At 41.5% G+C, this 72,089-nt stretch overlaps 4 protein-coding genes across 4 annotated transcripts in view; all 4 read left to right on the top strand.

Moving 5' to 3' along the window:
- LOC308134660 (zinc finger CCHC domain-containing protein 7-like) overlaps positions 1-33 on the top strand; it is a gene marked incomplete at both ends in the record, with an annotated part of 3,277 nt that extends 3,244 nt beyond the window's left edge. The window contains one exon of the mRNA XM_080502432.1: positions 1-33. This exon is cut by the window's left edge and continues 455 nt beyond it. Coding sequence (XP_080358558.1) covers positions 1-33 — 33 coding nt within the window.
- Positions 34-2,071: 2,038 nt separating this feature from the next.
- On the top strand, positions 2,072-13,177 carry LOC308134776 (E3 ubiquitin-protein ligase RNF38-like). The gene is made up of 12 exons (XM_080502566.1): positions 2,072-2,952; positions 6,684-6,736; positions 6,878-7,059; positions 7,373-7,820; positions 10,275-10,415; positions 10,560-10,748; positions 10,912-11,073; positions 11,179-11,279; positions 11,791-11,872; positions 11,979-12,100; positions 12,361-12,460; positions 12,705-13,177. The coding sequence occupies exons 1-12, from the start codon at positions 2,634-2,636 to the stop codon at positions 12,765-12,767; spliced, it is 1,962 nt and encodes a 653-aa protein (XP_080358692.1). The 5' UTR covers positions 2,072-2,633; the 3' UTR covers positions 12,768-13,177.
- Positions 13,178-27,563: 14,386 nt separating this feature from the next.
- chrnb5b (cholinergic receptor, nicotinic, beta 5b) lies at positions 27,564-41,113 on the top strand (the record flags this gene model as incomplete). The annotated part of the gene is made up of 6 exons (XM_080502784.1): positions 27,564-27,615; positions 35,625-35,770; positions 35,945-35,989; positions 36,471-36,580; positions 39,329-40,319; positions 40,958-41,113. 6 exons carry the CDS (start codon positions 27,564-27,566, stop codon positions 41,111-41,113), a joined length of 1,500 nt encoding a protein of 499 aa, XP_080358910.1.
- Positions 41,114-51,591: 10,478 nt separating this feature from the next.
- On the top strand, positions 51,592-67,406 carry LOC308134842 (neuronal acetylcholine receptor subunit alpha-3-like; the record flags this gene model as incomplete). Its single annotated transcript, XM_080502672.1, has 7 exons — positions 51,592-51,649; positions 61,761-61,900; positions 61,989-62,033; positions 62,112-62,221; positions 63,126-63,333; positions 64,043-65,104; positions 67,281-67,406. 7 exons carry the CDS (start codon positions 51,592-51,594, stop codon positions 67,404-67,406), a joined length of 1,749 nt encoding a protein of 582 aa, XP_080358798.1.
- Positions 67,407-72,089: the final 4,683 nt, after the last annotated feature.

Below are 72,089 nucleotides of genomic sequence, written 5' to 3'. Positions count from 1 at the left end.
CCAAAGCAAAGAGTACGCCACAGAAGAAGATGACAATTTGTATTCTTTCAAAATCTTATGGTGCAATTTTGTGTGTCATCAAAGTTTTGTTGATTTACTTTCAACACAAGCTGTAAAATGGAAAGTTGTCAAGAGGTGCTCATCATTGAATCAGCTATGGCTGTTTTGAGTTGTTATAATTTAATAACTGCCATATTAAACATGTTTTGAGTAGGTTTGTGTTTAAGGAAATTGAAGGAGTGCAGGGAGTTGTGAAACCTTGTAATAATAATATGAAGCCTATTTCTGTAGCTCAGCTTCCTCGGTTAACAGCTTACCGTGGGAGTTTTATTCAGTTTCATCAACGTTCCTTATTTTGACACTCCTATAATATTTATTTTTAATCTCTTTTTTAATTTAGTGGAGCTTCTTAATGTGGCTGCCCAACACATCCTTGAAATAGGATCGATAAATCCACAAAAAAGCTATTTCCTTATGAGAATGAATGATGTATGTCTATTTTACTGTCCATCCACCTTTTTTCCTACTGAGTCATTGTCGTTTTGCAGTTATGTACACACACATAAAAATAACTTTTGTTTTACTTTCTTCAATCGTTTATCTGATGGCAGCCTATGAAGTATGCTGTACTAACGATTAATAAAGAAACAAAAGTAGACTTTCAAGCAACAGCTGGCAATGAGAACACCAAGGCTTTTCATTAAACGTCTCATAGCCAGAGAAGCTGCAAATGGCCACATACAGTACAAGACGATACAATCGTCAGTATTTAGTACAGGATCATTCTCATAATATATTGTTTTGCTCTCTCATAGTATTAAGTAGAAGATTGTTCTCATGGTATATTGTGTCGTATCAATCTCATAGTATATCATTCTAACAGTATGTAGCATAGTATTGTATTTAGTATAGAATAATATTCTCATTCATGTGCCATGCATTAATGGCAAAAGCACAAGTAGAGGTGGAAGAAAAGAGGAGTGGTGTCTATTATTATTATTGTTGTTATTATTATGCCGTTTATTGTGAGTAACTAGTCCTGCACTGTTGGGAGCACGGGCACAAAAACCCCATCAAAATGTGCAGAATGTTCAAAACGTATCGAAGGATCGTTCTCATAGTATAGTATGGCTCTCATAGTATTTTGTATAGTATAAGATCGTCCTCAGAGTGTTTAGTATGAGATCGTTCTCATAGTATTTGTGCTCAAGCTGCTGAATAATCAATGAGCAGAGCAGCTGCCCAGGCTCCACCAGACATAAATAATCAAGTCCGATGAGAAAAAAAAAAACGCTATCCGAAATCATGATTCGTCGTTTTCAATCAAATATATCTCGCTTACGTTAGATTTACACCAATTTCACAAATCTTATTGTCAACGATATAACGTCGTCGACTCTGTACTTCCCCACTGTGTCGCCGTTTGACGAACTGCACATCGCTCGGCTTTCTACTACAATGGCTGGACTGAGAAGCGAAGCTCCCATTGATTGATCTCCGCTCCACTCCCCGCTGACCGGAGAAAGCGCTCCATAGCGAATACGAGAGGGGATTTAAATTAGACAAACACCGTCCACCTTATTGGCGTGGGGAGCGATCCGTCTGCTTTGTCATGCGGCCAGGGGCAACTTGCCGCCGCCGCCGGTGAGCGACCAGCCGAACGCGGACACCGTGCGACGTTAGCTAGCTGGTAATGTCGGCAGTGTTGGACTTGTTTTCCCCTCCAGACCTCCTGCTTCCTGTTAGCCGCGGGCTAGCTGCGAAATCCACATTATGCTCGTGAACGAGCAGGAATAGCTCGCCGACGCGCAGCAGTGTAACTTTAATACTTTACGGGAGGCCACTCGCTGCTGTTTGGTTGTAATTTAGCCACGGACATTTCGTAAATAACTTTATCTTGCAGGGCGGCGGGCTCTCTTTATTTTGCTAGCGCACCGAAGCTAGCCATCTTTGCTCAGTGTTGACGGATGAGTTTTTTTTTTTTTTTTTATAACTTTGCCTGCCTTCCGAGCGACATTCACTTGAGTTGTCTGCAGAAATAGGCTCAAGTCGTTCGGGAGCCAGCTGCGTGTGACCAGTGCCTCTAAAAAGACTTTGTTTTTTGTTGTGGGAAAGCCTGACAGCTCGCTGCGAGAAGGACAATAGAGAAACAGACTTGATCGGTCGTTGTTATAGTAACGAGGACAACACTGATCGGGCAGTAGGAGAGGGGAAAAAAAAAAACAACAACCTGTTTTTGGTTTGTTGTTTTTCGGGAGTAGATTCACATATTCGCTCAGGTTCATATGTGGTGGGGCTCAGGAAAAGCATTTGCCGTTCAGTTGACCCCCCGAGAGGCGATGCGGATGGCGCTTGTGCGACATATGAAGGCTCTCTGAACCCGACGCTTCCACGTATTCCATTATTTCAACAACAGATTTAAATGCCCCAGAAAACACTCGCGGACGCCAGCTTCCAGCAGAGGTAACGAGGTGGACTGACCGACCACGAGAAGAGGCGTGAAGAGGGTTTTTTTTTTTTTTTTTTCCTTTTTCCTTTTTTTTTTAAGGGGGCGTCCCTCATTCTCCAGCCTCACCTTCATCACATCCATCCACCACCGCCCTCCTCTTCCTCCTCCCGCTCCTTCCCCTGCCATGGACCCCCCGAGGACTCGGTCGCGCTCCCGGTCTGGCTTCTATCATTTTTCCATGAACGGCAACGTTGGCGGCAGCGGCGGCAACGCGGTCGGTAACGGGAGCCTGATGATGAGCAGCGGCGGCGGCGGCGGGGTGAGTTACCCGCAGCAGAGCAACGCCGGCTGGGCGCCGCACCACGGAGGTCGCAGCTACCCGGAGAGCCAGCAGCAGCAACAACAGCAACAGCAGCAGCAGCAGCAGCACACTCAGGGGAGCTACCTGTCTGCAGGGGCGCAACGCCACTCTAATCACGGAGCTCACAGACACCCCGGGGCCGGTAAGCGGACTTGAATAAACAGGGCCTTCAGCCCTGCGAGATGCATCATTAAACACACTGGATGCCCCCCCTTCGGGGCTATACAGGCAGACCACTTGCAGCTTATCTGGCTTTGAGACATTTTAATCCCCCAAAAAAAAGAGAGAGAAAAAAAAAGCCTTGTAGTTCTCACTGCCAGCTGTTGCTTGGAGTCTTGTTGTACCTGTGACTAGCATTGGCTTTAGGACAAACTAGGTTTATAAACTTTTTGAACTCGATGCCTTTATTCTAACAAAGCAGACTGGCCTGGGCCTGAGTAGGTGTTTCGATCTATAGGAGTTTCCTCAGGTTAGAGGAAGCTGAATACCTGCTGATCACTTATTGTGTATGAAGTAAAAGTAAAGTAACATCTCTGGTCTTAACGGACTCAAAATGACTTAAATCCAGAGAGAGCAATTTACTCAACGGTACAGTGGATAGAATTAAAATAATATAAAGAATAAAGCGCATGTAACTTTAACTGAAACAGAAATCTTGCGTTCAGATGTTTACCCAATGAGAGAAACGAAGTAGCGTGATGGTTTGATTAAACACACTTGAAACAACTCTTGGAATTGTTTGATATGAAATCTCTTTGTTGATAATGGTGTCATCATACATCTGAATGCTATTTAATTGACATTAAAGTCTTTGCAGTGCTTCATGCAGTCCCAAACTAACCCCAAAAGTTTTTACTTTCATCTTTCAAAGCAGACAAGAGATGGATTGATGTTATCGCTGTAAGAAGAAGTGAATAGCTGCCTCATGTTTTGTGTGTTCCAGATCCTTCACTTCAAATCAAATGTATTCCTATTGCCCATTATCAGTCAGTATCTTGTAAGCTGTTCTTTCCTATTCACATCAGTTGTACCCTCCCCAAACCTTATGAGACAAAATTGCACTTGAGCTTTAGTTTGTCTCCAGCATCAACAAGACTTTCCGGTTTCCAGCAGGTCTCCATTGCAAACTACTGGAAAGCCACTCCAGAAACATCCTGTAATGCCAGACTGGATTCAGTCAAAGGGAGAAAAAAAAAAGTGTAATGAATGAATGAATGAAAGCAGGGCACAATGGGCCCATCTAGTAATGGCTGCACTATTGCCAAACACCCAAAATAAGCCACTTGAAGGAGATGCTCACGGAGATTCATGCTTCCCAAATTGACTGATTTACAGGGGGGCTTTAGGTGTGAACGAATTAAACAGTGCATTTTCCTTCGTGCGAGCTGTCCCCTTCCTTCTCTTAGCACTACGTTCAGCCATAGTGCATGTGTTTTTGTGCCTTTTGAGATACGACTGTGTATGTTTAAGTGCATCGTAGATCCTTTGTTTGTTTTTGTACATCCCAATGTATTCCCACCTCTTGGCATCACTTTGTGCAGTGTGTCAGTGTTGGATTTCAGGGTGTTGTTTCTATTCCACTGGCTTACCTCAGTTTATGTCTCTGCTTTTACTCCCTTTAGTTTCCAGCATATTGTCACATGCCCAGTGTCTTTGTGGCAACATACAATCTACCATCATTGCAACCAGACATCCAGCATCATTATTAATATTACTACATGGTATTTCTGCTCATTATATTAGTGAATTTGATTGTTTCACTAATTGCAGCTTGTCTCTTGTAAATATGGGTTCATCCTTCTGAACTCCTGCTGAAGAACAAGAACAAATTGCTGATTGATGACTGTTTGTGATTCGAGTTCACTGCTCTGTTTGACTCGATTGTCTGTCATGAAAGAAATGGTGTCAGTCTTCCCCATTGGTGATGCTCCGGGGGTTTTAAAAAAAAAAAAAAAAAAGGTCGTGTCTGCTTGCCAACACAACCCGTCCAGTCTGGCTCACCATCTCCTCTCCTATGGCCCCCGGGATGAATCAGCATTAGCAGACCTAGTTATCCACAAAACACACAGCTTGCCTGAGCTGAAGACTATGTGGGGTTTAAAGGAAAATGGGTGCTAGCATAAATAAATCTGTAAGCCGCTGTGCTGCTGGCCCCCACTGTTGGCGAGTCAGTCAACTGCCTGTCCTTCTGTTCTCCGCAGCCACTAGCAGGGCGTCTTTGAGCTGTCACTATCGGCAGACTTCACATGGCACTGGAGTGGCGTTGCAAAGACAAGAAAGAAGCAGGGGGGTTTTTTTCTCAGATCTGTTGTTTCTGAGGAGGCAGAAGGAGCTGTTCAGATGAGAGAGGCATGGAGGAAGAAACGGAAAGCAATGAGGGGAGGAGTTCTTTCTCCTCTTTTTGTGATTAAAGGGTTTTTTTGGGGGGGGGGGGGTTGCGGGCGACTGCTTAGAGGAAACTCTTGTCAGCTGAGTTCAAGGACATCCTTAAGCTGCTGAAACGTCTGTGTGCACATGTTGCGTCCAGGCTGCACATGTGGACTGTCAGATAAACAGATGGGAGAGCCCAGTGTTTTTCTGAGATTATCTTTATAGCATTAGTGCTTTATTCACTGGGGTTATTTTTTTTCCGATTTTCTTTTCTTCTTTTTTCTTTTCTTCTAAAATTTAATCTCAATAACATCTTTCAGAAATCTTTTCATATGGTCCATTGATCTCAGAATTTTTTTTCTTTGAATTGTTTATCCCCCGATCACAAAAACATAGAATAGACTGACTTAATGTTTGATTTTTGCAGAATGTAATGTTTTCCCTGCTCTGCTCATGGGCACTCTGGTGTACCAGAAGCCCGCCAAGACTCAGTCTTGAAGCCACACTTTGATATTTGTGACTTTTCCAACACTTAAACCTGCTGAAAATTTAGCAATAACTTCCTAAGTGACTCTCCCGATGAGCCGAGTCTATTGGGCTTTTATAAGAGCTCGGTGATGACACACAGTCATTTCAGGTGTGTTGAAGAAGGGAAACATGCAGGACTGTGACCCCCTACGCCAAAAGATTCAAGCACACTGCTCGAGATAATGTCATGTCTTACTAAAAAAAACCTCAATAATTTTAATCATAGATACTCAAAGTAAATTTCTTCACATTTGAGAAGCTGGACATCTCCACATGCCTCATACGTTTGATCGTTAGCAGTTGCACTGATTGCCTGACTGGATGTAATTTGGGTGTTCTTTCCGTTGCCGCATCCATCCTTTCAACAATGTGCCAATAGCCAGCTGATTCCTTGGTACAAATTTGCTCTTGGTATCCATACAGTATCGCTTGTGTAGACCCAGCAAGACGATGTGGTGTGTTGCACACACTTGCTGGTGGATTCCTCTTTGTGTGTGTGTGTGTGTGTCTGCATGGGCGTTTCATGCTAGATCAGAAGGAGCGATTTCCCTGCCAGAGCGGACGAGTCCAGTGTAACATCTTTCGGAGATGTCTTCGTCTCTTGTCCGTTTGTTGAAAGCGAGAAAATTCAAAAGCCCGCTTGGAAGACAAAATCCTCACAGAAGACACAGAACTGTAACTGTGCAAGAAGATGTTAGATGTGCATTTGTTGTTATCACTGTGGTGTTAAGTCTGTGGAGCTAGCCGACCGAATAAGCCAGGCTTTTGAAAAGATGATATCTCTTCTTCTTTTTTTTGGCACCCGGTGTGGTCTTAGATTGGAAAATAAAACCCAAACGCAACCAGCCGCCTGTGTGTCTTGATGTTTTTGTCATTTTGTTGGCTGAGCAAGCATATGTCCATGTGTCTTGTGATGTTGATGTTTTTCTCAGCCCTATCTTATCTGATTATGTGCTTTTCCTCTTTGGCCTGCAGGAGGACTGCTCCATTTCCATCCAGATAATGTGTGCAATGAGGATCGGGACAAAGTAAGTGTGATACATGACCACTGCCTGTTGCCTCCGCTGCTTCCCAAAGAAAATGCATTTAATTGCCTTCGCTTTTTCATTTGTTCTCCCCCTCGCCAACCATCCCCATGGTTCCCTCTCCCGCTTCATCTCTGTGTGCAGATGGAGGACAGCCCAAGCCCCAAACGGCAGCGTCTTTCTCAACAGTCCATGTTAGATCTAAGCACCGCCCCTCCCTCTACTCCTTCCTCCCCCATTCGGCCCTGGGAGCTGCCGCCCAGTCGCAGACCACACCCCCACTACATGCCAGAGAGATGTCACACACCCGTTCGAAATCGTCGTAGGTATGTGTGGGACAACAAATGCTTCTTCTAACGACGCAGCTCATTTGTAATCTGGTTTAATGTATTGAAGTCACGTGAAATGACCATGCATTGTGCTTCTATGGTTTGTAATAGGAAAAACAACCCGCAGTAGGTGTGATAAATTATATTAAACAGTACTTTTATTTATTTGATTCAGCCATTTGGCTCATGTAGCTGAAGTAACCTGAGCGAAGCGAGAAGATGGAGTCAGAAGTTTTACTTCATAGCAGAGGCACATTTCTTGATGCAAATGGACAAATTGACTTCTCTTCCCTTCTTTCTTCCGCCGTAGTCCTCCAATGAGACGCCAGCGTGGCCGGAGAGACCGCCTGACCCGTCACCACCACCACGCCCACAACAACCACCACCACTACAACGGCAACAACAACAACAACAACAACCACCACCATCACCATCACCACCACTCCAACGCCCACCATCACCATCACCACCACCTGCACTCCCACCACGGCCCCTCACCGGGCCATCAGGATGAAAACTACCGCCACCCAGCTATTCCTCCTCAGGGTTACCCGCCCTACAGCCAGCAACCTCCCCGAGGGCCCGGGCCTGGGCCCGAAGATCGTCCTGGCTACCATCCTCCGAACCCTTCCCCGAGGCCTCTTCACCAGTCGCCCAACCTTTCTCCCAGGCTCCTGCACCCTGCGGCCCATCCACAACACCCCCACCCCCATCCATCCCAGCAACAGAGCAGCGTGGTCCTGGACCTCCATGAGCAGGTGGGTCCGGGCTTGGGTGTCGTCTGCTTGTTCGGCATTTTTTAATGAAGAGAATGGTTCCGCAACCAGGAATAGTCTGAAATTACTTCAGAAAGAGGAAATGTTTTTTGTCTTAAATGAAAGCTTGGACTTGCTTGAAGTATTGAAGTGGCCTTCTGAATAGTCTGGAAGTCCAGTATTTAAATTGTCCGTTTCTTGAGGGAGTGGCTGAAACCTGGTTCTTTTGTTTTGCTTAAAGTAATCTAGTTAAGCCTTAACAAACGTAGCATGCTTAAGGATGACGAAGGAACCACATTGCAACCACACCTTCATGAATCAGTCTTGTTTCCATTTGACCCCGATGTTCAGATCGCCCAGCCCAGGAAAATGGCAGTCATAGAGTCCTGTCAAGCACAACATTGCAAGCTACAATGGGTTAATTCAGAACAACATTACTATAAACTATACGATCTGTCCTGTATGAACAGGTGGCAGGTCGGCTTCCAATCTCAAGGTTGGAGTTGTGATCCTCCATTTCACCCAGCGACACTGGACACTCACTAACTCCCAATGCTCTTAGATGGCATATCAGTAAAGTTTAATTACAAAAAAAACAAGGCCTGAGTTAACCTTGGAGTACTGACATAAATGGACGGGGTTTCTTCACTTCTCTGCAGAGATTCTCAAACAAACTGAATGAAACATTACTCTTTCATTGTGCTGAACTCCTCGGCTACTCATTAATGCTGCTATTGAGAGGAAAAACTGGACTCACTGAGCGCACACACACACACACACACCATATAAACTGGCGAAATGAGAACCTCTTCAGGCATACCGCGACTACAGGGAGGCTCCTGATTTGAGAAAACGTGACTTGCTGTAAATGACTGATGCTGCGATTCTCAGATAATGGACCCCTTGTGCACATTTGTACCACTTCAATTCGTTTGAAGAATAAATAACACTTTAAGGCCGTTTTTCAAGAACAAGGCAATCTGAAAATTAAAGCCAGCGGCTCCTGGGGATTTCAACTTGTTTACGGCTGCACTTGTTGACTGCAGTCATTTCAGTTTGATGAATAGCCGTGGTGCGTTTGATCTTAAATGTAGCATCTACATTCTGTCATTTATTAAGGAAGGACTAATCCATGCAGGTGAAAACTCTGGCTGGTTGCTATGGGCCTGTTGTGAATTTGCCATGTGTGCCTGTCTGTTCAGTGGGGGACGATTTGGCTAAATAACATGGTTAATTGGACGAGGCAGAGGAAATATTTTGGCACCATCGAAACTTTTCCCTTGAGTGTGCAGTGTGTAGCATCAGCCTTTTCAAACAGCCAAACACATTTAAAAGAAAATGTCCCATTTTTAGGAAATGCGTCACGGCTCCTTTTAATGATGGTAGAACAGAGTGTGTATTTAAGTCCTCCCAGAAATACAGTAGGATGTATTATGTCAGTAACTGGGCTTGAAGGCGATGGGATTACATAAAAAGATAAAATGGCAAAGATGCTGTAGAAATACTTTTCAGCAAGAAATCCTTCGAGATATAGGCCAAGTGTTTGACCTCAATCATTCATGTGCCACTTAAACATAAGGTGTTATCACAGAATTTGTATCTACAGATTAGATGAAATTACAACTTTCACAGGCATTTAAAAAAAATAAAAAATACTACTGTAGCGTATCTACAAAGGTACTGGTTGCTTCTGTTTTCCCACATTTTCTTTTTTTACAGCCTTGCTCTCAAATTAGTTAAAATAGTGTTTTCCCTTAAAATTCTACACAAAATGCCCAATAATGACTTTGTTGAAAAAAGTTTTTTGAACTGTTGACCAAGAAACTATATATTTATTCACGGCCTTTGTTCAAAAGTTCAATAGTCATTTTCCCCAGAATGTGCCTGATTTTACAAAATGCTGCCGATGTCATGCAAGTTATTAATCAGGCAAGTGGCTATTTAGTCATTTCTTATTAATCTATTCTTAACTGACAATGATAAGTTAATCCAGGAGCACATGCATAGTTGTGCTATACAAAGTTCAATGTAATTGATTTGGTCTCTGCATTTGATTGTTTAATCAATTGTAACCTTCCAAAAATATCCAGTGAGAAATGTGTCACTTCCACAGACAATAATAAGCTTTAACTGGTGTGTGATATTAGTTTTACACTTCTCCATTAATTATATTTTCTATAAACGGCAGACAATGTTGTTTACTGTTGTACCTTTTAATAGCCCATCACAAACGACATACAACAAGAAATAGCCTTCACTAATACTCTGAAGTTCGAAGGTTCAGTTTCCAAGTGTGTCAGTGGTTTCCCTACACACGACTGAATAATCACCTTTACAGCTCATAAGCAATGCACTTTTGAAACTTTTCATTTTCAACTTGGTCGGCGTGGATCAAGTCTGGCAGGTCCGGCTGCTCGAGGTCATTACTAATTCGTCCCAATGGACTTTGACGTTCAGGGTTCAGCTCCGGTGTCGTATCCCGTGTCCCCTCCGGGGGCGCCCCCGGGCCTGCCGCCTCGCTCCGCCCCACAGCAGATCCCAGCGTGCTCGGTGGTCTTCAGTGGACAGCACTATCCCGTCTGCAGCGTCGCTCCTCCGGTCAGTGTCGAACCCCATCTTCATGCATCTCAAGTTTTCCAGAAGCACTCGGGCGACGAGCGTTAACCCAACTGTGCTTATTCAAAATATCGTTTTGAGTCTCCTCAAGTGCAACTTTTCCGTCGCTCTGCTGCTTTCCAACAGGTTCTCCAGACTTGTTCCGTGCAGCACTTGCCCATGCCTTACCCCTTCCCGTCGCTACTGTCCAGTGACTCGGCCTTCCTGCTCCCCCCTCCTCATCTCGCTCATGCCCCCACGCACCTTTCACACCACCCACCTCATTTACCACAGCCTGGACAGTTTGGACCCTATCCAGCACAACAGGCGCGCTCGGTGAGTGGCCATTTTGTTCATCCCATTTTCACCTTTTTACCAAACTCTGCTTTTCTGATTGTTGAAAAATCCAGATTCTTTTCTTTCTTCAGCTTTTACACCATTTCTTCTTCTTTTTTTTTTTCTTTTTTTTTTTTCACTCTCTGCTCTTCTGTCCACCAAGCCGTTACAGAGGATAGAGAACGACGTGGAGCTGCTCGGCGAGCACCTCTCTTTGGGCGCCGGGCTCCACTACCCTCCTGCCACCCACCCTGCCCTCACCCCCCACTCCACACAGCTGCACTTCCTCTCCCATGACCCGCTGCCACAGGAGTTCTTTGGAGTGGTGAGCATTTCCATCCAACCGATTTTCAACATTGACGCCGCGGCGAAGAATCGGCCATGGAAACCAATCTGACACGCCTGCTTCTTCTGTCACTCGCTTGTTCAGTCCTATCCAAACTTTATCCCTCGGCGTCTCCCGGGGCGACGGTACCGCTCACAACAGCTGCCACATTCGCCTTATCACCCCAGCCTCCTGCCTTATTTTCTGTAAGTACACCAACATAGACGAGAAGTTCTCTTAGTTTCAAATTTCTGGCACTAAATATAACTTGTATCTTGCACACGCTACGAATGAATTCACCAACCAGAAATGTAAAAACCATGTTGGATTTTTTTTTTGGGGGGGGGGCAAATATTTGAATAGATTTTGGTTTTCCATTTATGGGAAGGGTACAGAAAGAAAATAAACCACAACCGTGGCCATCTCTCTAATACGTTAACGTTGTTACTTCTGAAAATAATGTCTCCTTTATAAAACCAGGGTACTTTAGAGGACAAGTACTCTTTCCTTACCCAAACAACTCGCTCAGTCACACTCATTCACACCTCCAGTAACAAAATGGGCAAGATGATCAAATGTCAGAAAGAAAAAAAGTAAAAATCATAATATAAATACACCGAGTCAACGAAGCATGTTGGGTTTTGTATCCAAATGTTTTTTAAGGGTTGAAAATACACATTTTAATTTTGTGCTTGTGCTTAATTTCTTCCCCCACAGATCAATGCTGCCCGTCCAGCCTACAGGTCCTGCAATCAGTCTGGAGCTGGATGTTGACGATGGAGAAGTGGAGAATTATGAGGTGTGTGTGTGTCCGTTTGATTCTATTGTCTGCTGGTTTGCTGGAGGCAGACTCTTGAACTCCTCTGCTGTTGCTCCCCCCCCCCCCCCCCCCCCTCCACCCGAAGGCTCTCCTGAACCTTGCCGAGCGCCTGGGAGAAGCCAAACTCCGAGGACTGACCAAGGGAGACATCGAACAGCTTCCTTCGTATCGATTCAATCCAAATAACCATCAGTCTGAACAAACACTGTGAGTGCTGCCCTTTCGCAACCACCTCTGCTTAATATCCCCGACACACATAATAATAATAAAGGTTTTCTGTTGGTCCTTAGAAAAGACGAGTTATACTATTAAAAGGTTTTGAGTAGGTATGTTTTGGAAGTCGACGGCTTTGAGAGCGAGAACGATTTAAAACCAAACGGCGGCCGACTTGTCTGCTTGAAATTCATCTTCGAATGGAAAAACTTGTCTTCGGAGGAAACTGCATGTTATTGCATGTCTCGTTGCAGGTGTGTGGTATGTATGAGTGACTTTGAGTCCCGCCAACTGCTGCGAGTCCTGCCCTGCAGCCACGAGTTTCATGGAAAGTGTGTCGACAAATGGCTGAGGGTGAGTACGCAGTGTGCAGCCTGCCCCCGTACATTCTGTCCACATTATCCACCAGCTGAGGTCAGAACGGCCTTCGGTGCCATTTGTCCAAGCGCCATATATCTAGAATTAAATGAACGAAAAAAATAAATAAAATAAAACGCCAGAATATCCAAAGCTCACGCGTCTTCACACTTTGCAAGTCCCCAGATGAGAAGCAGCTTTCTGGAGGCTCTGAATCCTAATCCGATGTTTGATTCCCCAGGCCAACAGGACTTGTCCTATCTGTCGGGCCGACGCCTCGGAGGTCCAGAGAGACTCAGAGTGACCACATGGTGGCGCCAGACACTACCTTTTGTCTGTCAAAACACTTTCAGCACTGCCTGCTCCCAAGTTATTGATACGTGTGCGTACACAGACACACTCTGTTACTCCTCCTTTGTTGTCATTGTTATTGTTTATTATTAACTGTTGTATGCTTTCTCCATTTGATGTGCATTTCCGCCTATATATCTAGATTTTTTTTCTTTTTTCTTTTTCTCTCGCTGTGTTTTTACTAGGACATGCACATAGGCCTTCACACTTTTTAGTGAATGACCCACTGTCCTGCATTAATCTGTGTGGATGTTTGTGTGTACGCACCACAACTGTGCAAGCATTGTTTGGTCAGCTCTGTGATCCGTGTGTGTGTGTGTGTGTGTGTGTGTGTGTGTGTGTGTGTGTGTGTGTGTGTGTGTGTGTGTGTGTGTGTGTGTGTGTGTGTGTGTGTGTGTGTGTGTGTGTGTGTGTGTGTGTGTGTGTGTGTGTGTGTGTGTGTGTGTGTGTGTGTGTGTGTGTGTGTGTGTGTGTGTGTGTGTGAGAGAGTTTTTTTTTTTAGACGTCTTGGAGCATGCGTGAGTTTATGTTGTGTATCAGACAAGAGTAATGATATTCGAGAATTTTTGCTCTCGTGTGTGGGTGTGCGTGGATAACCCGTTTGTACGTTGATGCACTGTCTGTATGCATACTCTGTGTGTGTGTATGTTATAGACTTAATCCTTTTCTCTAGTTTAACACTAAGGGTCCATGCTGCCACTATAGTTCTCAGTTGCCTATTTAATCTGTTTGTATTATTATTATTATTATTATTGTTGTTATTATACCACCAAAATAAGTGATTTATTTCTCTGCTTGGCAGTTACCTCATCATTCCCGTTTTAGTCATTCATTAAAAGCGCTTTACAGCTCTACGTTAAAATTGAGCACATATCTTTTTTCTTTTTTTTCTTCAAATAAAAGTTTGTGACTTTGCAGTGGCACATGTTGCATATATATATGTATAAATCTACAAATATCTGTATACCAAATAAAATGCTTGATATAAACTTTTTAAACTTTGTTTTTTTTTTGTGTGTGTGTTTATTTTGTCTTCTCATTGCTTGCAAAGACATAGAAAGGCTCAGGTTTTGTTTGGTCCACTGTCTGCAGACTTGGTTTTTCCTGATTTATTTATTTTTATTGAGAAGGTGCAACGACTTGGAGTGACCACTGGGTGTGGTTACTGCTCTTCCATACTGCTGGTCACTCTACATGGCTCTACCTTGTGTTACCTTGTACTTTACCAGCACAGTGGTATCCACTCTTTCACTGCAGATATAGAGGACCGGTTACACATTCATAAATTTTCATGTTACCTTAAATTGTTGCTATTTTTTTTTTTTTATATTAGTTTGGTCCTAAATTCTTATTCGGAGTTGCAGGTGGTAGGAGGGACAGCAGTATCTTGTATCTGTAATACACTAGTGAAAAATAAGTGTCCGTTCCATTGTAAAGTGTAGTAGGCAGCCTCAAAATGAACAGTTATAAGTAAAACGTCTCTTTAAATCGGAGAATTGCAGCTGAACAAATCTCTTTGTGCAGTTGGTGCCCCAGACAGGCTGTCCACGTCACCGTGAGGCTCTCGTCTGTTTCCCTGGTAGCGGGCCTGCTGTTCTGTGCCATTCTCCGGGTTAACGCAACACAAAGTCTGCTACTGTACACACCGCTTTAGTATCTACAATTGAATTTCAAAAGCTGGGTGCCACCGCCGGGCTTTGCAAAACAAATGGCTTCATCTATGCGCAAAACTTGCAAGGAGCCGCTTGAGGCAGGACGAACACAAATGTCATTGTTTTTCTCTGGACGCAAATCACAGAGCAGATTTAAGAAGAATGTGACAGCGGACTCCAGGACCCCGGGACAGCGTTCCTCTCTGCATATGACTGATGGGAACACGTGTTGTTGTTTTTTTTCTATTCAGTGTTGGTATTTTCTCTGGAATGATGCATATGTGTCAGAAATTAGATGAAATCCACATCGACTCTTTGCTTACTTTGATTTTATGGCTGTATATTTGTCCAAACCTATACAGTGAGTGAGTGAGTGCTTCTTTTCTCGAGATATCCTTTATTTATCCTTTACTCATATTTATAATATGAGTTTGTTTTGAAAAGCACTGAAATGCTGATGTCACACATGAATGTGAATGGACAGTTGTACTATAGAAGTCCTCGAAGCCACTGTAACGTGTAGTTTATGCTTTATGACTCTGAGTTTTTGAAAATTTTAGATATAAATGGATAGACATAAAATCCTTATCGCAGTTTTTCAGAAGTAAAAGGGTTAAAGTGAGGTCACGGCAGAGTGTAAACCTTGATGTTAGAGCTTAAATATAATATAAATGTGCTTATTTAAAACAAGGTTGTGGTGCTTCTGGATATTTGCGAACGAGTCAGAGATCACATTGACTATTCTCCCACTGTTGTGATATCAAAACCTGTCAAGGCATTCTCAATACAGGCTTGAAATAATTTCGAGGATTAATGAAGGGTCGACTGCTCTGAAATGTGAGACGTAATTTCTACTCACCTTTGTCCATTCATCTTGAAGTTGTCTGTTTTTGCACACAATGCTAAAAAGAAACTGAAAAACTAGTTGAATTATGGCATTTGTGTATAAATCCAAGGTGCTACCCTGTTTGTTTATTTTTTGTTTTCCTGTTGATGGCTGCAGTGGTGTCCCACTCCTTGCATCCTTAGCCTTCATAAGACGCCGGTACATGCATGCAAATATGAATGCAGTAAACAAAACACAAAGTCAAACTTGATGTGTGCACACCTTTTCTCCCTTGTTTCAGTACATTTTGCTGGGAGATTTGACAGCTTGTTTCCAGTGTCCTGGAGAAAGTCGCTGTCGTTCTGTGGATTCAGGCGGTTTAATCCCACGCTGACTCCACGACGCTGCGATCAGCGCTGTGCGGAGGCCAAACCATCTGTTGCAGGACTTTACTTTAGCTCTTCATGACTTTGGCTGCCAATTTCTGTGTGAATGTGATTGTTGTGGCGCTGCGGAATCATTTGGAGGCCACTGAATGAACTCGGTGACGTACGATGGAGAGAATTTTAATCATTAAGTGTGCGAAACTTCAGCACAACTTTTGAGTTCTTGCTTAATTAAACAGGAAGCCTCTTGGCCCAGGGAGGATGAGTCACTGTCCTTGTGTCCTTTGCTCTTTCTTTGCTCTTCTCCTTTTGAGTTTCTCATCTCTCCGCCCCCTCTCTTCCGCTCCATCACTTCCTTTTGGGCTTTTTTTTTTCCGTCTCCTCCACCACCTTCATCATTTCCTTCAGTGACTTTGCTCCTCTCCTTTCCCTCCATCCACTCTGTGCACCGTCCTGTATTTTCTCATCTCCGCCTGCTGACTCCGTTTCCTTCACTACTGTCTATTTACTTATGCACCTTCTCCTCCACTCCGATCCCCACCCACACCTTTAACCTGCTTCAGTGGAGCAGATGTGATGGGGCCTTTCTGTCTCCAGCTGTTTACCCACGAACAGCTCACATTCTTGTTCACTTGCTTGGCTTCTTGGTGTGAGTTGTACAAGACCAGAAGCTTCTGAAAAGAGGATAACCAAATCTGAGTGAAGGGAAATTACAGTTTCACTCTTTTCTGACTTACAGGACAGGACACACATCTGATTTGCCTCAATTTATGTTTTGGGGGAAAATGACATTATAGAGATAATAAAATGCTTCTCAGAATTTGAAATATTTAATAAACTGATAAAACACTCATAACAATGCAATTCAGCTGAATTCTATTATATTTCGGTAACACCAACACAAGCAGGAACACATGGAAACCATGCAGGACCGTGATTCCCTTCCCTAACCTTTCTTCCATCTATCTGCAGTTTGTGTCTGACGCACTTCCTATGTGACGCATTTTTAAAATGCATGATAAAAGATCTCTAAAGGTTCTGAGTTTATTTTAGACCAGGCCTGACTGCTGTAAATGTGAAAACAGAGCAGGCTTTCCTATTCAGCCTCAACTTTGTGCTGCTGAGATTGTTTGCGATGACTATGGATGACTATGGACACTGGCTGTTTATCTAAAATGCACTTCATCCGCCGATGACACATGTCCAATAACAAAGCCAGTAAAGTGGCCCACCGGCATGAATAAACCCTCACCTGAAGCAACACTCCACATTATTCCAGCTCAGCGTGATGGTATTTATACTTTTGTTGACTTTTCTCATTAAATTTTTTCAGAATAGTTTAATGGCAGTGAACTGTGCTGGTAACACTTATCCATCTTCAGCACGACTTCATCCGTAATTCAATCTGCCTGTGGGAGAAGATGGCGTCCAGTCCGTACAGGTCGTCAGTTCATCACAGTAGAGATCCACACAGTCAAATGCACTCACATTCACACAAATAGGAGCCACCTATTATTCTTGAACACTTGTCAGCCACACATAAACTCGACACAGAAAGGCGCTGAATTGGACAACTCAACGTTTTGTTGAGATAATGTTTTGATAACAGTCTTTCTGAAGCTCTTTGGCAGAATTCCAGTCATCATCGATTAAAAAGAGACTTAAAACAACTAGACCATCATTTTCCAGTCACATGAGCTCTAAAAGTTTAACACGAGTGAGTGTTGATTTTGTTCCCGAGGTAATTCTACTATCTACGCGAGTGCCTCTGCATGTGATCATGCAGTTCATTTGCATTATCTGTAAAAAAAGAAATATTCAAAAAAGTGTACTCAGAACAAATAGAAAGTCTGAGAGTCACTAGACATTTACAGAGTGGAGCCTCAGCTGCCCGAGAGGTTCCCCACTGGTAAAACTGCAGTCATGAGCGTCTGCATGTTGGCACCGCGGTCACTCATGTGTGGCCCTCTGCTCCGTCCCGAGGCTTCTGCTCCCACTGGAGGAATGTTCCAGACAGCTCGTCCAGCAGTGGCTGTGAAGATGAGGAGTTTTCTTCCTCGTGTCTGCTGATCTGAAAGCCAAGCAAGAGAAAATGTTTTGAAGTTCCGATGGAGGGTTAAATAAAGCCAAGTGGTGTATTGAGCCTATGTTATAGTACAAGCAAAATGTTATGTATACTATTAGTTGTGTATATTTAACTGATTATTAAAACAAATATACATGAAATACCACGTCAATTATTTCAAATTTCATTATGGGAGGTTTTAAATTGTAAACGTTTGGCTCGTTTTCCCACAAATTTTCCAGAAAATGTCGCTCAAAAGTGTAATTGTAAGTCATTGTTTATGTGTTTGTTATTTACAGCAGCAGCAAATAACGTAAAACATAATTGAAGTTAATGGTTCTTGTCCCTGATGCTCTTCTCCTTTTGGCCAAAACAAAGCTATAGGAACTTACAATTCAAAACATCCTCTCTGTAATGTAACTACCTCATAGCCAATACACACCTGTAGATTTTTTTGTTTGATTTATTTATAGTTTGTTTTATTTATCCCAATTTGTATTAGGGGTTCAGGCCACCATTGTCCTGCCTGCAGTACGTGCATTTTTAATTCCCCCCTGGGGACAAATAAAGTTTTCTGACATCCGAAATGCACAATTTTCCAACAACAGTTTCCAAGATATGTTAAGAAATAACAAAATCACAATCTTAATCTTGAAAAGTGAAACCACTCCACTGTCTCCTACCTGGGTAAATGTGTGTGTTATGCGAGGCCGCCCCATGCTGACAGGATACATGGATTCTCCATCCTGCTCATGTGTATAAAAAGAAAGTGAGGGCACCGAGCTTCTGCCCGCTTTACTTACACTCAGATGCAGCCGTGCACGCATCGCATCCTCCCTCATCCCTCTTCCTCTTCGTGTTTTCTTCCCTCTCTCTGCACTCGGCAGTGTGAGGGGTTAAATGTGAACGCGTCAGCAGGGCAGGTTGTTCCCGGCCTCTCTCCCTGAGTGAAGTGTGTGTGTGTGTGTGTGTGTGTGTGTGTGTGTGTGTGTGTGTGTGTGTGTGTGTGTGTGTGTGTGTGTGTGTGTGTGTGTGTGTGTGTGTGTGTGTGTGTGTGTGTGTGTGCGTGTGTGTGTGTGCGTGTGTAATATTTATTTCATAGGGATTTCCCTCTCCTCTTGCTGGGTGGCTGCTAGTCATGTCATCATGTTCGGGGCTGTCAGAGTCCATCACCGTCACCCGAGGAACGTGAAGTATGTGTGAGAGGGAGAGAGATCCAAGAAGAAAGGTGCACAAGACAGATGCAGGGAGACAGACTGTGTGTGTGTGTGTGTACGTTTGTGTGTGTCTATGTGTGTTTGGATAGGTGGAGTGGAAGCAGTGCAGTACTTGGGGCTCAGTGGGAACAGCAGCATCGGGCAAAAGCTTTCAGGTTCATAGTCAGTCAGTGAGAAAAAGGCAAGCTTCAAGGCGGAGTGCATCATCTATGGGTTGTGACATACTCATACTGTGTGTTGTATTGTACACAGTGAACATGGACAGTGAGACCCCTCGGTCATCTTCCCAGCTTGCTGGATAATTCTCTCTCCGGGGAGCAGCTCTGATGCTCAAAGAGATGTAAAGTCTGTTAAATCACTCATTGAAGAAATAGCTAATTTTACTTAATATAATAAATTGTTCATGTGCAAGCTTCAATTCAAAACAGACAAATAATAGTTTAAGCTACATACAATTTGAAATGTATACAATTCTGAAAATGATCTAAAAAAAAGTGCTTCTTGTGTGTTGCGTTCAGCAGGTGGAAATTTGGAGAGTTCCAGTTTCAGAAAGTCTTCATGTGAATTATACAGTACGTATTGTTATCATCACACATATCACACAGCACACACATGAAATGATATCTCCAAAATCAACATCTGGAGACCTTGCTCATACACAAATGGAAATTCTGCTGTCTTTGTCAGATATGAAACAACATGCAGGACTTTTTCCTGCATATGCAGAATCGGTGAGTATATCTGTCCTATTTTTTCCATGAGATTTTCTTATATTGTACCTCACAGTATATTTGCCTCTGAAAAGTTGGAACATTCCAACTTCCTGGTTAGCCACGAACTCACCATATGGCCTGTTAGACATATAGACTGTGACATAGTCACATAGACACAAAGTCGTCACTGTGAAGTATTTTGCGATATTGTCCCAAAAGTAAACAAACTAATCATTCAGACTAAACCCCCTGGAAAGACAAAAATGCATTTTTTACAAAATAATAAACACTGATTTCTTTAGATTTGTACTTGAACCAACATGTAAAAAGTAATTTTTCGCTACTATTCTGTTTTAAAGGAATCATTTATTTATTTAAATACTTTAGAAATTCCCTTCCATCCTTTAGAAATTTCCAAATTCTATATCTTAAAAACGAATGTAATCTGAAAGGACATATGAGTAAACATCAGTATATTGTCTTATAAAACCTGTATGTTTATACACATGGGCACACACACTGACCAACAGTACAAAACACACACACACACACACACACACACACAGTTACCACAGTTAGGTTTTGATTTAGGAGACAATAGTGATATTTCCAGTCTCTACACCGATGCCCTCTTCTCTCCCCTTTTGACTATCACTTTAAAGCCTCCATGATTTGATATTATTTATAAGTCTGAAAAGCACATTTGATGCCAGCTGGCTCTGTGATTTGTCTTTGGGTCATTTTTCTGTTCGGGGCTTTATGACTTCTCATGCCAGGATGTCAGAACAAGCTATTGAAAGACAATTTATCGTTGGTATATAGTGATGGTTCCAAAGTTGAAGACAATTAAATTGGAGAAGTAATGGACGCTGTCTCAAGCAGCGCTGGCGAACAGGTCAAGGTAGTGAATGATATGAGCCACATGACTTACCTTCGAACAGTTTGCAGCTGCAACAGAGGTCAATGAAGTTGTTGTTTTATTTTTTTTTTATAAAACAGACAAAAGAAATTGTGCAGTGACTTTGTCTTGTCTATTACTGTAATCATTTAAAATCTACACCTGCAAATAGAGGGTGATCTGACAGGCATGCCTATTGAAGTCGGGACAGACCATTCAGCAAAGGTCAGGCTTTTACGATGGAATACATCAGACCTCTCAAGGCTACAAAAACACAGCATGTTCAGTGATTACGCAGCACAGAGATGTCTCATTCTGACTCTAAGCAGATCACCATTGACTACAAACTGTGTTTACTCATAACAGAGTAGTGTATTTAAAGTGTAAACAAAAGGACTTCATCTAAAGTATTGTCACTGGAGCTGCTGTCTGAACCCGAACACGAGACGGGATAATGACATGTTGTGTCTACTCCTTGTCTACACAAACTGGATGACATAATGTAAAACTCTGCCGAATTATAAGATGTACAGGAGACAATCCTCGAGAAAATATGATTCCTGTGACATTAAATTTGCTCCTTTTTTTTTTCCCAGTGATGCTTTTCAAGTCTTTTAACCGTTTTCTTTCCATGTACTCCACTCGTCCCTACTGTGTTTTTGATTTCTCGATTCTAAAGCACTTTGTGACTTTGTCTGTGAAAAGTGCTTTGTGTAATGAATAATTAAATAAATAAAGATAAATAATAATGATAGCTCTGTACTTCAACGTGCACATCACAGCTGTTGTGACGGCATATCAGCCTCGGCATATACAGTCATATGCTTCTCTGATTTCATGCATGAAAGGGTTAAGAGGTTTTGTTTCCCAGAATAGGCTCCCAACATCTGATAATAAAAGGACTTTATTTCTGATTTTTGTGTCTCATTTTGTGTCTCCGCTCACCTGTGTGCATCAGCCTGAGAGTCGGTGTTCCTGAGTGTTTGTGTGAGCGTCAGTCAGTGTGTTTGCCCACATGTCTTGTCAGACTGAGGCTTTGGCTGGAGGCCATGCGGCAACCTGATAAAGGTGAGCGGAGGCCGACCACAGACCAGGCTGTGGCGACTCTGAACAGGGTTCAGCACAGGGTTAACCACAGTCAGGACACATACTCACGTCGTCCCATATGAGCCGTGAGAGAAGATCGCAGAAGCATCAGAAGACATTTCTGTCTGGGTCATGTGTTTCTAGTCTTTGTGCTGCGTTTTTGATGGTATAAAACAGTCAGCTGGCATTTCATACAAAAACATTATAACTTTGCTAAAATGTTTTTACCTTCACTGCACGCTGATTGTGTATGTATACACGTACATAGATTTCTACGGTGATTGGAAGTGTTCTCTCTTATGGGATGATGAAGTCCCACAATGCACTGTAACATCATTTAAAGTGCTCGTCTGTTATACAGTTTACTGGCCGAAGAAGTAAAATAATATTCCTCTTTTTAGACGACGCACTCACTGCCAAATTCCGATGTTTTAAACCACCTTCTTCAAGCACTGAGGTGTTTTATTATAGGGTGAGCATATTTACATAACTGCAGTATGGGAGCAACAGCTTGCTGCTGTAAATCTGAGAAAATACAAAGAGAAGACCTTTTTTTTAATGGCTCATCAGCATTCCTGGTATCACAAAACCCCCCAAAGCAAAGCACCATAAGTCAGCCCTGCTGGTTTCCAGTGTGAACTTGGACTACAGCAGCAACCTTTTCATGCTCCAGCTTTGACCTATTCCACAAAGCCCATGTGTTTGGCTGCACATTATATGTTCTGCCCCAGATAGTTACGTCAGACCTCGTTCTTTACGCTTTTTTGCAAACTAAAATCAGTCTATAAGAGCTACCGATTTGTACATATGGCCTTGATGACGAGAGGTCAGACGCTTCTAGACAATTGCCTCACTCACTTCCTGCTAGATCAGGTCAAGAGGACAGAACTGTGTCGAGGTGTAGAATATAAGTCCAATGTAATGCCGTAATTGAATGTGACATGTGAGGAACTGTGTTCTCATAAAAGGTGAAGCCAGTTCAGAAAGCCAGTTTGAAACTGTAAAGGTCAAGATTTTCTCTTTCAGAGAGCGGTAAAAAACAAACAAAAAACACCTTTAAAAGTCTACTTCCAACCTATCTTTTATATTTGAGAACTTTACATTCAGAACATTTTTTGGCGAATCATTTTCTACAACTGAAACCATTAAAAATGATAAAAAATGAGAATTGATTATATTCAAGCATTGCAAACCTTGTTAAGAACTGTGATCTCTCCTTTTGCGTCTGTCGTCTGCGTGCAGCGAATGTGACTGTGTCACAGAACATTTCAGGATTGTGTAACGCCGTCATGTTTCTTTCACAGCACTTGTGCATGGTGTCTGTGCCTGTCATATTTTTGTTGCCTCTGGATTATGTGCAGCTCTTCCTGGCCTGCAGTGCAGATGGCACAAGAGGCTTTCTGTGGAGGAGGGCTGTAGTGGCAGAGTAGCGATGCATGTATGCTGCCCTGCACACCATGAGGCCTATAAGACCATTTAAAAATTTGATCAGCATGCATGTTTGCATTTGCATGACTGAAGGCCTTGATCCAAACGAGGATTTTCACTTGACCAAAACCTGCACAACCTCTGATGGTGCGTCATACGGTATATAAACCCAGGCTAGTAGATTAGAGAGGATTGAATACCTTAAAGGAGATGCTGTTGTGCCTTTTTTTCCACTTGTAATACCTTTACAAGTTTATGAAACCAACATGACTTTGCCAGAAGAAACACCTTTCCATATTATTTTACAGAAAACCACATCATGCAAGATGTGGCACAGTAGCTTGGGCACTTGAGGGTAAATTGCAGATGGACTCTGAAGCTTCAAGGTTCCTTGAGAAAGTTTCATTTAAACACAATTCAGATCTGCAGCATATTTTCAGGATGTTTCAGGACCTACTTGCAGGTCAGGAAAGGTTTACTTGCCACTTTGATTGAAGAGTAATGAAACATGAGCGGCAGCGAGAGCATAGAAGAACACGTCGAAAAGGGAAAAGGAACAGGAGGGATTTACACACAGAAAAGAAAATCACAATACAATAATTTCTAGACTTAAGAGCAATACCTGGGAATCTGTCCATTAGTTAAAATTTAAAGGCACCTTCAAGTTTGAACAGATCAGAAAATGGCTGCACAATTATCCTAAGAGGTAATTCTTGCTCCAGGTATTAAAACTTCGGGGCCAAAGACTAACAATCAAAGTGACACAGAGAAACTGAAGGCTGTTGCTGATTTTGAGAAACACAAGATAGAAGATAGAAAATTTTGCCCTTATGATTATACATCCAAGACATCCCATCAGACTAATTCGGTGTCGGACAGTGACCACATGTGACAGGCTTCCATGCTACGATTTAGAAACCCCCATCTCACAGTGTCAGTCCAAGACACAAATGTCCCCCAGTGATATGAATTCATGATAACGTTAGTGCAGCAGGGGGATCGAGACACACTGTTACTGTCTTTACTGCCTGGAGACACACAAACAGTTTGACAACAGGCAAGCTGGTGAGAAGGAGAGACGAAGAAACCGAACAAGTTTAGTGATATTCAACAGGATTGTGCAGCTGTTGGTAAATAGATGCAGTTGTTGCATGTTAGGTCGAGTCGAGAGTCGTGTGGAGGAGGAGATGCCAAGATGTAGTGTTTGTTTGTGTTTACGTTACATCAACATCAACGGTGTGCGGCGTATAGATAATTCGATTATGATAGCAGAGTGATTTGGCTCCAGTGTATCAGATCTGTGTTGTTGTAGGGAGCGGGCCGGTGAATGACTATGACAATAAAAAAACACTTCATCACTTTGAGAACCAGACTGAACAAAAGACGAAAAGTAGATTCTCCTGTTTTATCATAGGGAAACTTATGTCAGCTTTATAAGCTTTGAATGGGTAAAGGAATCCTTATGTTTAAGCAAAACGTTCAAGACATTTCTTATTGTTATTTCTTTACTGTAGAATTATATTCAAGAAAATCTGAGAAATCCAAGAATTTAACTACAATAAAGATGATAAAACCTCTATTGTAATACTGTTGTGGCCTAATGTAAAGATACATTTTCTCTGTTTGCCCTCAAGCTACATCTTAATGACCACTGACTAACATCAGTAGGAAGTGTGTCCAATAGATATGGCCACTTTTCCTCCAGTTTGGTATTTTTAATCCATCTCTAACAAGGGGAATAACCATTTCCAGTTAACAATGACTTAAGGCAGGGAACACCATTAAGAGGTCAGCAGTCCAACACGTGACAAAACAGGCAGGCAGACAATCACATACACTCTGTTTTAGAGTCATTAATTAAACCCAAACATATTTTCATGGACTGTGAAAGGATAGCTGGAAACAACCAAATAAAAACAAGCACACAAACGGAGAACATAAAAACACTGCAGAGAAGACAAATATTCTCACTATGACTCAAGGATGTAAACAACTACACTACTCTAAACTAATACAAAAAACATACAACATAAATTGTATTATTGTCTGTTGGCGTGACCACAGTTTACCAGTTAATGGAAATATAATCTGTGTCCACTTTGACAAATTATTGGTCCGGAGCAATGGTTGTCCAGAGATTCATTCTTTGGTCTGATACTTTGTTTATTGGACAATGCTGGTGTGAAAAACACAGTTTGTCCCTCGAGGATTAAATAAATAGGACGCCACTTCTGTGAGCTTTCAAAAAATGATTCTGATGGGACTTTAAATCTGAGCAGAGGAGTCTTTGTCTGTGTTTTGCTGAAACAATGTTAATGTGTGTCATGCTTGTAATCCACCTCCACATCAGTTACATAGGCATGAAACATGGCAACAACGATTGTGTCTGTTAAATGCAGAATGTGGGGGAAAGTGTGTGTGTGTGTGTGTGTGTGTGTGTGTGTGTGTGTGTGTGTGTGTGTGTGTGTGTGTGTGTGTGTGTGTGTGTGTGTGTGTGTGTGTGTGTGTGTGTGTGTGTGCGTGCGTGTGCGTGCGTGTGTGTGCGTGTGTGTGTATGTGTGTTTGTTTGCTGGCTGCCTCTTCTAGTACAAGTAGACCCCACAGCGAGCTCTAAGTAGCTCTGATTAAATCTGGCCTCCCTCTGCTCCTCTCCGTTGCTTTTAGGTTGGGAGATAATGTTCATTAGGAGGGACGGGTGGGGACTCTGGGAGGCGGGTGCTCGCGTGTTACTAAAGTGTGGCTGTAATGGGGTGTGATGGGACGGTAATACAATTTAGCTGAATTTGGAGCTGTGACTGGGAGTTAATGTTATGGCCTGTGTGCTCATAAACATGTGAACCGTTAAACTTCTTATTTGAATTGGAAAAAAAAACCCAACAAACCCCCCCCCCCGCAGTGAAACAAAAGTTTAGAGGAAAGTAGAACCCTTGCCCTTTTGGCTCGTCTTTTCCTTGCATGTGTTCCACTGCTTTTCAGAAACAGTAGTGGTATGATACCACACACTGAAATAATTAGCTGGAATCGTCCTGTGTGACACATTTAAAGCCAAGTCACTTTCTCCTGCCCTCTTTTGACTTGACACACCACCAAAGGGATCTCTGGGGTAGTTACGCTGCACTGATGTGTGAAGGGCGTGATCACACACGCACGCACGCACGCACGCACGCACGCACGCACGCACGCACGCACGCACGCACGCACGCACGCACACACGCACACACACACACACACACACACACACACACACACACACACACACACACACACACAATGACATATGATTGTTGTGACTGTTGCAGCTCCTATTTTAATAAAAGTGCCTTTGCAGTTATAAGAATGCATAATGTATAATGTATAATGTTTTTGCACAGGTGTTGTCAACAGTTCATAGGGTTTTCTTTCAGTCGACCTATTTGGAGAAGATGGTGGACATTAACCCCACAGACAGGTGGAAATAACATCCATCATCATGGTCATTATTTCTAATTGGCAGAGTGTCAGGACTGTTTATGTTTTCCAACACCCACATGCCACATGGACCTTCACTTCTCATTCCTGTAACTGCATCACAATGCGTTGAATCCAGAATACAAAGTCTGTGTTCTGCTGCCAAGAACGTGTTTTAGTTGCTGTATTCGCTCTTGACTTTGAATTTCTCACAATTTTAAAGATCATAGGAGCTTTCCTGATAAAAGCTGTTTGTAGTTTAGGCACCAGTGCGCCCATCATACTGCAAGCTGGGGTTCATACACGTGTGTTTTAATCAACTTGAAGGAACATTTCAGAGCACAGACTCTCACTGGAGGAGATAAGATCTGTTACTATAGCTTCCGAGAATCCGTTGTGTTCCTTTGGGACGTTTACAAGAGTTATCGCTTCCTGTTTGTTGTCACACTTGTCAAGCGGTGTCGATCATGACCGCACAGAGTGAAAGTGACGCCCGACAGAAGGGCGCACTGGGCGGGGAGGGCGACGCGAGGACCAGGGAGCTTAAATGTTTTATCTGAAGAATGGCCGCTTTGCTGATAACAAGAGTGGCGTTTCCTCGCTAATTTCTGACCTTTTTTTTTTTTTTCTTTTTCCTTTTAGATGTTTCCCTCCTCGGGAAAACGCTATTTCCATCGTTGAAGGAAATTTAAGGGTGCTTTTATTCTCTCCGGGTTCGGGTGCGCGCAATCACAGCTCCAGGAGCAGTCAGCAGTGGAGTCGGTGCGCTCTGGCACAAGGCGGCCAGCCTCCTCATCTCTGGGCTCACACGGCAGTCAGCTGTCCTCCTCATGCCTCCCATCTCCATCTCAAGGTCGCCATCGGTGGGACGAGGCGCAGTGGCACCGGTATAAAACAACCGGTCTCTGTTCGTCTTTGTTTCACACTTTTCTTAGAAATAAACTGAGCGCAGGAAGGAGGGAAATCCGAGGAACACTTCATCTGCAAGTTTGTGTGCATGTGTGTGTGTGTCACACTGGAGGGGGGAAGCGATGGCAGTCCCGGTGAAAGAAGCACTGACTCTCCTGGTTCTCACCGTGGCAAGTAAGTTATCCATTTAAATCTTCCAATTTGAGTACGAGACTTTATCCATGCGGGTTGTCCATGTGTGAAACGACACTCTCTCGGACTTCCCCATGTCACACATTGTATACAAGCATCGGTATTGTTATCGCAGTAAAGAGTTGGATCCTTTTTTTGCGGGTATTTGAAGTGTATACTTGAGAATTACTTGTATCTTTAAGTCGTCAGTGTTGCAGAAAAGCAGACCACTGGCGATAAGTAGTTGCGTTTCCGTACGTCAGACACGTGATTTCACAGCACGCGTCAATCATCTAAGAGTTGGAGCGGAATTAGTTTGTATTGTGGGCCGCGATTTAAATGGAAACGTTTATTGTTTATCTCTATGTAACGATGACCCGTGTTTTAAACAACGCATTCGATGCTTCTGTCACGGCTGCTCAATGCGCAGCAGGATTGTGTTGTTTCAAATGTGGACACTTTAAGGACTTCTTACACAATTCTAGAAAAAGAAAAAGAAAAAGTGATCTTGCTTGGGTTAGGGTTCCCGACCTGCAATGTAAGTATATCAATACCCTCGCAGTGTGAGTCTAAGTTGACAAAAAAAAGCCACTTTAAAATCAGCTGAAATACGGTCATTTACAGGACCGCTTTTCCTGGAGCTGTCCAGGGTGCTGAACGTGTTCAGCGTACAACACAAAACAGTCACAACTGTGCCTGCTGCTTTAGAGGAGTTAAAAGATAAACCATGAACGAATGATTAAACTGCACCTAAACTTTACAGAGGAAACAACATCACTCACGTTTAGATTATCCAATTTATCGAATGGCAAGGCATGCAACATGGCTCACTTCTGCTACAAAACCAGACATAGTGCTCCACATCAACCAACATGAACTGCACAAACTCATTTAGTCTGTACAAAATTACATTTCTAGCTTAGTGTAATGCCACACAGAAGTGTAGTGGTTAGCACTCTCTTGTCATAGTGAGAGGGTCCTTGGTTGGGCTGGGCTTGGGGCCTTTCTGTGTAGAGTTTGCATGTTCTCATTGCATGTGTATGATATTGCGCCTACTATTTTGTTTCCCCCCCCCCCACTATCCACAATCCAAATAGATGCATTTTATGTGAATTGGTTAAAATTGGTCTGGAAATGTGCCTTTGTATGTGTGTGTGTGGGTATGATTATCCCTCTCTATGTGTTTTTCTATGATGCAGTGGCAACTTGTGTACTCCAACTTTCAATCATGATATTTTGCATTGCTTCTGCCAAATACTGTTTAAATTTTTTTTTTATATTTAATACACAAGTAGTGACAGTCAGACAGTTCAACAGTTTTATTTCAAAACAAATCTGGGCTACCCTGACAAGTAAAATGAATTATTAATATTATTGTAATTTATTACATTGTGGCTAATGATTGTAAAGCAGCATCAGACAGGTGTTCATGTGTTATTAAAGGATCATGAACATCGTCATTTATAAACACATCCTCTCATGTGATTTGTTTATTTTCAACTTGGCTCTGTTTCCAGTCAAGTGACTGCGTTTTTTTTCTTGCTTCTTACAATCTTTCTCCGAACTGCTACAGTAAAAGAAACACCAGACCCAGTCAGCTACTCTGCAGCAATATATCATGTTGTCAACTGCCTGCTTGTATTTCCCCATTTCACTCTCTGTACCAATTCCTGTCTGTTCCTACATGACACTTTTCCTGTTTGACTCTACATGTATTTACCGCAGACCCACTTTTATGCTGTAACTTATCTGACAAATTCAGGGCTCCATCACACTTTCCTGTGGTCTCTGTCTCGCTCAGTATCCACTGCATGCTGCAGTGAACGTACTAGCGTGTGCTACAGTTCCCAGTGAGATGTTGTTCGCATTAAATGCACATAAAATGCCTCGGAGTGCAAGAGAGGGTCACACATGAACTGTGTTTAGCATGTTGCACGAAATCCCCACACAACCCTGACTCTGATTCTACCTCAACCCCCTAAGAGGGGACTTTACAAGCTGATGTGCAGAAAATAAATATGTAGTGCAAAATTGTACCCAGGTGTTTTTTTTTGTTGTTGGTTTTTTTTGTGTGGAAAAGTTGATATTTCTCACAAGTTTACAACCTGCTTTCTCACAAATGCAAATGTCTCCGGTAAACAGGGCTCAGCATCGGTGAGTCATTGTGCTTCATAGTAAACCATTAGTCACTGTATTGATGCACTTGTTTAGATGGACACAGATTTCAAAATACTTTGCAAGCATGAGAAGCCGGATCAGGTGACGAACAAAAAACAACAACACAGGAAACCTTTCTTGGCATGTTCTTGAAAATGCTCAAAGTAATATTGCAGACACAGGGAATAGTCTGTGGCAGGAACAAAAATATTGTATTATAGTTGACTTCATCCTCAGAGACAGAAGGACTGCGTCAAGAAGTAAAGTTTGGGGCAAAACAACCATCAGAAGTCCTTTGAGACGCTTAAAGCACAAAACTCTCTCAGGCAGAAGATCCACTCTGAGCAACGTAAAATATTTTGTTAGGAGTTGACTGTGTGGCTTTGAACGCATATGAATGGCACATGGGTGTTTTGTGTGTGTGTGTGTGTGTGTGTGTGTGTGTGTGTGTGTGTGTGTGTGTGTGTGTGTGTGTGTGTGTGTGTGTGTGTGTGTGTGTGTGTGTGTGTGTGTGTGTGTGTGTGTGTGTGTGTGTGTGTGTGTGTGTGTGTGTGTGTGTGTGTGTGTGTGTGTGTGTGTGTGATGGCTGATACTAGACAGTGTGCTCAGTAAAGCCAAAGACAGCTGAAGTTTAAATTGTTTGGGCTTGGAAAGGCCACCTCAGATAGCAACCTCTGAATAATTCACCATCCTAAAAAGAAGCCTACCGGATGCAGTATTTGGATGTTTTTCTCTCTGTTCTCTGCAGATGACACAGGGTATTCAGCCCTCCGCATCTCAAACAAGCAGCTTAATTTAAGAGATTTTTTGTGTGTCTTTTCTACTCTTCGCTTGTTGCGGTGGTCAATATGTTGATTTTCGTCTGAGAAAATGAGACACAGAGAATAATCTCTGATTGTGTTTGAGTGTCTCTGCATGTAGGATGATGGCATTTTTATTTTAGCTGCAATGAATTATTGAGGTGTGGAGAGTGCAGCGGGGCGGACAGGAGTGTGTATGTGTGTGTGCATACATGTGTGATGAGACCTGCTGGTAGACTCCCTAATGTTCCATCTCTGCTTACATCAACCTCATACACATCTCATTTTAGCCTCATGTACTGTTTTAGCATTTACTGTCAGATCCAGCGCCTTGTGTCACTCTGTCCAGGTCTATACTGTACCTCCATCCTGCTCAGCACATGCAGTACAATTGTCTTTTGCAGTTTATTCATTTTTTGTGCTGAGTTTTATGTGGTCCCCTTTACATTTTTAAGGCAATGTGACTCCTCGAAGCCAGAAATCAGAAGAGTCACCACTTCAGGAACCACATTAAAGACTCATACCACTACCATGATCTATATATATATGGAACAATGTGAACAACAACTATTTAATTTCCACGCAGTAATATGTGTCTTATGATTTTAGACAAAAGCCATGCTTATGCTTATGTGCTGCAGTGTGGAGGATTCTGGTGACGACTCATTTCTATTGTTTTATAAGACTTTCATGAACAACCACAATCACCCATTTATCTATCAGCTGGCCACCTATCGAACTATTTATTCCTCTGTCCGTCCATCATTATACTCACTTACCAACAGTTCATCTCAGGGTTGTTTTGCAAGAGAAATGAAATCCCTTTGCTGGTTAAAAAACACAATAGCCAGAGGAAAGCAATTGGTTCATACTGCCTATAAAACAATTCTACATCTGTGTTCCCAATATGTTGGTGTTACAATGAGTTGTTCTCTGATGGATTGTTGTTTAATTGCTATCTTGAGGGAGTGAATAGCAACTAAACAACTAATAGCTGAGCTGAATTCACTCATAACATTTTGTTATATTTATCAATATTAATGTTAATAGTCACTCCAAGTGACTCCTGAATTTATTACATACATGGATTTGAATGAATATGAGAGTAAGTTGATGCCTTTAAGCCAAAGGTTGGATGTTGTGGCAAGCAAACTAGCAAAAGTTGACTTGGACACATTTATTCTTTGGACTCTAAAGTGGTGGATTGAAACAAGAGTCACTGTGTTATAGTTAGGCATTGTTAAATAAATACACAAGAGTTGCAATGACCAGAGCTGATGCCAAGATATCATAATTTCAGTCCCGCCTATAGGCCAGGATAAAAAATCACTAAATCATTTTCTCCCTGGTCTCTCAAAGTTTGAGATCATGCAGAGTCAGGGACTTATTTCATTATACAACTTGTTATACAATCAGTTTCAAAAGGTGAATGAATGTCCTCATGGTGAACAGACAGCATGGTGGACTGTTTCACGCATGTTAATCCTTTCCCCGGTCATTACTAAGTTTTGCTCAATGCTGCAAAAATATAATTTGAAGTTCAGTAACCTACAAATTAGGCGCTTCAAACATTGCTCCATTTCCCTTCATCTATTCGACAGCACCGGGGAGTTTAACATGTTTTGCTTTTGGGACGGCTTTAATCCTATTAAGCGGAAAGACAAATGAAACCGGAAAACCTACAATGAGCTAAACAAATAGGATTTCTAAAAAGTATGGTCTCGATGGTGAAATTTGAAAAAAAGTAGTTGTTTTTATTTGTACCAAGAAGCCATAACACCGCCATGCAGCAGTTCACACTCTGAATACACAAACTGAATACATAAAAACAATGAATTGTTGCCAGGCTGTAATCCAATTAGGCACATTTATGAGTCACAGTCATTCCCCATGAATCAGCAGCATAATATGGCATGATCCAATTTCACTTGATCGGATGATTGTACTAATCTGGTAATTGTTTAGTTGCACACACGAGTGTTGGCATTGTTTATTTGTGGTGTGTTTGTGTGCGTCTGGTGTCCTCCTCTGCTCGCGTGTGCGTCCTTCACTTCTCCCTGCGTAATCCTGGCGGACAGAGCTTTCGGTCTCAGAGCACGTTTGCCCTCTGGGTTTGGAGTCGTGTCAGGGTTGCTCAGACTTTGGACACTCTTCTCCTGTCTCCTGCTCACATGACGGCTCGCTGGAGGTTGATGCAGAGTGACCAAGTGCAGGGTACACCTCTCCTCTCCGCTCCTGCCTCCAAAGCTCAGCGTCTCTTATCCTGACACATCTCTCAACACGCTGTTATCTTGAAAAGATATTGATGAGACAGCTGTGTGCATGGCTGCGGACCAGTGCAAGTAAAGTGCCAAAACAGACCATTTTCACTTTTGCCCCAGGCTGGAAACTGAACAGCTTTGAGACGGCTGGACACAAGTGCTTTCCTGATGCCAGGTCAGGAGTGTTTGCACAGCTGCTGCAGTATGAATGGCTCACAAAGATCAATGCAGTGTTTCCAGAAATTGATGCCATTCATGCACCAGATCTTCTGGTGCAGTGTCTGGTAGGCCTCCTCCTGTGATGAGCAGCTTTTTTTTGTGTGTGTGTGTGTCTGATGTGGCCTGTTTTTGGAGTTTCTTTACACCAGCGGTGGGAAGAGGATGTCTGCTCCTGAGCTGTGCTGCAGCAAAAGTCACCGTAACCTTCAGTAGGATGTCATGTAAACATCAATGAGTGATCTTTGATGTTCAGCAGAATCTACCAATCAAATACAGACTGCGGACACACAAATATCAACGGTTCAAAAGATCAGAACTGGACCCTACAACCAGGTGGTCTGCAGTGTTGTTCCTCCTATTTCTCAACAATCTTCTCTTTCATGTGCTTGTCCCTTTTTGTGTTCTTAGCCATGTTTTTCTTCATCTCGTCCCTCAATGCGAACAGCAGCAGCGACCGTACAGAACATTGTGTGTTGTGTTTGACTTTCACAGATAACTGAGATTACGATTAAAGATGGCCTTTTGAAGATGGTTGTTGATGGTGCTTTGGGCAAAGAGTTACACAGTATTGACCTCTTATGTAATCCACCACTTTCTGTCACCTTCTGGTTTAAATTGTTTGAGTCATTGCAAGCAGTCACGTCGACTTTATTATTTTTATTTTTTTTTAGATACAAAAGGTTTCACAAATGCTCTGCAAAACAAACTCAAACAAGGCATGAATACCAAGCATGAACAATATTTTATTAGCTTTTGTATTCATATAAATATCATATAAATATTCATTTTGTCAGTGGACTTTAATTCATGTCTGTGAATTTCCAGAAAATGGCCTTATTGAGGGACTTAAACTTTTTAAGTGGAAGTTGTTAAGCAGACTCCTTCACAGTTGGTTATAATTGAAAGCTTTGATCATAGAGATTTATCTTTTTGAATGACTGGAAGGTTTTTTTTTTTATTAATGCATCACGGTCTGGCAGAGTGTCATAGCTTTGAAGCACTCACTGTCACTGAAGCTCCCTGACCCAGTCAGACATTGTTCTCTGTTGATTACATGGTTGAAATCAGCCCGGAGGTGTCTTTTCCATCTCCCTCTCTCTGGATTTTCATGTCTATTAAACATGAGCCCTCATTGTCATATGAACTGCATATTACATGCACTGTAAACATGCGATACGCAGCATGATGTATAGGTGATTACAGGCCTGGAGAGCAAATAGTTACTTGTGTGTTTCTGTCTATGTCTGTGCGTTGGACTGTTAATAATTACAATATTACATCTAATTTACTTTACCTCTTTTTCTCTCGTGCACAAACACATACAAGTACATTACTTCCATTGCTCTCGTTGCACACAAGTTACATCTGAGGACAGGCAACATGCTGCATCACTGCAGCAGCTAATTGGTGAGAATTCACAGCACGACATTTAAACATCGCTTCACCAACTAGACCCTGGGCATGTGTATATATTTTCTATGTTTTTGTGTACGTATAGGTTATATCTGTAACTTCAAATGACAATTTAATGTATGTTAACAAGCTGAACAAGAAGTTATCTGAAATAACTCAAAAATTTCAATGTTTTTTAAATGGAACTTTAATGTAGTTTACACAAAGTCACATTAGATAACAGTGGTGATACAGTACATATAATACAGTACATATAGTAAATTTTTTCATAATGGCTTTTTCAAGCTTTATGTTTTTCCCCACAAACACACAGGCATCTGAACTGCAAGAAAACTAAAACGAGACACATATCTGATCATTTCTGAGAAAAAAGCATCTCACCAGATTGATGAAGGTGAACTCCACTTTGCATCAAATTTAAGGTTCTTAAAATGTTGCACTGGCTGGTGCTCGCACGCACGCACGTAGCTGCAGGTCAAACACTTGTTTACTTACATAATATTACAGTGCTCCAGTGGTACAATTGGTTAGAGTGCAGTACTTATAAGTAACTCAATACATTAAAGAACATGAGGCTCATATGCATCATCTCAATATCCACTCCACCGAGATGATGACATTAGGAAAGTCAATGTTTTTTTTTTTAGGCAGTTGTGGAGGCTGTAGTTTGACATTTTGGCAAGTCATCCAAGAATAATATTACATAATAGCCAGGGGATATGTTTGCCTTATGAAACAGAATAAGTTTGAGTAACCTTGCGACACAGGGGATGTAGTTGTACTTTTATGTGGAGAAAAGAAAAATTGTGTAACAGAAAACTTAATTTGAAGGTCAGTAATATGTATCATGGTTAGTACTTGTTTCATCATATGAATAAAAAAGTTCCCAATTAGAGCGAGGAATTGAAACAAGACTACACATTCTGTCGTCTACTATTACGACGAACAACCGTTGTTAATATTGGATTGTGCTGACATTTCTCTGAGACATCACAGCTGTCTGAAACTCCCAGCGCCTCTGACCCAGAATTATAGCTACTATAGCCCGACTCTAATGGTTTTTAAGCATTAATGTGACAATATGTTGTCAGACATAGTGGAGCCAGGAGGGATTAAAAGTGATCCATTTTCTGTGTGTATTGTTGTGTGTGTTTGCGTGCAGCTGCCTTGTGTGCGGAGGTGGAGGAGCGGCTGGTTGGTCACCTGTTGTCACCGGAGCGCTACAATAAGCTGATCAGACCAGCTGTTAACAACAGCCAGCAGGTCACCATTTATATCCAGGTGTCTCTGGCTCAGCTGATCAATGTGGTAAGAAAACACACACGCACACGGGCACACCAACACTGACATTCATATGCTGTTATCTCGTGCCATGTTGCACTAATTTAAGCTGATTCAAGAGTAAAGTTGGGTGATTTTTAGGAGGAGAATGTTGAGCTGCTGGTTATTTATACAAGTGTTTTGCCTGTCTATTTTCCTCAGAATGAAAGAGAGCAAATCATGACCACCAACTGTTGGCTCACTCAGGTTTGTGTCCATTTAACCACGTCCGTAGTGCTTTTTGTCCCTGGAAGCCACCCAGAAATGTGGTGGAGTATTTTCTGAGTTCTGATTTAATGTTTCACTAAAGGCTGGAGGTTATATTCCATGTCACTGATATAGAGAAATAGTAGTATTCAACATAAAATCTAAATACAGAATATAAAAAGTAAAATTTGATGGTTGTGTCAATTAATGTTACTCATTTGATAAACCGGCCATTTTATGAAGGGGTTCATTTCACAGATTAGGTGTGACATATACACTTTGAAACACACAGATAGAAAATTAATTGACTTTACCACTGTGATGGTGCAGCCATCTGAAGAAAGTTTAAAGCAAGTTCACAATTGGAGGTCATAAAAACATGAACTGAAATTGGTAAATGATTGTTTGTTTGTTTTTTATTCCTGTTTGTCGTTGTCATTATGCCTGTCTTTATTCATTCTGTATTGTTTCTCACATAAAGGTTTGGAACGACTACAGATTAATGTGGGATCCTGAAGAGTACGAGGGAATTAAGAAAATCCGACTACCGTCACAACACATCTGGCTACCAGACATTGTCCTCTATAACAAGTACGTCTGGTTTTCGGTAGACACTGTCTATAAGTGTGTTTTTAAAACTAAGTGATGAAAGTATATAAAGCAATAGAAATATTGAGCAAATTTATCACAATAACCCTCTATTTCCCTAAAAGGTTTCTCAGTATATCCTCTTACACTGTTAATCCTCTTAGATCAACTTTTTGACCATGTTTCATTTGGAATAATGAATAAAATTACATATAAAAAAAGTTTTATCGAGAGAGTTTGCAGAAAGTCTAATCATTATAAGTGGTTTGTTTCACATAGACTAAAAAATACATTTATAACTATAAAATCAAGAAATTAGAAAACAAATGAAAGAATAATAGACTTTATCTAAACAGAATAGCTTGATATCATTTGATGTTTATTTCCCGAAATCTTGGATCCGGTCAAGCAAAAAGTGGATGATGAAAAAACTGATGCAAGACATTTGAAACAGAACTTTTAAATCAACTCCAAAACATTATGCAAATGTATCTCCAGCAGCCGATGAAAAAAAGGAAGCTGCAGTGAGCTGATGACGTGCAGCAAAATTGAATACTCTTGAACCATGACTGCCATTTAACATAAAGAAACTATACTTATCCAAAATTACAATACTGATTGATCCAAAGACACTTACAAGACAATAGCATTGCAAAATAACTAAACAAAAGCGTCCAATATCAGGCTGTATGTAGGCACGGTCAAACGTATTCCACCCCAGCTCACATATCCAGCATATGAAACCCAGCTGATTTTAGATGCACATGAAGGGTTTTCATACCTTCTGAACACCTAAACGAACGTGTCAGTTCATTGAGCTTGCATAAAAATGCAAAAGCAAAGAGCATAAATGTTTGTTCTATTCACACACGGTTCTGCTGATCCTACACAGGTAACAGAATAGCATCTAGGGACTGAAGGTAGGGTACACCCTGGAGAGGTCACCAGGTTTAAACACAGAGACAGCCAGACACCTACAGATAAATTAGACTGACCAGATCATCTGAAGCACACTTTGGGTCTGGCATGAAGAGCATGAAGCTTCTAAACCACCGGACATTCATGCATCAGTGCATTCTGATATTGAACAACCGCACAATCTCATTTTCTAAAGCTGCAGTTCTGAACAAAATAAAGATGTGAGGATAGTTTTTGTGTGCCTATATTCTGTTTTCTTATACATGTAAACACTACGATATCTTCATCTAATCTCAATGCTGTGAAAAGTGTAGTTAAGTGTTAAGTGCAGTGTTTACCTCACCTGATGTGTTGCCCTGTAGGCCAACACCTGAGACTCCTTCCATCTGCTGCCTTCTCCTGTGACATTAGCTCATTATTATTTTTTATCCTTACCATGTGGAAACTGAGTTCATCTGGAAGTTGTTTAGTTTTATCGAATCCTGGTGAAATTGCGTGGTGAGCAGAATCTTTAACAGTATAATAAATTCGATTTGGACTGTTGGAAAACAGTGAAGTGCCCAGAGAAGACACACACATGAACAGGCTGAACATGTGAACTCCACACAAACACGCTTTGGACTGTGGATTTTGGTGTGATGTGACAAGTCTAACCACTACGCCACCGTGCAGCCACCCTGCAGAGACCATGCATTATGAATGAAATGAATCAGTTGATCAAGAGTGGATCTGATTGTTTTCCAATTGACTGGCTCCAGGAACAAACGTTCAAGAGGGCCCTGACAACCTCACTAGTTGTTTGTACTTGTAGCGTTTGTGTTTCGGTCAGCAGCTAGCCCGGAGTTTACCCGGCATATTGGCATTAATCTTTAATGAACACAAATTGTTGGTCAGCTAAAGAAGACATGAAAAGCATAATGGCTCCAGAAGGCAAACGGATAGGAAATGATCAGCACTTCAGATCGAGGTCTGGCACTAAAGTCTGGCAGACCAGAGGTCAGGGGAAGCAGGTGGGGCCTCTGCATTTTTAATTAGTCTGCATTTACACGGTGGCCCCAGAGCATTAGAGACCAAGTGTGATGGTTGGATTCCTGACTTGCTTTATAATTGATAGGCCACTTATTCATAATGCATCCCCTGCAGCCTTTGGTGGGATGAGAGAAAAAGTCTGTATCAGCAGATTTGAGGTGTGGGGGGCCGTGGCGATATTGCTGGTTTGTGTCCGAAGCTAGGCTACAATTTGGACATTGATGCATGTGTCACATCTGCAAACAGACAGTCGCAGATCATTTTGTCAACATGCAGACACTTTTTCCTGTCATAGAAGGAAGGAAGTTCAATTTTTTGCTCTATTCAGGGTCAAACTTGAACAATGATAATTCTTGAGAGCAATACCAACTACTGCTCCTCATTCACTTTTTCCAACCTACATACATGTAAATAGTTTTTCAGGTTTCTGAGTATTGATTTAATCAGATATATGGACTGGTCACTTTTATTCACTGGTCTTGGCAGAGCTCAGTGTCACCTGGTAATTGGGGAGGAGGGTTCCAATATATTCCCTGTAATGTATTCTGGATTTGCTTTGGGGTTTTTCCCTATGGTGGATATCTCTTGAATACCTATAAGTAAGTGTCCAGGAGAATCGTCATTGAATGCTTGAATCGTTCTGCTGTGTCGTTCTGTACTCGTCCCCTCAACCTGATATCTCATTTGTTTTGGAATTCATGCATCTGGATGTGTTTGAATGGCTGATTTGCTTTTGAAACACAAAATATTTGAGAGCCTTGTATTCACTTTTTCCGTTTACACTTCTCTACCATTCTCCCTCAGTGCTGATGGGACCTATGAAGTGTCTTTCTACTCCAACGTTGTGGTTTCCAACAATGGTGAGGTTGCCTGGCTCCCACCAGCGATCTACAAGTCGGCTTGCAAAATTGAAGTCCGTGATTTCCCCTTCGACCAGCAGAACTGCACGCTCAAGTTTCGCTCCTGGACCTATGACCACACAGAGATCGATCTTATTCTCCTCAGTGATTTTGCTTCTCGCGATGACTTCAAACCCAGCGGTGAGTGGGACATCGTTTCACTGCCTGGACGAAAGAATGAAGACCCTAATGATATCAGATACCTGGATATCACCTATGACTTCATTATCAAAAGGAAACCGCTGTTCTACACCATCAACCTGATCATCCCCTGCATCCTGATCACATCATTAGCTATTCTGGTCTTCTACCTCCCGTCAGATTGTGGTGAGAAGATGACCCTTTGTATCTCGGTCCTTCTGGCCCTGACTGTGTTTTTACTCCTGATCTCAAAGATTGTCCCGCCCACATCTTTAGCAGTGCCTCTGATTGGGAAATACCTGATGTTCTCGATGGTGCTGGTGACCTTCTCCATCGTCACCAGCGTTTGCGTTCTCAATGTGCACCATCGGTCCCCCAGTACTCACACCATGCCAGCTTGGGTCAAACGTGTTTTCTTGTACCGACTCCCCTCATTCCTCTTCATGCGGAGACCCGGGAGCTCCAACATCCGTGAGAAGTTTCGGAAAAAACACCAAAAGCAGAAGTACTCCGATCAGAAACGGTGCGGGGCGGACGGCGGGACGGGAAGCCCCGCCGGAATGGCAGATTCCTCCTCGTCCTTTTACGTCAACGAGGACTCGGCCAAACGCTACGGCTGGAAGATCAGTGACTTGTCGGAGAACACCGAGTTCAGGAAGAGGATGACGCTCAAGAGCAACATCGACGTGGAGGATGCGGTGGATGGAGTCCGCTACATCGCAGAGAAGATGAAGAGTGAGGATGATGATGAGGGGGTAGGTGATTGCAAAAAAGTATTGGCACAAGCGTGAATGCCATGATAAATATTCAGATACAGATTTAGAAAAGTGTATTGATCCCAATAGGGGGATTGATTTTCAGCTTACCGCCAGTCAGCTAACAGGCAAAGCACAGGCAGCTTAACCTATATTGGTCAATACTTGGCAAAATCAAAAATGGTATGCAATATAGCCACAATCATAAATAAGTATTGTTATAAAAAGAAGTGGAAAATGCTCCCAGTGTTTTATTAGCCTGAAAAGTTACTGACTTGGAGTCGCAGTTTAATCCTCAAACACGTACATTTTAACACTAACACGAGGAAGCGACATTGAATATATTGGTCAGAACAGGTAGAGCCTGAAGATGATCTAGCTTGACTCCTTTCATAATTTACAAATGTGTTGGCCGTGGATGATCATGAAACACTCAGAATGCTTATTTTGCTGTCTTCATCACAAACAACCAACAAACACAAACAGTAGACAAAGCAACACCACTGCCTCTTTCACTGCAACAGAAGTGAATCAGTGACACAAAGTCAATCCACTTCACAGGTTTAGTTCAAGACAAAAAAAAAACCAAAACAATTCACGGCCAGAATCTAATATTTGACTTATCTTTGTCTCTGCAGATTGTCGAGGACTGGAAATATGTGGCGATGGTGATTGACCGTCTCTTTCTGTGGATCTTTGTGTGCGTCTGTGTTGTCGGGACAATGGGCCTCTTCATGCAGCCTCTTTTCCAGAGTTACAACACCCCCATTGTTGAAGACATGGAGCATAACTGAAAACCCAACTTTGATGTTAACACGACCCGAGAAATTTACGTTTGATCTGCCCCTTCCAGAAAGAGCTCTGTTAACATTTCAACACCTCGCACATCGGCCCCTCACCACACCCTGGCTCGGAAACCATAAGGAGGCACTTTGACCTTCGTCCATCACCTCCCCCTCCCTACGACGCCATGGTCATCACAAATTCACAGAAAAATATTAAGTCATATTAAGTCTCCAAATCTGTTAAATCTCTTGGAAGAGAAAGATATGTTTTACAGTTAGAATCCAAAGTCATTTAATCACCCATTACTAATCAACACTATTTTGTATTAACCAGGAGGAAACAAAAGGCAAAAAATATAAGAACAACACTGAAGTTTTAATGAACATTAAAGATATTTTTAAACTCAAACTGCAATGTTATTTAACTTTTAAGCCACGGTATTCTCAGTTGGCCTACAGATCTCCAACAAATGAAATGTAGCAGTGTCTTTAAAAAAAAAAAGAAAGAAAGAAAGCGCACCCCGACCTGAGCTTGTCTTATCGTACACTGACCCTTAGCACTGTTTTAAAAAGTTTATGCAAGCAATAGCAACTCAGGACCTGATTTTGATTTTGCTATATTCCTACCATCTGTTTTACAGACATCAGTGAGGGCTAGCATGCAAACAACATTGCCCAGGTTCTTGTTTTAAATGTGCTTATGTTGAGTCCGAAATCACAGAGTCTCACAAACAGACTCATTGTGCAGACGTGTTGCAAACATGAGGAGAAGACGATGAGCCCTTTCTGTGTATACACACTTTGCATACACAGCAAGAAAGATCACTCCCCCTCTGTCCTGTTGCCAATAGAACACATACTGTAAGAATCCATGATATTTGCCTTGGAAAATAAAAGTGAGAGGGGGACAGAGATCACTGCTGGGCTCCTTAAAGAGTCATAGAAGGTTGTGGATGAGGTTTGTGGGATGCCCCAGCCTATTTTTACCTTCTCACATCTCACTGTGTTGACTCTGATGTGACATGATTGACTCATTATATCTGTGACAAACTGCTGTTGTGATGTTTGTAAAAGAAACGTGTGTCGAATCAAGGCTGAACACTACAAAAGTGCTATAAACTACATCGGCGGCCAGAAGGCTGCTGCTGCTGCTCACTGTGCTTCTCCTAAAGGTTCAGTACACAGGTTTCAATCAAGCTTTTTGTCAACATTCATCCAGCTTTTCAGCATCTTTCACAAAGGAAACCAGCAGCAATAATATTGTACAGTATTTTATACACACTAGCCTCGGAAAAATCAACCAAACGACTTGTGTCTGCACCTGCATTTTCTTCTCTCCTATTGTATTTGTTATTATGGCCATCTGAGACATTACTTGAATTTGTGTCCAATTATTCTATTTTTTTTTTTCCTGAGGAATATTCTAGCTTGTCACCTGTCAAAATGCATTGTCACTGTTGCCAACAGTAGCCATGGGAAAACGTGTACTGTAATCCTGCATCAAGGATTTATTTTGTCTTTGTTTCATCAGTTGATGGAGCAGTAATATGCAGCTTTTTTCTTTTTCTTTTCCACTGGCTTGTCATGTTGCGTAACTTGTTGAGGTTTGGTTTACAGGAAGACCTGATGTCTTGCTAAACAGATCAATAAACTGAAGTGAAACCAAGGAACAGTGATGATGACTTAGATGCACATTGAATGATCAATCTATCCTGTGATGTTTTTATTTTTTTCTTCCAAATCCTAAATACATCTCAGTTTCTTCCATAATTTCTTATGAAGTATTTACCTTCCGATCTCAGCCTCTTCAGCAGCTTTTCCTGTGTTTTATGCACCGTGACTTCTTCTTGGACTTGTCAGTGATTTTCAAGAAATATTTTGACGCAAAGATTTTGCAGTATGTGGATGTGCTCGTGTGTATTTGTGTATACTAAAGATATTTAAGCCAATGCTAGGAACAGAAATCTGTTCTTGTACTCATATTATGATAATGATTCAGAAAGCAAGATTTAGCTGAAGACACATTTTATGGTTTGACCAAAGTTGGAGTTCAAGGGTCAGAATCAGGCTAATAAAATAGGTCTACAGGAAATTATTGTAAGTTAAATATAGATTTATTGACAAAAGGTAAAATAACAGTTATTTTCGTGTGTATTTGAGTCTGTTTATGTGGTCTTATTATTCTGTTTTTGTGGGGCCTGAAAAAAGTAAGGCAACAAATACCTGACCTACTTTGAGGGGTCCATAATCCAAGGCTCCGCCTACACATGCCCATCTTGGGAAGAAGAGGAAGTACTTCCTGTTTTGATGCCATGTGCCAGAGCAGAGCTGCCTAATTGTGGAAGGGTCAAAGAGAGAGTCTACCTTGATTGGGATTGGCTAAACCCCCGATGATACAATATAGGGTTTGAGTTCTAATTCGCTTATTTATGCAACACACTTTTAAAAAATTTAAACAGGTCAGGGAGAGAGAGGGCAGATATTTCTTTTCACTTCTGAGCCATCATTCCCAGGTATAGCGATGCATATTACTGTTGAAAAACCACTAAAAAGTGAATTTTGCACAATATGGCCTTTTTAAAGCTTTACCCTGATATTGACATAACTTCTGCTTGCTGAGGAAGGGTCCTACACAAAGCCTAGTTGTTGATTTCATGAAAATAGTATCGCTTTACACAAACTCTCTACTCAAAGTTAGAAATGTATTTGCTTTGTGATTAGTAATACTCACATATTCTCTTCTTGATTGAAGGGATGCAACAATTCTTAAACATTGTCTATAAATATAGCAGTTAAGTAAAAAAAAAAAAAGAAATAACAAGTTATAATCACAGTTTCAGCAAGAGATAGGATGAACACATGAGGTTATTTTGTCCTGCATCAGATACTTGTTTTCCACCAACTGTTCAGACTTCCACAAAGACAGCAAATATGCAAATGTGTTAAAACAATTTGCAAGTAAAGATAATGTCAGTAATAACAACAGATGCACATGCAAAGAGTTTATTGATTTTTATTGATTTGGTGGAGTCCTAGTCTGACCTGTGTCATATTCTTATCTATGGCTCGTCTGCCCCTCAAATTTATCTTAGAACTCTTTCTGAAATGTAGTGATTTATGGTAAAACGATGTTCCAATTGTCTCCCCAGTATTACACACTGCTACAGTTAAACTCACTGACCCAGATCTAAACCTTCACGTAGCTCTCCATGAAAACCAGCTCAACAATGGTCTAAAATTACACAAACATAGAAGAGACGCACATATGCAAGATGACACACAGTGACATAATCCTACAGATGTAGTGACAGCCGTTGAATTAGACTGGGATCAGCAATTATAGCTCATACTTGCTACCCCATCCTCCCCTCCTGTGAGACGTAAATTACATTCTTGACATCTGCATCAATTTCCATTAGGAGAGTGGCTGTGGGGGGTTTGGAGGATGAGGTGTTGATGTTGTTGGTGTTCCGAAGAGCTGCAGAAAGGGGGACAGGTTTCATATTTTTTCTGAGGATGTCTTTTATTTCCTGATGTTCACATCATTTGTAGTCTACAGCTGTTTTTTTTTTTCTAGTGTCTCATGCCTTTTTTTTTCTTTTTTTTAATGTTTTCTTATGTGGTTGTGTTGTTCCGTTTTGGTGCCCAAATGTCAAAAGTTCAACTTGTCCATGTTTTGAGGTCACGGTTGCTGTTCACATCTGTGCTGGTCTCCGCAGAGAAAAGCCTCCCATGAGTGGAAACTAATTATTTCTCATGAATGGCCTTGTTGAGAAATTGCAGGCAAAACTCATCACATCACATCCTGTTTTTATACAGAGTGCTTGGCAATGCGAAGCCTGACACCGAGGTCATCAGGAGTTGATCGGGTGTTTGACTGGAACAGGACTGTAAAAATAAAAAGCAAACTTAAAAATTTAAACAAATGTCATTAAGTCTAACTTATTACAGATTATTTCGAATTCAAGCAAGCAGCCCATCTACACAACTAAAACCTTGAAACTTAAGTAAAATGAGCACAAATTCACCAAACTTATCAATGATAGCTAAATGTATATCATACCCTCTTGAACTGCAATAAAGAGTAGCTTCCAGGCACACAGTCTTTTATTTGAGGGATACAATTTTGATTCAAGATAACATTACTTGATCCCATGTTTAAAGGCTGAGGTGAGAAGGTCTCTATGTTTTAATGCTGCGTGTGTGAGAGGACATGTGGCAGTTTAGGAATACAGCTTATGTTTAACTGGGTTTTGATTATTGCTTGAAAAGTTACCCCAAAACACTGAAAATTACCTTTCATTTTAAAAAACAAAAACAAAAGCCTGTAAACATCGAGGATTTTTGATTGCTGTGTTCAGAAATATTACGTTATGGCTAACTTTTTGAAAAAAAAAAGTAGATTTTCTGCAGCACACAGATTAAACCAACCTGTGCACAACTCAGTCTTCGATACAACAATGCTCTGTGTGTGTGTGTGTGTGTGTGTGTGTGTGTGTGTGTGTGTGTGTGTGTGTGTGTGTGTGTGTGTGTGTGTGTGTGTGTGTGTGTGTGTGTGTGTGTGTGTGTGTGTGTGTGTGTGTGTGTCCATTGAAGATGGCAGAACTGCAAAGAGGCCAATTTTCTAAAAGTCCAGCATTGATTAAAAAAAAAGGGGGGGGGGGGGTTGGAGAAAGTTTTGGTGTTATTGTCTCAGCGCAGCCAAAGAACTAGAATTGGATGTCAGGAGGGAGAATGAGGAGAAGGGGGTAACAAGCAGGGTGGGAGGGAAAAAGAGAAGGAGTGACATGATGGAGGATGACAGAGATGATAAAGGTGGGCCATAAATGAGAAACACAAGGCTTTGCAGCCTGAGAGACCAGCAGAGGAGTCGACATTAAGGACCATTTCATGCTGTCGTCGGACATCAATAAGCATTTATTCTTCTTTATATGACTTCATACATGTGTAATGCACCCATGTTTGTCATGCAAATTCATACATAAAAGCAAGTGTTACTTTTTCAAATGAAATTCTTTGACCTCATGAAGTGCAAGCAGGAGGTCCGGTTTGTTGAGAAGAAAACGACGTACGAATTACAAAAGGGACCTGCCGTTGGCCAGGCCTGTGCACGGCCTTTCGCGAGGTCCCTAATAATTTTACCTTGCATGTCATGATTTGCATACTGAGTGTTTTGACAGATGAAGGAATAAAAAAAAAAAGGCTAAATACTATTGTATTCTATTGTATTGTATTCTGTTCTGCTTGGTTTCTGCTGCTGTAATCACACTTGCTGGTACCTTGATGCAAGCTGGTGAGTGTCAGCACTTTGATCTGTTTCCTGTAGTCCACTGTTTCCCCTCCATCTCCCCCATTATCTTCCACAGGACATTCCTTCAGGATTTATACCTGCTATTTCAGCTCTGTGGTCGATATTTATGAAGTACATTACTGCATTACAGAATGTGTAGCTGCTGCGCAGTTTGAGTCGAGCGGGCATTGATCTTCTCCTCTGAGCTGCTGAGCCACCGGGCTGAGGGACAGACACCGAGCTGCCTTCCCAACACTTTATAAGAGTTTTAAACCGAGCTTGGGGGGGTTTCTCACTGTAATGATCCTGGTGGAGTTTCATCTCAAGTCTGTTACCTTCTGACAGAAGGGCCTGGTGCTGCACACCAGTGGCCAAAAGAGATACTACAGATTTTAGTGTTGACCTCAACAGAGTTATTGTGGTCAGATCTTAATGTCTTTCGCTTAAAATCAGATACAGATTTCAAGGTTGGAAAAAATAAAGATACATCTGTTAAAGGAATGCAGTTGTTTGTGCACCAGACTCTTGATGAGTCATAATAATCAAAATAAGGAGACACTTGCCCTCAGGTCACAGAAGGGGGCTGCAAAGACCATTAATGAAATGTTCCTCGCACATTTCATACTGATTAATAAACACTTGAAGCTATGATGAGCACATAATTTGTGGTGACAAAAAAGTGGCACAAATATATGTGCTGATTTTTTTTTTCCATCTCAGGACAAACACAAGAGGACCTGATGATGAGCAATCTTTGTGTAGTCTTGTTTGACCCCTCGAGCTGCTGCTGCACGTACCGCTGTTGGTCAACCAAGACGTGGGACAGAGAAATTTTAATATACAATCAAAGAAATTATAAGGAGATTTTGACACAACACTGTCGTTCTTCATTTCTGTGTGATGGAGTGCAGGAGAGTGAGGGAGAGACTGTTCATGGAGGGGGGGGGGGGGTGGGTGACATGACACACTGGCAGTTTAATTAGCAGCAAAATGCTTTAATCAGATAACTGTGATTTGAGCAGTGAAGAGACTTTAATTAGTTGCTGGTGGCTGAAACTGGCCACAATATGACCAAGCAGACTTCGCATACTGGACATTGGAAGAATAGGCAATAAGGAGGAAACTCTGTGGCGTTGATGGGAGGAGAAGAGGGAGTGTGATCAGTGGTGAAGGGGATGTGGAGGAAAGGCTGGAGGGCTGCGAGAGGTCACAGAGTGTAGCATGACTGGCAGATCAGGACGAGCAGTGGGAGGGACGGGGACGATGAGAGCTTTTAAAGACGGGTTGCTGAGAGAGGTTGGCGATGGTGGGATTTGACGAAGCATGAGGAAGATGGGGATCATGGGAGGGAGCATAAACTTTTTAAATCAGGTTTAGTGGTGAAGAGAGAAGACGGAAAGACTGAGATTACATCTCTGCCATATCTCTGTGATTAAAATTTAATATCATGGTGATTCTTTGTGTTGGTGGTGAAGAAGATTTTCATTATAGTGTGGGCGCTGGAAATAGTCTTTATAATTAAGTGTATGAAAAGGTTCACACTTTATTCTCACTCCGTATCACAGTTCATTATTAATGTTCCATGTTTAGCTGACCTTCTTCAGGAGCACAAAAGACTTGTAACAGCTGGGACATTTTTCCACTAATCACAGTGAAAAAATGTTTTATCCTGGAGGGAAAATTGATTTATTGAAGTTCTGAGGAGACCAAAACTATCAGGATTAGTTAAGAATTGAATTCTGGTGGCGAATCTGAATGCTGTACAGCTATTGCCAAATGTATTTTATATTAAAGCCTTACTTTAGTTGAGTTGCTCTAAACTGTGCTGAAGTCACAATAAACAGAAATTATGAGGCCAGAAAGAGTCTATTTAGAGACTAAACAAAGTTATATCAGCCTTCACTATTTCAATTATATCTAAACTTTGATTTGACATCAAGAATATTAATTACTAATAAAATTATACTAAAAACAGTGGTTATTGCCATTGTCTCACAGTATTCCTGGTTTGACTCTGGGCTTATAGGTCTTTCCTTGTGAAGTCTGCATGTTTTCCTTGCCTGTGATTAGGCTTTTACCACATTTTGTCTGAAAACACACGTTTGATGATTAACATTGTCTGCATACACGAGTGTAAGCGACTCCATGGAGTGTGCCCTGCCTTCACCCATCTACTTTCTGGGCTCCTTTGCCCTGCGACCTTGCCTGGATAAAACAGAGCAGAAGACTGATTTGTGGATAAATGGTTAGATGATCTTAGGGTTAAAAGCAGTCACCTGTAATCCAAGAGGTTAACGTGTCACCACAGACACAACTTGATCTATAATAGAGGTCGAGGATCACAGTCGCTGTAACGAAACACTTCAGGTTGTTTATATGTGGACACCCATCAGTGCAAATGAGATGTAATGAAATGAGACAGTGACCAGTCGACGGGAGAAAGAAGAACTAACAACACACTTAATTAGGCATGAGAGGATTAAAGACACTTGTGCTTTCTTCTCTTGTGTCCCTCGACTAACAGAACCCACCTGTCTAGCGTCGTCTTCCCAGGAGTTACTCTTTTTAACAGTAATCTATTTGACTTGTCATTGTAAAAAAAAGTGAAACACATTATATCAGGTTGTTTTCATTAATTCATAACAATACTAGATACGTCGGTGTTTGACGAGCCAAAGCAGAGTAAAATTAAAAAATAAATAGAGCCCTGGCTAAAGAGATGCAGGAAGGTGGCTAATAAAAAGCAGGAGACACATTCAGCCGAGGAGAAGGAAAACGTGTGCGAGGTTGATGTGTATGAGCCAGGACAGTCCTGTCCGACTCACACTGTAACTTCGCATGCCCTGTTCCTTTTTGCTGAATGCAAATTCCTTTTCTCTTTGTTTACCTTCACTTTGTCCCTTCTTTCTGTTCATCAGGCATTTCTCTGGTGTTACTTGCCTGCAGTCGGTGGCCCCACAATCCTTTAATAAGTGTAATAACAGTTTGATCACAGACGCCCCCCGAATAAACAAACAAACAAACAAAAGCACAACCCAATTACAAAGAAACAACAAAAGAGAGTGAATGAAAGACAATAATAAAGATATCCTGTGTGTTTCCAGTCTTGGAGACTCGTCCTCAGCTTAGCATATTGCTAATTCAAAAAAATACATTTCGGCAAGTAGATTCACTGGCTTCTCTTCTCTTCTCTTCTCTTCTCTTCTCTTCTCTTCTCTTCTCTATTTCATGATCGGCTGATCTGAGTGTTTGTACGTCTTTAATACTATCGACTACGCCCTTTATACATTTCTCTCTCCCATCATCCCCTCCTTCTCTTGGTGCTGATGTTCTGTATCTTTAACTGATGAGTACAAGGCAATGAAAATCACTTACTTCTTCAGCAGTTGAACTCCAAACTACCAACAACACCACAATTTGCTTCACTCTGACCAAAAACGGTTGAGTTTACAGTAAAACAGAAGAGAAGTTTCAGCCTCTTATTTCCTCAATTGTCAGCTTCTGTCATGCATTTTAACTGTGGACACATTTCTGGAAAACGAATTGTTTCACTCTCGGTTTGAACTGATGTGTGAAAGAAAACCAGACAATTATTCATTGAAAGAAATGATTTTCTTGAATATAAGGTTACCCAACATGAAGGCCCGAGGGGAAGGGAAAAAAAAAGAAGGTTTAAAAACTGTAGTTGTCTCTCACACTCACAATAAATGCGTAATGCTAAAGCATGTGCATGTAGCTTGTATTTCAGCACAAATGTATAAACAACTCCTCTTCAGTAACAGCTGACATATAGGTGGATAAATGGACCTGATACAAAAACCTTTTATGCTTTTGAATCCCAAAGCATGACTCGAGCAAGTGCATGCTTTCCAGACACGCCTGCACATATGAAGGCAGTATCATAAAATATTAAAAGACAAATAAACTAAAAGCTTTTTTTTTTTCTTCCATCCGGTTATTGGTTGCTTCATAAAACAGCACACGGTCCACTTAACGAAAGATGAGTTTGAGAAACTTAAACAGCCAAGGCGAATTGGAGCTGTATGTTATTGAGCACAGTCCAAAGAGGGGAAGTTGTGAGATTTCCCAGTGAAACCACAACAATGTGCTGATCAAAAACTGCAGATTCAAAGTGGTGTAATCTGAGTGTTTTACTCCATGTAAATTATATGAAAAAATATATCCGCAATAATTTCAGTGTAATTCCATACAACGCTGCTGGAGCATTAATGGCTTTCTAGTTGAGTTGAAATTGGACAGACTGTGCTGCCTTATAGTCTCTCTATTATGGAGCTGCTAATGCTTTAAGCTGCCTGAGCATTGTTATGCATACAAAATCAATTAAGTGACTAAATAGGTCATTTACAGCAGAGTACTGGGAAAAATTAGTTAGTGTGTGTGACACAGAGATAGATAGATTGGCTCCGCTGCTCTGTGTCCAATCCCAAGTACACTAATGCATCGCAGGGCAAACACAACCACACAGTAACATTCACACTCCATTAGAATTTTACAGTAAATTCGCAGAGGCATGTGGTTTTTGGACCACACAAAACACCATCGTGCTCAGACTTCAAGCAGCAATGTTGTTGCCCTGTGGCAGGAGTACAAACCACTCCACCATCCAGTTTGTGGGAAAAATTGAGGAAGACTTTTTAGAAAATGCAAACATTTGGAGAGATTTTTTTTTTTTGTATTTGGACAATAATTTACAAGAACACTTGCAGGGCAATGTATGACTTGCCCTGATGTGGATTTTTTTTTTTTGCAATGGGACTGTCAGAGCCTGAATAAACCTTGAGCAATATTTTAAGAACCAACTTCTCACCTGTGACTCACTATGAGTCAGGTCGCTAGGATTGACCCTTGGGTGTGTGGGTGTGTGTGTGAGAGAGAGAAAGAGAAGAGAGAGAGAGAGAGAGAGAGAGAGAGAGAGAGAGAGAGAGAGAGAGAGAGAGAGAGAGAGAGAGAGAGAGAGAGAGAGAGAGAGAGAGAGAGAGAGAGAGAGAGGCGGGACGCGCAGAAGTTGTCCATGTCGGCTGTGAGAGCGCGCCGCTGCTCCAACCTCTCCACCCCGGTGAGCGCGAATGGGAAATGATGTTCGACTAATCTTGAACGCTTCTACATACAGCGATTTCGTTGTTCGGCATCAGCTTTAACCCGCTTAAAGAAATCGTCGCCGTGCGCCGATGAATCGATGAGTTTCACCGGGAAATTAACAGGCGTCCTCCTGCTGGCGCTCCTCGCAGCGCAAGGTAAGACGCGTTGCTCTGTGCGTCGATGCACCACTTGAAACTGAAAAAAAATAAATAAATAAAAAAGTACCACTTTACCCGTTATTTTAGGTGTACTGTCAGAACATTTTATTCGAATTGCTTGTCACTTCAGATATGGGCATCTTGATCTCACCACTTCACCTCACTTCCACTCCTTTGCGCGCTTCGGCGTGAAGACAAGCGGCTTGTTCATGTTCAATAGGAAAAACACCCCCCATCCCTAAAAAAATACAACAACAAAATAAACAAAGCAAAAAAAAACAAACAAAAAACAACAATACAGGATTTCCTCCGAAGAGAGCAAAACTTGAACCGAGTTGCGTTTCTACGCTGAAGGGCAGTCTGTGATGACAAATAGAAGGGATGACATTTGGTAAAATATTGCAGCTTGTTGTGAGTGTTGAGGAGCGCACCTCCTGCTACAGCAGCACAGCAAGAGCCCAGCTTCACTTTCAATGTGAAAATACTAAGTTATGCACAGTTTTGAACCCGTTATTAACATTATCAATTAGGAGTAGTCCTGAGCTAATAACAAACCCCACCTATGTGTTAAAATATACCACCTTGTGTGTTTTCCAAAGTTCAATCAGTGAGGATGGGGGAAGGAATCCAGCTGGGATTCAATAATTCAGACATGATGTTTCAATATGTAATCTGTGGTTAGTCTTTGCCAAGAAATGATGCTGTGGGTTGTGACATGTGGCATTATAGCTGATGCTTTGGGCCCTGGCGCCACTGTGGAGCAGCCATCCATGAAGAAAATGAGCCAACATACGAATGACATACATTCCTATACCACGACTGTGTATTCTGTCTGCACTGGATTCTCCGGATGTGTAGGCGCTGGGTCCACAAGGGGCCAGAGGTCAGGGTTAGCTTCAGTGAATCCCATTATAGCCTCAGAGCTGCAGGTACAGGGTGTCTTGCTTCGGGGCATAACAACAAACAGATGCTTGCCAGTGTAATTAAAGCCATGTTTGCTATCTGTGGGTAATCTGTGCAGAAGAGGAAGAGGTTTTTTTCTGTACTTACACACAGCTTGATAAAACTGGCAGGTAGTCTCAGTTACATCTTGGTTATTTCTCTAATGTGTAACGTCACACCCTCATATACGTCTTTATTTTTGATTCTCTGTGCTTCAGTGAAGTTTCCAGAGTCTCCCGAGCTTCAAAAACAGCAGATTGTGAAGAGGGGGGCCTCAAATGGCTCCCTGGAGACCTGTGGCAAAACAAAGAGCAGATAAGCGCTTTAAAGTAAACTTTGTGCCATGTTCCCATGAAACTTGGCTCTTATTTTAATCCTGAATTTGAACTTCTTCACTCCCACAAACGCAGACAGAACTTTCTTCAGAGCGTGCTGCCACCGGTGGGAGTTCACAGCATATGTGGGAGAGTTAATAATCCCCTTTAAAGTGGTAATATACTTTTTGGCAGTGTCCTTGTTCTGAATATTTGGTGCTATTTCTATATCTTTATGCCTGCCACACAGGTGTGCTTCTGCATCTTTTATATGTGGATGTTTAGGTTGATAAAGTTTCTAGACTCCACTTTAACAACATTGAACATTACTGACCGATGCAGTTTACTCACCTGGGGCTTCAGACGACCCTAAATTGGTTGAAGCAGCAAAGAAGCTGGATTGATGAATGACAAACTGTGAAACCGATACCAAGCATTAATGTTGATTATATCACATAAATAAAATCCAAGGCGTATTACCAACATAAGAAGATTGTTCTCACCCTTTGTAGTCCAAACAAACAAGAGGTCTACTTCAAATTTCAGCTTTTGGAACAGATTATAGGTGGCTGGTTGTAAAAACTATTTATCAAAATAGTGTCATTCTTTGTGAGAAGCTTCACATATTATTTAGTGAAGAGTCCATAGCTAACATGGCTGCCCTGCTGGATAGCACCAGGTGAACTTCTATAAAGTTGTGCAGTTGGAATTACTTACCAAGTTACTGGTGCAGCATTGTGTTACTGCAATGAAGACCTTTTCCTCACAGCAGCAGACCGCTTAACTTGCACACAGTGTACCGATATAGCTTTTACATGGCGATTGCCTGTTTGTTGAGCAATTTTCATAAACAGAAATGTGGAACATATTGTTCCAGTTTTAAGTTAAGAATAGCTTTGACTATTTCACCTGCCAACTTTCACTTAGCAGAAAAACATGTAACTTAATCAAATGCAAACGTGAGAAAGCTTACAGGAGCTCTATTAAATATACTGTATGTCATTATAAGCGATCTACTCCTTGATTTGTTGAGCACAAATACATGTTATTTCTCCTTTTCATCCTAATTAAACACACATTATTAAAACATTTTCTTGAGTTCTTGGTTCAGTCATAAATTGTAATAATGAGCAAATAATTCACTTACAACCATGCATATGTGTCTTATCCATTACTTTTCCCTTATAGCACACAGGTGGTCTTAGAGTCCTACCCCTACCCCACACCCCACTCCAGAACCACCACTCACTTTCTAACGCAAGAAAGACAATGCTTCCACACATCCTGCAACCTGAATACTTGGAGGAGTGGAAGTATTTTTGTGCGATGTAGAATGTGGGATGAAGGCCTTTAATTCTCTCTTTCTATGCGTCTTTCTGTCATTCCCTTCAGCTGGAGAGATTTGCTACACCCAGCTGCTTTGCCGCTTTGCCCTTGAACCGAGTGCATTTCTAAAGAACACAGTGCCTTGAAAGGATGACAGAGTCAATGCTCTCACAGCAGAGCAGATTCTGCTCAAGAGAGAGAAAATCCACGCTGTGCGCTCGCTAGTTAGAGGCGGTTAATGCAGCTCTTGGAGCAAAAAAAAAAAAAAAAAAAAAAAAAAAGGAGAGAGAAAACGAGAGGATTTTGCCCTCACCTTTCCCCCCACCCCCCACTCCATCCTCCATCCCTCCCTCTCCGTGTTTCGCCAATCCCTCACTGACTGTGTGGGCTTTTATGTAATTTTGAACCGGGGCTGTGTATGCAGATAAGTGCATGAACACACACACACACACACACACACACACACACACACACACACACACACACACACACACACACACACACACACACACACACACACACACACACACACACACACACACACACACACACACACACACACACACACACACACACCCTATGGAGGTCTGATTAGTGGGCCTGCAGAAGGTATTGTTTCCAACCATCCCGGATCGAGTGATTTGCTCCTATAAAAGATGAGCTGCTGATCCTGCATTTCACAGGATTTCATAGAATATTTTGGTCAAAAATAGAATCTGGTTGGAGTAGCTTCGAGGTGGGAAATTAGGTTGGGTTTTTTTTTTTGGACAGGATGTGGTTGTTAGTTGGAGCCATGAAATTTGAAATGAAGTCGCATTCTGTTGAATGAAGTTCAGTTCACAGCAGCATATTTTAAGGCTGGACTGGCTCCTGGTTAGAGACTGAGTGATAAGGATGAATGAAACTGGAAGCAGTTGCTTCAGCAAAACTAGCTGAGCAAGATGTCCGTCCAGCCATGCCTGCATTATACTGATGTGATGTTGCCGATGTGGCAGGCTTGACCCGCTATCTCTCTTTCGTGTGCGATTAAATACGTTATGATGCGTTGCTGGGTGCGACGAGGAGTGGAGAAAATGAAGGCTGCTAATTGAAAAAAAACACATTAAAATGTGAATGACTTGACTTGATGAAAGCGGTTTGTCAAGAATAAACATTTTTTCTACTTTGACTGCAAAACACGTGGTTTGTGTTAATCCTATGTTACGTTCATGCACTTGAGTAGAGTCGCCTGATGCGTCGCAGCGTCATCCAGCAGATTTGCTTCCTTGCTCGACTTAAATGTTGATATGAGCTTCGCTTGGATCTACAGAGCAGCTCTGGTTTCCCTCCCAGAAGCAATATAGTTGCATTAAAGTCTGACAGGCAATTTGTGCGTGTGTGTGTGTGTGTGTGTGTGTGTGTGTGTGTGTGTGTGTGGCGGTGTGTGTGTGTGTGTGTGTGTGTGTGTGTGTGTGTGTGTGTGTGTGTGTGTGTGTGTGTGTGTGTGTGTGTGTGTGTGTGTGTGTGTGTGTGTGTGTGTGTGTGTGTGGCTTAAGAACTGTGTGGTGGCTTGAGGATCCTCTTAACGCGATTGTCATGTGATTATTGCAACCAAACTCTGGCTCGTTCCCTCACACATGCTGTGAAAGTACCAGCCCTTCTTCCAACCCTTATGGATTGGCTTAAACCAGCAAGGCCCCCCCCAAACACATACACACTCACACAAATCCTCCTCCAGACAGCCCTGCTGCCTGATTCCTTGGGGACATCCTGGTCTTCTGTGCTGGCAATGAACTGAGTCACACTTCATGATGGAGGGCTGGAAGGTGAGAAATAGAAAGCTGGAGGGAGATGAGGTTGTCCTCAGATGGAAGAAAGACTTTCTTTTTTTTCCCTGAAGTTGTTTCCTTAAAACCATTTAGTGTTGTCTACTGACTTGAATTACAAGCAGTTTTGGTCTGTGATGATGACAGAACACGATTCAGGCCACAACGATGTGGAGCCTGGTGGAATTGGTCTTTTGTGTAATCCATCTCCTTTGTAGTTGTTCATTGCATCTGGAGCCTTGGACAGAGCTATACGCTTTACAACTTTAAATTTCAACCGTTTAAGCTACAAAGGTTTTCATTTGGAACTTTGAATTGTTTTTTGGTTTTTTTCAAAAGTCATGATGCTCTTTTGGGTATCTGCTGGTTTCTCATAATTTTTTTTTTTTACTTTCATAACAAGTTTTCACACTAACTTGCAGACTTCACTGATGGCGTGTCAAAAATATGCTGGACTTTTCCAAAGTTTCAGAAGTTGTACCTTTAACCGAGCCCATCTTGTTTTTATTAGATTCTACAGTCTTTTCTTTTTTCCGATGTATGTGGCAAATTTAACTTCATTACTGTTTCTTTCCATTTATTCTGTGTATTTTGAGAATTTATTTGATTGGGAATAGAGAGATGTCTCCAATAACCAGAACATCATCTGAAAGCTTGTTTTTATGTTATCAGCATCCAGAGGGAAGAAAATCAACATCATCAGTGTGGTAATTTTATACCCAGGACATGCTGACATGTCTCAGATGTTACTGTGACAGAAGATGCATAAGCAATACCATAGATCTTTTAAGGAGGAATTATGCTCTATTTTTAGCTGTTGAGATTTAACGCTTTGAATCAGACTATTTTTAGCAGTTTATATGTAAAAACTACTTAAAATGTCTCATAACGTATGCATGGAATAAAGCTTCTAAACGCCCACATCTACTCTGATGAAAGCATGGAGGCAATGAGCTATTGAATTTCATGCATCAATGAAAAAAAAAAAAAATCATCTGCTGTTCAGAGTGAGTCAAATCAAAGGTGAACGGACACACTGTACATAAATAGGAACATGTGCGTACAAAGGCGGAGACACATAGCGGCATATATGCACGGTGAACCCTCATAAATGAGCACACTCATAGGCTAAAGCGCCATATGCTTAAAGGGATAGTCACAGCAAATTCAGTAATCACTGTGGTTCCTCTTGTGCGTCACTCAGCATGTCACACTCAGGCCATCCAAAACCCTGGAGAGCACAGACACGCTATCTAGCTTTTCTGTGCTTGTTCTTGCTGTCACTTTCCCCCCTCCTATCTCGACGCACTCTCACTCACTGTCAGTGTGTGTCTTTGTGTGCGAGTGTGTATTTTTGGAGGGTAATTAGTTCTTCCAGAGTGTCCACCATTGGCTCCCAGGCTCATCCTGTTAAGCACATGCCTGATCAAAGAGTCTCCCACAGGCCACAGGCTTTCTCTGCAGCTTTCAGGTCCTGTAGCCACAAGCGACAAAAGCAGGCTCACAGTTTTGGCTTGCTAATTCCAAATCAATGTGGCTTTTTAAGGGTGAAATGCATGACCGCTTGACTTGGCTTCGTGGGTACAAAGCCTCGTCACTTGGATCCGACACAGGAAAGAGGGGAGAAGGATGGAGAGCACTTGTCTGGTAAAATTAAACATGTCCGCCAAGCCGATTTCATGTGATTCTGATGATCAGAGACAAATGCTGCGGTGTCTACGGTGGTTACCAACTTATTAGTTTTGTAGACACATACGAGTCGATGATGACGCCGAAAGCAGTTTTTGGTTATTCAATTGGGCCTTATTGCATCACCAACATTATTTATGCATGTTGCGTCTCAACATCTTAACATGCTTATTTTAAATGAGAATATTAAACCAGGAAAACATTGGCATGACGTACTGTCACTGAGGCACATCCGAAGGATTTCATTCAGCTCCAAAGTGGTGCCATGAAAAACACACTACTTGGGTGAGTTGATAGAATGACTGTAATGTAAAAAGTAGAAATACAGTAATCAAAGGTTAAGAAATGAAAAAGTAATAAATAGCACAATACAAATTTTGAGGTTGAAAAATACAAAACTTGTTATTGTGATCCTGGCCTTTGTAAGAGAGACATGTCCATTTGTGGAAGAGAGGTTTAGATCATCCTCAACCATTTAATGTTTTTTTAAACCTTGGCTGTTCACAGGCACACGTCTACAAATTAAATCCCCACATTAAACACCAAGGAGGGTGTTGGGCAGCTAAGAGTATGATCAGCCATGAGTTGAAAGTGCAAAGGTTATAATTAACTTTTAAATTCGGCTTACTTAAGATCTTCTGTAAGAACAAACAGGAGGATTTAGAGGGGAGACTGGCAGCACTTTCGCTGTTGGCAGACGAAGAAGAAAAAAAAGAGCTTTTTTTTGTCATGAGGAACAAAAGGTTCAATTAATTGCCTGATTATAATTGCCCTGGTTTTCCCTTGCCCAATTAGAGGCTTAAGCAAGTTTCTGACAGGGAAGCAATTCAGGGAGCGGTGGCCAGGTTTTAAGGCAGGTACCAAGAGCTGAAATTACCCGAGCGTCTCCTGAGGAAGGCCTTTTCATTAAGCTTTAGGGCTCAACTCGCCTCTGCAAATGACCTGAGAAAACTTTATGAGAGTTTCAACTTCTTACTCGCTGATATGTTTTAGTTCTTTTATTGAATGAGAACAATGCTTTTCTTTGTATTATATCCGCTGCAGTAAAATATATTTGCGTTTAAACATTTAAAAAAAAAACCTAATCAAAGTGATTAACCTGATCGGGATGTTGTGTTTGACTGAAAACAAAGCAGCTGAGAATAATCAAGGGACAAAACATAATGGAGGAATATAATAGGGTTTAATTTTTGTTCATCTTATGGATTATGATTATGACTCGTTGATTCTCTGATGCACACAGCTGTATGTCCTCCATCTCGCTTTGGATTTGATTCAACCATTTTAAAGCATCTCTTTTTGCTGCAGCATGTTGTTCATGTGGCACTAAATGTTGTGGAGTCTAATGTAGACATTGTTTTTAGGTGCCCCAGATGTTGTGATTACATAAGTGTTGTTGTTTTTTTAGTAATTGAAATTTTTGCTCAGTAAGCCGAGTCTCCCCATGAGCGGTGTTGGAAGCCAAGCTCAAAATAATATCATTGTGAAATAATTAAAAGACTTACAAAGTGTGTCTGCTTTATTCTTATCAGGCACTGACATGTTTAGGCAGGTTCCATTATTACACACCGTCCAAATATCTACAATTCAGTCATGACAGCAAGGGATTTTTTTCTTTTTCCCCCCACGACAGGACAGGTAGAATAGCTTTTATGAACCTGAAGAAATGATGTAGTCTCCCAAAATGAGACTTACGACCAGCCCTGAGCTGCAATGTCTGACAGATCCTCATTAAATGTGTTCCCCATGGCAATAAGCTGAGCAGCGGCTTTATGACTTTTACTGTATGGACAGTGAATATGAAATGTTTGTTTCAGCATGTAACTTATTTTGAAGAAGTGCTTTATGTTATCACTCATCTCTCTGTCTCTCTTTTTTGTTGTTGAAAACATTCAGTTATTCTGAATTATCATTTATCCATCCATAACTCTATGAATCCATTTTTGGAGTTTGGGTTTATAAAATGGTTCAGTTGGTGGAGCAGTATGATCTCCAATCTCAATATCCAATCTGTAATATCCAATCCACTGAGCCCCTCAACTCTTTTGGCAAGCAGCTTGTATAGCATATCCTTTGTCATTGGTGTAAATGTGTGTACATGTTTCTATAAATGGATGTTTAATGACATTATTTGATAGTTGTTGTTTTTTTTTTAATTAAAATCACTATCAGCCTTTACCCCCACATGCTCACAGTGTACATGCTGGTACAATTGGTTTTACTTTTTTGTTTTTTTGTCATTTTACGTTATCATGTTTAGTTTTCTTTTAAAAGGGTTTCTATTTCACGTATCATATTTTCTTTTAATTGCCCTTAGTTCCATTTTTCTCTTGATTTTTTTGTTTTTGTTTATATGCCCTTATTTTGTTATAACTGAATAATTTCTTTTCTGAAGCACTTGGAATTGTGCCAACCTGCATGAACATATAAGTGAGTTTGATTGTTGTATTGATTAGATTTTTTATAACATAAGCAACATCATCATTTCAGCTGCAAAGTATGAATCAACAGTCTTAACTCAAACTGGGATGATCTTTTCATGCCATTTCTGAGACACAAAACACTAAGAATTAAATGACAATTGCACCCGGACAGGTTTGTTGGGATAAATGTCACATGAAACTCCTTTATCAAAATATTTCTTTCATTGCTCACTTTGAACAAAAAGATTAAATAAAGTAATGAAGGGTAAAAAAAATCTCTGTGAGGTTTTGAACCAGGTTTCTATACTCTTTCTTCTTCTTCTTTTTTTTTTTTTTTTACTGATTCAGAGATAACGTGTCCCATTAAAGAACCATATTTTATTTAGTTGTTGCCAAGAAAATAAACCTTCCCAGCGAACATGGCTATTTCTGTGTATATGGGCTGTGCCCTTTTTGCCCTTTTGGCCAAACACTTTCACCTTCATCTCTGAAATGGTTCACTCTGCTCCCTAAGTGCAGGTTTAATGGATCTGTACTGCGTCCTATAATGTGTGTGTCACTTCTTGATTTGAAAGCCGGGGCGGAAGACTCCAGCTGCTGCTTTTTTTCCAAGCGTACATTTGGTGTTTTTTGCACGTGAACAAAATTAGTCAAGTGGTTCAAAATTCAAGGTCAATGACTTGGTCAAACTCTCTAAGAGAAAGTCGGACGAGAGAATGAAGAATAGGAACATTGGGGTGAAAGGAAGAGATAAAAATAGAGATTGTCTGCATTTTAGGAGTGAGATTTAAGGTATGAAGCTCACTGGAGTGACTCAAACTGTATTTCTGTGTGCCGGTGGCGTGAGTGTGTGCTGTCCCAAGCGAGGGAGCATTTTCTGCTTGGACAGGCGTGGACTATGCCACCACAAGCACCAGAGGTACTAGTGGCAGTTTTCCACAGTGTAACCTCCCCAAACAGTACAAATGTAATGCCACCACAAGTGAAACTAAAACCCTGAATGTAGGTGTCATGTCTGAAGTATAATGGATATGAATGCATTTTGTTTTGTGATCTTAAAGTAAATTAACCAACAGAAATAAAATTGGCAACCTCTCTGTGTCAAAATTTGATGAAATTGCACAAAACTATCTGCATAACCAGACACCTCTTGAACCAAGTCTAGCACATACAGTATGTGGGTGTGTGTGTGTGTTGCCGAGTGTCTGAATATAAAGAGACAGTTTGAGCAGTGATGAAATGGTAAATATTCTGAGGAATGAGAATTCAACGTGACGTTTTCTGCCCGTCATTCTTCATGTCAGTGCTTCTTATTTTCTCACTTGCCGTTCAACTTAATCCCTGATGTGATCGTAACATTAATCTCTGAGTTCTCCTCATATTTATTTTTGGAGACGTTAATGTTAAACCCTTTCGAGTGACTGACCTTTAGATAATATTGGAGTCAAGTTCAATTTACAAGCAGCTACGGTCCCAGAGGACTCCACAAAGCTTGAATCTGAAGACAGATTATACAATATACAAGTGCTTGCTTCAATGTAAATATTTATTACAGTTTGTCATCGTCATTCCTCATGCTCTTCTTCATCTTCCTCCCCTGATCGATCAGGTTGTTTCTCATCCAAAGCTGAGGACAGACTCTTTCGAAGGTTGTTCAGAAGGTACAACCAGTTCATCCGTCCAGTCGAGAATGTGTCCGATCCGGTTACTGTGGAGTTTGAGGTCTCGATATCTCAGCTCGTTAAAGTGGTAAGAGTCGGTATAACAACCAAGAATCGTTTTGTCATCATTAAATCTCATTCATGACCCGACTGATGTGGACGGTTTGATCTTTCAGGATGAGGTGAATCAAATTATGGAAACCAACCTGTGGCTGCGACACGTGAGTTCAAGCTGTTTTGTACTTTTTGCTCATGGTAATTGTGTCTGATCATCATCTCCACATCTCTACGTTCTATAGGTGTGGAATGACTACAAGCTGAAATGGTTGCCCGTTGAGTATGACGGGATCGAGTTCATCCGAGTTCCATCCAATAAGATTTGGAGACCTGACATCGTCTTGTACAACAAGTATGCTTTAAGTCTCTTTATTCTGCTTTATCTTCTGCTATGCTGTGAGACACAACAGTTTTAGGATTGTGTTGTAATCTTTACAATTTGATTGCTATGGATGTCCAGTAGCTCATATGTTATTATGGTAATTTGGGGTTTCCCTCGTCTTTGAACTGCTCATGTTTTCCTGTGTTTTGCCTTTCCGTGTATTTTCCTCTTTTGTACTTGTGTCCATTGTCTCACCTGATAGCTCACCTTGATTTTTTAAACTTTAACACTCAAAAAGCCTTGAGTGTGGCAATACTCTGCAAGAAGAGAGAAATCGATTCCTTCTCTGACAGAATTAACTTGTGTGGTTGATCAGAAATTTGGAGTGGGCGTGGTTAATTTTGGAAAGTGAACTGATATTCACACTTTTGCTTCTTGCAGAAGTTCTGCACTTGAGTTTTCCGTGAAGTATGAAATGTCCTGGCCAGAACCGACTTTGTTCTTGCCACCTGGAGAAAACTAACAAATGTCTCTGTTTTTGCAGAGTATGTACAGACTTCCGTCTGTCTTTGTTGATGCTTCTTCTGCTGTTTGGCTTGTCAAATATCATGGCATTTTATGTTTAACTCACATTATCACGAGGTTTTTTAAAATGATCATGAGTGACTGAGTCATTTACCGCCTCCTCACTGATAAACATTAACATATCTATTTCAATCTCTTCAGATCTAAATATATTCACAGAGTCGTATTATGCTCGTTTGTCAATGGAGACATTTTGCATCACAAACAAACATCTACATGTAGATGAACAGCATTTGTCGTTAACATAAAACACATTAGCGTCTTAGATGATGAGTTTCATTCATGAGATGTAATTTGTCTGACCTTTGGTTTAAAGTTCTTTAAATCCCTTCAAAATGCTTTCCCACAGTGCCGTCGGGGATTTTCTCGTGGAAGACAAGACCAAGGCTCTGCTGAAGTTTGATGGCACAATCACTTGGGTCCCTCCAGCTATTTTCAAGTCCTCCTGTCCCATGGACATTACCTATTTCCCCTTCGACTACCAGAACTGCTCCATGAAGTTCGGTTCCTGGACTTATGACAAAGCTAAGATCGACCTGGTACTCATTGGCTCAAAGGTGAGACAGACTGAGTCACAAAAAAGAAATTCCCAGGCTGTCAAACAAATAAAATCTACCTGTATGATGATTATTAGTGCTAGAAATGTAGTGCTTGAAAAGTTTGTATAATATTTATGTTGCAGCTCCATCAAAGCAGGGAGTGTTTATTGCAATTCTGTACATATCGACCATAACTTATGTAAGTGATGAAAATCTTTCCATTTGTATATTCTAGCAAAGAAAAATCAAGTTTCGATAGTTTGTTTAACCAATCAACTCTTTCATTACACATTTGTAATGAAAGACAAGAGTTATACACACAGTGATTTGGCGGCGGGCTGCCACAGTGCAGCACTCTGGGCTACAGTGTTGATCAGTCAGCTGTGGGATTCGAACCTGTAAACCTGAGATCCTATGTCCACTTCTCGAAACTCAAGGCCACTACTGCGCCTGGATTTTCATATTTTCTACAGATAAACTTGAAGAATAAAAACAGTGTTTTATCCTTCAACACTTACAGGGAAAGACAATCAGGTGATCACTCCAGGACCAGTCTTCAAGGACATTTACAGGACTGATTAACACTTGATCATTACATTTTTATTTCAACTTTAATGAGCTGAGACAGTATAGGAGCAGTTTTTATCTTTGTCCGCAATCTGTCCTGTGAAAAGTTGGTTTAATTTCTTTTCTTGAAAATAGCTTTTCATATTTCTAATTTCACTAGGTGAACCTGAAGGACTTCTGGGAAAGTGGGGAGTGGGAGATCATCGATGCGCCGGGTTATAAACACGACATCAAGTATAACTGCTGTGAAGAGATCTACCCCGATATCACCTACTCCTTCTATATCCGCCGCCTGCCTCTCTTCTACACAATCAACCTCATCATCCCTTGCCTTCTCATTTCCTTCCTCACCGTGCTGGTCTTCTACCTCCCGTCTGACTGCGGGGAGAAGGTCACCCTGTGCATCTCGGTCCTCCTCTCCCTCACTGTGTTCCTGCTGGTCATCACCGAGACCATACCCTCTACATCGCTGGTCATCCCTCTGATCGGCGAGTACCTCCTCTTCACCATGATTTTTGTCACGCTCAGCATCGTCATCACTGTCTTTGTGCTCAACGTCCACTATCGCACCCCAATGACTCACACGATGCCCGAGTGGGTGCGAGCTGTGTTCCTCGGGGTGCTGCCCAGGGTGATGCTGATGAGGCGGCCGATCGACCAGGGCTGCTCCTCACCTGCCAGCATCACGGGAGGAACAGGAGGAGGAGGGAGCAGTGGAGCAAACAAAAAGAGAAAGAACAGTATAGGAAGTGGCTCAGGAAGTGTAAGTGTGGGAGGGATAACAGGAGGCGTACCCTGTCCACAGCTGGATAGCGGCACAGGAGGAGGAGGAAGCTCCTCAGCTGGCGGCTCCATGAACTGCGTGGAGTATGGCGACATTAATCGTGACTTGAACCGTGATTGTAACCGAGATATGAACCGAGATACGAACAGGGACTTAAACAGGAGGTGCCCCTATAGAGGCAAGGAGGTACCTACTCCTGTTCCCCCTCCGATGGTGCCGCCACCGCCACCTCCACCTCCACCTCCACCGCCGCCACCCGGACCTCAGAGCCAGGGGCCCCAGGAGTCGGACCCACCCAAGGTACCGAGGCCCCTGAATGCCTCGTCGCCGGTCAACGCTGTCGTCGCCTTTTCTGTGGTGTCACCAGAAATCAAGCAAGCCATTGAGAGCGTGAAGTACATCGCGGAGAACATGAGGACACGCAACAAAGCCAAAGAGGTACATAAGCCTGCGTGCAGTAGGGGTATGAGTGTGTATATTCCTGAAAGTGATAACTCAAGTGTGATCACTGCGCACTTTTCAAATGTGCAGTCACTTGATTTTTATCTTGGGATTCATCTTGGGAGTACCGGTGTTGCATCTTCCCAGCAGACCTGACGTTTCTGCCTGAGGGTCAAGTAACACTGTAAAATGGTGATTTGATATCACACAGGAAGCATTATTTGCTTTTAGATGAAATGAAAGTGCGCTTGCAACAATTGCTGTTTCTCACTATTTACCAAAGAAAGTGTTTGTTTGAAACACTATTAATTTGAAGAGAACGGCTCCTAATTTATATGCTTTAGTGTCTTCTATTATACGATGAGAGGGGATGCGATGGGGAAATCCATTTATCATGGCAGCTCCACATTGAACAAAGATAAGAAAGAATACAAATTAAAGAATAATAGATAGAATAGGAAAAAAATCCCACTGTAGCTTCAGAAAGAATTTTGCACAAAATCCATAGTGCTTCAAGACTCACTTTAACGAACCCTGTTTAGCACTTTAGCACTACAAGTTAAAAAATACAATAATGTGAAATATGGGGTTAGAAACAAGTGATCTCAGCAGATCTTTGTTTTCTATTCCCTGCCAGACGATTGTATTTGTAGTACCGTAGTCACACCCTTCACAACATCCTGAATCTCTTAAACCAATAAGCCAGTGGCTGTGTAACTCTATACCAGGATGTGAACGATTGAACTGTAGAAGGTTCGCTGTACAAGTTTTAAAAGCAATGCTCAATCGTTATAGTACACAATAACCATAACAGTGTGTCTCATGCTGTCTAACCCCATCACATCTCTTTTTCCAATTAATGTAGTTGCGTCATGTAAGCGGCTGTGCGCGGCTGCATACATGATGCACAGCTGTGAAGTGCTACCACAAAAGGATTACATGAATGAGTCACAGAACACTGGCAAGCTTTTATTGTTTGTTTTTTTTTAAATTATAACTATATATCTGTCAGTCAGTTGATTAGTTGGCATTACAAATAGATATGTGATGATGCATGTAGGGAATTACATCAAATCAAAACAATAGCAAACAGCAGAAGTGTAGAAAGGAACAAATAAAAAATGCTTTGGTTGGACATAAAAGCCTTCATAGATAGTCGAAGCAGGTGCAGCCAGATTTACTAATGTGCACCTTGACTGTTTGCACCTCAAGGGAGAAGAGACATTCACACAAAATGAAAGCAAGCAGCCCCTCCATGGCCAAGACAAAATCCTTTTGGCCATCAAAGAGGCTCTTCCAAACCTACCGGATGCTTGTCCTCAAGCCTCAATCATAATGTGGTCCAAAAACAAAGTCTTAATCCTTCAACAACAACAACAACAAAAAAACCTTAAGAAATATCCACTCTTTCAGGGGCCAACGATTCTTTCTCTTTTTTTTTCCATCTGGCTGGTATGAACAGGTTTTGCCACTGCAGCATGCACAGCACATAAATAATCACCCAACAAAGCCACACTGCATGTGTTTTATCTCCACATAGTAGGTGAAATTCTACCTAGCTTAGTAAAAAGCATAGAAGCCATTTTTACGGGGCTATAAAGGGAGTGCAAAGCTGGTTGTTTGTCACAGATGGGAGGGCTTTATGTACGCCTCTCTCACACGCTGGATGGTCCTGATATGTTTGTGCTTCAGCTCCCTCTTTTCTTAGCAAGGCTCGGATCTTTCTTTGAGGCATGCTGAATAGCTGTGTTGCTTCTCCTTGAACATACAATAGTATTGTGGTAACTGCAGCCATGATCTTATTGTTTGTACCTGGCTGACCATATTGGGGCTAAATACAGAGATGTGCAAATGCTGTAGGTACTACAAAACAATGTGAAGATGCTTAGAAGAAAAAAAAGGCTAAAAGCTGCTTATCAGTTAACTTTTTAAAAAGTTGAATGAGCATATACGTACATTCATTCATAAATACATTTTGTGCATCTGCTATAAACACTGGGAAGGTTTCTAGTATTGAATGAACAGGAAAGAAAACCATGACAAATAGATATTTATGGTCAATTCAAGATTTGACTTCTGGTCTGATCGGACGGTCTATTGATGGTTCTACCGTACGAACAATGGAAATATCTTATTGAATGTTGTGTTAATGCTTCTCCTTTCCGCTGCACAGGTGGAGGATGATTGGAAGTATGTCGCCATGGTCATCGACAGGATCTTCCTATGGGTTTTTGTGACGGTGTGTGTGCTGGGAACTCTGGGACTCTTCCTTCAGCCACTCATCAGCTTTTTTACATGAGAAAAAACTTGTCTTTGTCGTCAGTCTTTCACTCGTTCTCTCCGTCTCCCTTTGTGTGCTTCAGCCAGTCTCCGTACCCTCACTTGAATTACTTTAGGCATTATCCGATTGCAGAGTATCTTTGTCCTCCTTTTCTGGTCTTTGTCTTTCCACGATTAGTCTCTTGCTCTTTTCGGTGACTTCATCATCAACTTTCACTTCTTTCCCTCAGCTGTCTGCTTCTTCAGATGACTTTTCCTTGTGTTCCTCATTTTCTCTCGTGTTTCACACCATCATTGTGCAACGTTGTTCTCTGGTCTGCTTCGCTCCATTGTGAGCTGTTTTTAGTTCATCTGTTCTCCATTGTTAGTTTCCTCCTCTCCTGTGCCATGCTATAACCTGTTCACAGCTTCTTTTTTTTTTTTTTTTGGACATGTTCTTTCTACTAGTGCATTGTGTTTTACAGAACCATGCAGTCACTACCATCATATGGCCACGTAACACTGTTTAAAATTACCAGGAAGTTATTTTTATTCACTCTCATTCAAATTAATGTATAAATGTGAATCACTGAACAAATAGCTGTACATTATCACTATATCATTGTTAGCCAGTATGTGCAATAAAGACAGAACCGCTGTATAAATATTAAAAGTTATCAGCTGTTATTTTATATTTTGTGACAAATGCAAAGATCCTAACTTTTCTTGCTGTAATCACCTCAGATTCCTGGATCTTTCCCTGTACATACTTTTGTAAAATATAAATAAGTCATGCATGGCTTCTGAGAAGGATGTTTACTGGTCCTTACATGCTTAATAATGATGTGTACCTTTAAGTGTTATCATGCACCACACAAAGATCCATAGCAGAGTTACAATGTGAAGAAACACTTTCAATGGCACAATGTATATTAAACTTGTAAAAAAAAAAGAAGATCAGATTTAACTTGAGAAACTGCCTTAAGTTGTTTCTTGTGATAATCAATGTTCCAATCTCAGTGTGGAGATAGCACAATCTTTCTGGGAGTGTTGAAGATGAGGTTTCTTTACAAGTGAAGCACAGTGATTAGAGCAATTTACAAATACGTACAGCTTAATGAAGTGTGCAACGTGTTGTTTTCCTCCTAAATAAAAAAAGGATTAAGTGAATTGCTCCTTTGTCATACTGTGATTTCGTCAAACATATTTACTGTAGGATAATACAAGCTTTCAAACAGCAGCAGCAGAACAAAACACACAACGCGACAACTAATTATACGCTGTTTCTATCTTCTCCACCATGAAGATAATTGAAAGAGGACAAAAAAAATACTTTATTTAAAGGAGGTTCAATTCCAACATATGGTATTTTCATCAAAATACATGTGCAAGAAAGCTTAAAAACTGTCCACAATTGCACATATTCGCTGTTTATACAATAAAATGACAGTAAATGATTCAGGACATTTCCTGTGTTCATGGTGACCAAGTGAAAGGTGAGCGGAGTAATGGGCTCGAAAAGAGGACCAATAATTAGCCCTAATAATTACTGAAAAATATTATGGTTTTTTTTTTTAATCTTTTGATCCCTTTTGAATTATCCCAACATTTCTAAATAACTTTTGGAACAATAATTAATTTGCAAACGTGACCTGTCATGACAAGTTCCTGTCTGAATGTGAATGCAGCCTGAAAACAACTTTGAAAATGCAGTTTTCCACATATAAAGCAACTGCCCAACATTTCTGGGGAAGTTCTATTTCGTGTGACTTATCCCACTTTCCCTCCCTCAGCCAAAGGTCATGAGTGTCACCAAATATGTCAGCTCTCATACACAAGCACACACACGCACGCACGGATGCACACCCACATGCACACACACACGCACGCAGTGGTGACAGCACAACACACATAGCACACACCCCCAATCAAATCACTGAATGGTGTGAGTTTGGCTTTCAGTGAGTCCACCCTGTAGCGCCCAACAAATCAGCTTCTTTCTCACACTTAATCCCTACTTGTGTATCCCCAGTGAGCGAGTGCACATTATTGCTTGTGTGTGTGTGTGTAGTGAAGGGGAAAAGGGGAAGATTATAGGTGAAACCTGAGGAGGTGAGAGCAAGACATAGAGGGAGAGGCTGTGATAATGACAGCGTGCGTGCATGTTCATGAGATTTCGAAAATTAGCATTCCGCAGCGCAGATCTCGCTACGTGGGAATTATAGGATGGATGAAGTCTTGCTATAAATATGGAGATGCAGCTGCAGCAGAAGGAGAAGTACCACAGACACAGAGTATCCCATCAGTCTCAGTCTGAAGGCTGACGGGGTCAAATCAGTGCCTGGCTGCCACAGAATGAAGAGATCAGTCCAAGATGTCCCACCTTCTCCAGCTATATTTGGAGGGTATTTATGTGATGCAGTTGGTCGAACACGCTCCCCGGCAACTCACTGAATTACCCTTCACATTTCGAACAGGGAATGAAATAGTAAACAAGCCTGTCAGCATAATGCATTATTTTATATTCTGCTTTACAATAAACGTTACTTTGCGAAAAACTAAGATATTTCTCTGTGATATGTTTGGATTATGAAATATTTTAAGAAGGACTCACAAATGAAGAACTTCTGCGGAGCGGCTTCCTCTTTTAATCTGAATTTGTAATGGTGCACATTTGATATTTTAAAGCTGCGGATCTTTCTTAAATGATTGAACTCGCAGTAGTTGGTGGCAGTCGGAGTAGAGTGGAGCGCAGCAAAGCTCAGAGTGGTAAATTGAGGGATAATACATTATTAAGTCAGCCACATGGATGAATATTTTACATGATTCTTCACTGTTGATGCAAACTGTTAGCGTCCTACTCCTGGTTAGTAGGATTACAAGCTCGAGTCGAGCTTTCTTTCAGGTTTGGGTGAAATTCTTCAAGTAAATACAGAGTTTTGTTTAAGTGTAGTTGGTGGTTGATTAAAAAAAACCTCTTAAACTGCCTTTCCCTCCCTCTCAATGGAAGTTATGCGAGCCTCTCTATTGAGGAGCAACGTTTTTTTTGAGTGGACATCTGCAGAGGACCACTGGTGCAGTCTGGGAAATAGTTAGGGTGGGGTTGTAGGGTGACGTGGGGGCATACTGCAGAAGGGTGGATGGTGAATTAGGGTAGACTCGTGTCATTGGGAGCAGAACGGTACAAGCCTGTGGCCAGCCGGCCGTGGATAAGTAAAGGAGACTCTCTTTTAAATAATTCATTCCAATGGGAGCCTTCTGAACACACACACACACACACACACACACACACACACACACACACACACACACACACACACACACACACACACACACACACACACACACACACACACACACACTCTTGGCCTCTTCTTGAAGAGGAATGCTCGCAACAAACGCACATGTTCGCAAAGAGCAGGCTTCTAAATTTACTCCATGTTTAATATTTATACAAGGATGAAGAGACATTGTCTCAGGATTGAGAGTTCAAACAAACATGAAACCATTTCAATTTTAGAAAAATCCAGAAAGAGTTTGAATTTTACATTTATTTATTTTTTAATCAATGTGTTGTTTGGATTCATATACACTATTTATTGTCTGAATTTTTCTCATTGCTTAATAAATATGTTTATAAACAGCAGGGTTTTAGAAAAAAAAATCATGCACATTTTAAAACAAAACACCTTTTGTTATATTATTAACTGCTGTCTTTGACTGCAAAAGCACAAAGTCCTCTTCACGCGGCACCAGAACTCTGACTGGGTTGAGGTAAACACTTCCATCCAAACACACACACCTTTAGGGCAAAGTTGTAGTCACATGTGGTGAAAGACGGGATGCAGGAATGGAGGAATGAGGATAAAATATGCAAGGTCAGTTTGTGACAGAGTCTGTGAGCAGAAAAAAAAATTGGTTTGGAAAAGGAGGGTTGACTGAAATTCTTCAATAGAGCAGGCATCGTGTGGTGTCACTAATGCAGCACGACAAACCGCAGCTGAAACACACCAAAGTGCAGAAAAACTTTCGGAGCTTTGCCACAACTGCAGACCAACTGAAATGGACAATTTGGATCAGGAAAGCGGCAAATTCTCCATTTTATAAGTCCTGCTGTCTCACTTCAGAGACACGTTGAAGAGGGTCTGAAGGCTCCAAGGCTCTTGTGCTTGTGTGTGGGTGTGTGTGAATGTTGCGACGAGGTAGAACTCAATGCTATATGATCCTTAATGTTAGTTTTGAGTTGTTCCTACGCACTTACTGTATATTCAAGGTATTGCTTTGAGTATAAAGCAATGTATTTTTTTTCCACATTTAGGACATTTTGCATTGGGTCTAATGGTTTGTGCACATGACTTGTCAAAGGTTTGATGTGGACCATAGTTCACTCTTGAACCTCTGTATTTAATCAGAAATGTATGAGCGAGGAGAAAATTCAAGTACAGCATGTGCACACAATGTGAAATCCTCAGCCAAGAGCTTGAACAAGTCAAGGCCTTTGTGATGCAGTCATTATGGATTTATGTGAATGTGACACACTGCATATGTGGGCGCGTGACAGGAGTTGTCTCATTATTTGTCTCCCTTGTCCAGAGGCAGTTGAAGGTTACACAACATTTCTCCGAGTCTCGATGAGAAATGGAGACTGATTATTTCCCAGGACGACAGGCAATGAGAACTCCTCATGTGCACTGACACTCAGAGGCAGACATACAGAGATGCA

Source organism: Blennius ocellaris (assembly GCF_963422515.1).
Source record: "Blennius ocellaris genome assembly, chromosome: 9".
In the NCBI taxonomy this organism is placed as follows: domain Eukaryota; kingdom Metazoa; phylum Chordata; class Actinopteri; order Blenniiformes; family Blenniidae; genus Blennius; species Blennius ocellaris.
The sequence above is the reverse complement of the archived record's forward strand: the minus strand, read 5'-3'. Positions and strand labels throughout refer to the sequence as shown.

Bases quoted from the DNA above. Each gene is read 5' to 3' on its own strand.
- LOC308134776 (XM_080502566.1), top strand. From the start codon at position 2,634: ATGGACCCCCCGAGGACTCGGTCGCGCTCCCGGTCTGGCTTCTATCAT. The intron at 7,821-10,274 runs GTGGGTCCGGGC...TTTGACGTTCAG, and splicing joins TCCTGGACCTCCATGAGCAG to GGTTCAGCTCCGGTGTCGTA. The intron at 11,074-11,178 runs GTGAGCATTTCC...TCGCTTGTTCAG, and splicing joins CACAGGAGTTCTTTGGAGTG to TCCTATCCAAACTTTATCCC.